At 33.9% G+C, this 72089-nt stretch overlaps 1 protein-coding gene across 1 annotated transcript; it reads left to right on the plus strand.

Moving 5' to 3' along the window:
• The first annotated feature begins 18662 nt into the window (after nucleotides 1–18662).
• Nucleotides 18663–41550, plus strand: LOC133195452 (uncharacterized). The gene is made up of 6 exons (XM_061331290.1): nucleotides 18663–19584; nucleotides 22950–23183; nucleotides 25722–26216; nucleotides 32460–32557; nucleotides 38544–39764; nucleotides 40846–41550. Exons 1-6 carry the CDS (start codon nucleotides 18741–18743, stop codon nucleotides 41515–41517), a joined length of 3564 nt encoding a protein of 1187 aa, XP_061187274.1. The 5' UTR covers nucleotides 18663–18740; the 3' UTR covers nucleotides 41518–41550.
• The last annotated feature ends 30539 nt before the right edge of the window (nucleotides 41551–72089 follow it).

The following is a 72089-nucleotide window of genomic DNA, read 5'->3' on the forward strand; positions in this document are numbered from 1 at the left end:
AACTGCAGTTATGAAATCTGACCTGTTGTTGGCAACCTTATACCTGTTAAAATCGTTCATGCATATCGCTTAGCACGTGGATATGATGCAATCGGTCAAGTTTTGAATCAGATCATACCGAAATAATTTTAAATAGTACATGGCCTTCTATAAATTTATTGGGTCCATTGGGATGCACATTTATTGAAATAATGCGTCCTGGGCAAAATTTGTGCGTAATTTACGCAGGACGCACACCAAAATGAATCACTGCAATCGAGTGATTTTTATTGACTTTATTGATAAAATTGCGAACTCCTGTGATCTGACAAATGTAACTATGGTTATTAACCAGGTCTGGGCGGCCTCCGTTTTTGAAGGTTAGCTATACTCAATATGGCGACCAAATTTTTTACCATATATGGAAACCGCATTGCATTGTGGGATAGTTTAACCTCCGAATATTAACTTCAAATCTGTGTCCAAGCACCTTTAAGGAATGTTTTTAAGTTTTGTGTGAGTTATTGGGGTGTCCCTTACAGAAATTTCTGATAAGTGACTTATAAGTGCTTTATTCTTTTATTTGTATGTTGTTTATCTGGACTTCTACTTCACTGATACATTTAACTTATAAGTGACTGATAAGTGACTCATTAGGGTTTTATATGCAAATGAGGTGCTTGACCTATAAGTGACTTATAAGCCAAGTATCAGCCACTTTTGCTTTATGCAAGTATAGTCACTTATAAGTGACTTATAAGTCAAGTACTAGCCCTTCATACTTTATCAAGTATGAGTCACTTATAAGTTACGTATAAGTGAAGTACAGCACTGCCTTTAAGATCTTAATTTAGAACAGAACTTCCAATCATGAAGGGGTTGCATGATGTTCAAAGTTTTTTTTTACATATACATAGCATCTGCACTTAAGATGAAATAATCAAGTTATCATATTAAGAAAAAAAAATTCCCTCTCATATGACATTTTTTATGATGCAAACTTTATATATTATTTCAGTTCACAAACAAAAATGTTGGACAAAAAGAAATCAATTAAGATAATTAATGACCTTGAGGCTTCTTCAAAATTATAAATCTGAAAGCAACTGAGTCAATTGATTCAAAATTTCAGGCAAAGGAAGTTAAAATAAAAAGATGATGTGAATAGAACCTACTTGTTTTACCTGATATGAAGGCATACTCAAAATAAATTTGAAATCTCTAACAACATCTTTTCACAGAGACTAACTTAGTTTCAAATTCTTGTCGTTTATCTCTGCAGAGACAGTTTCTGATTGGTTAGCCTGAATACCCACAATGCAACTCAAGAGAAGTCTAGTATAATGTAAAAAGTTTAAGTCCACACTTATTCTGGTTAATTACATTCTGATCTTCACTTATAATTGAAGTATAAGTGAAATATTCACTGATATGTGGCTAATCTTCACTTATAAGTGAAGTATTAACAAAATCTGTTCCTCTCTTATACTTACTTTGACTTATAGTACACTTATAAGTAAATTTCAAAACTTGTAGGTGACTTATAAGTGAAGTATAAAACACTTATAAGTTTCTATCGGTTTTTTTCTGTAAAGGGTAAATCACACAGACTTGTCACGTAGGCATATTTCATAGAACGCGCTAGCGCTTCATGAAAAATATGCCTACGTGCAACTCTGTGTGATTTACACACCAATAATTTACACTAAACTTAAAAACATTCCTTATATTTACACTTTACATGTTTAAAGGCACCAAAACTATACTCAATGTTTGAATTTCTTGCTGCCCTATATCGTCATATTTTTATTAACGTCTCTGTAGTTCATTGTGACGTCACTTTAGCGCGAGTTTCTCCGTGCATATTTCTACACGTGAGTATACACGAAAATGACATTCAAATAAATTTCACAGTTGGCTTAGAAAAACACAGCAAATGTAAAAATATTGTAATAACAGATGAATAACAACAAGTTCAGACACTGGCCAGGAAGAAAATGTAACACAAAACAATATATGTTTCTGTGGCATATAGTAAAAATAAAATGTTTTAAAAATTAAACAAAATGTAGTTAGAATTTAAAGTGTAAACAATTTATCACATGTATCGTTTCAGGGTCTTATACCATCTACAGAAGTAAACAGACATTAATGCAGCAAGATCAGATGAGTCCTCTGAGTGGGGAGTTTTGCATCAAGATTTTTTGTTTACAGGGATTGACATTAACGGTTAATTCTCAGTTCGGGCAAGTGAAACTGTCGATATACTTGTCCGATCGGGCAAGTGAATTTTTCTCATAGAAATGTACATATTTATTTAGTTTACATTAATTTATAAATAAGACAATAAACATGATAAATTGAACACTTGATTTCCGCCATGTACCTGACTGACAATGTTCTTGCATTCGGAATTCCTTAGTTGCGTTTCTAGATTATACCGTTCGGGTTTGTTATTGTTTTCTTTCATAGTAAATAAGCTCTACATCTAACAACTTTGTTAACTCTTATTAGGAAATTAGATTATTTATTTACTCACAGAATATAACACGATGTAAGATGTATCTTTCATAGCAACTATCATCCTTTAGCGTTGCTTCATAGTTATATCTGAAAATCATGACTCACTAAAGAAACCTACCGAATATAATTCTTAAAAACATGAATTTTATTACCGGTAAAAGGAAACGGAGGGTTATTGCTGCATTGCAGTGTGTGCTAACAGATTAAATTTACAAGGACAAAGGTTTACATTTATGTACAAATGCAACATCGAAATTTTTTCAGGTAGTTCAACTTACCAAATTGACAGTAGTGTATTTGATCACATTTTTACTTATCAAAACATTTACAGTAAAAATAATTTTCTTCTTCAGTTCTTTCCAAATTTTGGACAACCAAGTTTTGCATTCGGACAAGTCACAGTTTGCGATCACTTGCTCGAAGGGCAAGTGAATTTGAAAGTTAATGTCTATCCCGGGTTTAGAGAATTTCATATACTGTTACTTTGTTTAATTTAGTGTCTGTATTGCCTCAAAGGTGGTCGAACATGCATTCTATATTCTTACTCGTATTTGATTTGGCGGTGAGGAAGCAGCATTTCCAGTTGAACACCGTAACATAAGCCTGCTATTGCTCTATGAGCAATGAGCCCGGCTAAAAATTGAGTCTAATACTAGTATTACAAAATAAACAGTCCAAATAAATATGATTTTGAGAAGCATACAATGAAGATTAGCTACTCCATTAAATTGTCAGTCTTGCATGATCATGATGTGTGCCAAGAATGTACAAGAAAAAGTGTCATTTCTTAATTTGTTTGTGTTAATTTTGACAGCTTCTACAGGATGTGATGTACAACGTGTGAAAGGATTAAGAAGATATTATCATCATACAGGTGTTCATTTTTACCTCTATATTTTATAGGTTTGTGACTTTATATTTGAGAAAATAAATTAAGAGATGTATTATAGTTTTAAGAGTATCAGACTACTTTTATACAGGCATCATGAAATATATGCATGAATAAACCCAAATGTGCCTTATAATAACATTGTGTCATGGATGCGATGTTTTCCATTTGAAGTTGCCTATATGTTAAATGTAGTTAAAATGAAAGGGGGTGGAGCTTAAGCATGCGATAACTTCCAATGTGATAACTTGTTATCACATGCTTTTAAAATAAAAACAAATTGCAAACAATTTATTTCTCTTTAGCAACCAAAAAAAAAAGTTGACACATGTACTGTCATGTATGATTAAAAACAAACATTAAAAAAGTTTTCCTGCAATATGTCACAAGTATGTTTTGTCTCAAAAATTGAACGAAATTTTACAGTTTTCAAACTGAAAACTTGTTGGTCAAATCCGCCATTGCCCTGTTGTCAATTTTTTTTTTTTTTGATGAATTGCTGCAAGACTCCAGACCTACAAAAACTTTCTCCAGCATATTTTCAGTACACATAGTTTCTTGGTTATCATTTTCGTCATATGGTGTTCCCGTTTTCATTGCTTTCGGCGCCAGAGGATCCAGTAATTTACTGACGTTCTCAGCTACCTCTGGACATGATCGTTTGTACTTCCGCACTGCTCTCTCCGACCTATGACCGGTTCTCTACATGATCACCTGTTCATCCATTCCAGCGCTGTATAACTGGCCAGCACAGGTGCGCTTGACACTGTGGTTAGTAAAGTTTCCAACGAGGCCCCCCTTTTTACAGATGATTTTCATGAAGCTCTTAATTTTGTTTACACCAACAACTTGTGCACCATATCAAATAGGGTTCTCTGCAAGTGGACGTCTGTAAAACTCTCCATCGTTTTCGAGTGCATTAAGGTACTGATGGAAATAGTTGGCTATGCATTGATCTCCTTAAAAAAAGTAACAAAAATAAATTTATATTCATCATTGTAGATTGTAGTTTTAAACGTTAAAATTAAAATGTTTATATCAATGTAAAGGAGAAAATATGTTTTATCTGACATACCTGGTTGACAATAGTGAAGAATATCCTTACTCTACAGAGTTAGGTTGGCAAGTCCTCCCATAAAAGTCTTGTTCAAACCGCCGAAAAAATGGATGTATTTACCTCGCCCATCCTCACCAATGTGACGTTTGCACATGTCAAGTCTCTGTGCTCATCAAATCCCCGCATCCCGAATAGTTTACACCTATAAAAAACACTGTGTATTGTAGCGTTTCTGCAGACTTGTTTCCCAGTACTTCTATTTCCCAAAGCAGTTCTTTGTCTTCTTGAGTTATTGGATCTGCCTGTTTGACTTCAGTTCCTAGCCTTTTGACAAAAGGGATTTCATTTGAGCATCCAGAATTTTTCTAAAATCTGCAAATTTCAAGTCTGAAAAAAGTTAACGTCATGTCTCTTGTTGTCTCGTAAATACCTTAATAATCCACAAACTAAATAGTAGACCGACTTAGGTGGGTATTCACTTCCATCTTGTGAGCGTCACATTCAAAATGTGTCAATGAATAGCTCATGGTAGAAACATTTATGTGTAGAAGTTCCGGTACTGCAAGTTCAAGAGGCAGATTTTTGTTTTTCTCTTGGCGAAAACTCCGAATGCCCAACAAGTATTTCTCTTTGTATTTTGATTTTCTTGACTAGAAATCAACTTCTCAAATTTCGGAATCAGAAATTCCCCCGAAACGCTTGGCTGACTCATCACTGTTCGTTTTAAATTTACCAAATCTATCAGCACCTCCGTCCAAATTAAAATCTCCAAACAAGTCAACATCAAGGTTCAGCACTTTGGGACCTGCCAGCGGCGAAATACAGAGGTTCATATGAAACTCATTTCCAAAACTGATTTCATGCATACCGTCAATGAGTTCCTCTTCTTTCTCAATTGCATCACAAATCTGTGAAAGTGTGATATCTTCCTCAATTATTTGCAAAAAGTCAAGCTCATCAACATTAAAAGTACCGATTGTGTCATCCATCCTCTCGCTCTGTTTTACTGGAAATGTTGTCTGCACATTAGTTGCACTATACCACAATGCTTTGCTATGGTGGGCGGAGTTTATCAAAGAAAACTCTAGACCTTTCTAGCTAGCGATTAACTTTTTTCCACAGTTATCACTCGTATACTGTTCTCTAAATATCACTTATTTGTACCTTTAATACATTGAAGCTGTGCAGATATATTGTCTAATTGTACTGTGTTTATATTGACAGATTTCCCAGGATGTGCTGTTTATCTGTGTAAAGCTGAAGAAGATGAAGAAATCACTATTTTACAGGTTTAACTGAATTTCCTTTTTGAATATAAATGGGTTTGTATTGTTAAGGAATCGACAAAATTCAAATTAAAGTATGTAATTGTTTTAAGATAAGACTAAGCATTCTGCGGAGAATTCTTAGAATGAAAAGCCTTTTAAGAAGAAAAATGTATGTTATTAGGTCACCTGTGTCATTCAGGTGATCTATTGCTGTCTATTTTTGTCCGTCATTGTGCATTGTGTATTAACATTTAAACATTTTAAGCTTCTTCTCTGAAACCACTGAACCAATTTCAGCCAATTTTAGCAAATGGCATCTGTGTGTAAAGAGGAACAAAATTTGTAAATTTCATTATCCCTGGGGCCTGAAGGTTGGGGCTAAAGCCACCAAAATTGATGCAACCTTAAAAAGTCTTCAAAAATTGTCAAACTCCTGGTCCCAGGCTCAGGGGTTCTGGCCTTTTGGGGGTGTATTGATAATATATGTTCATGGGTATTAAGCTGTCAAAGTATGTGCATGATTATGATAAGCATTAATGCCTCTTCCAAATTTTTGAAATTCATGGCTTCTTGGTTAGGAGTTCTGGTGTTAGGATCTGTTGATCATATATAATAAAAATGCATAAATTATCTTTAAATCTTCCTCTCTGTCCTTGGGTATTTAGCAAATTAAGTAAGTGCATTGTTATTTTGAGCAAGGATGCCTCTTTGAAAATTGTGAAATTCATGGCCCCCAGGGGCAGGGGCTCTGGTCTTGTGGGCGGTGGGGGGGGGCTATATTGATTTTCACTATAGTATCGATACAGCACAAGCTCTCTCTCTCCCCCCCTCCAACACACACACAACATGACCAGAACCCCTGACCAAGGGGCAATAAATTTCATAATTTTGGAAGAAGCATCCTTGCTCAACATAACCATGCACTTAATTTGTTCGCTAAATCTTCCAAAATTGTGAAATTCGTGGGCCCTGGGTCAGGGGTTCTGTGTTAGGGTGGGGCTCTGTTGATCATTTAGTAAAAATGCATGTATTCTTTAAAAATCTTCTCTGCCTCTGGCTATTTAACAAGAAAAGAAAGTGCATGGTGATGTTGATTAAGAATGCCTCTTCCAAAATTATCAAATTCATTAGGGGCGGTATCGATTCACCGCTGTATTTTTTCTCAGTTTGATACACGGTACAAAATCTCCATTTTTCGGTTCGGTTCATTTTTTGGTTGGGATCGTTATTCAGTCAGGTTTGGTATAAGTAAAAACATGCTACTCGGCATAATTTAGTTTTAAAAACATAATTTTTTTAGGAGTGGTAGTTTGTGAAATAATCTTTAACAGTCAAATCATCCTAATTAATTTCTTCTAGTCAATTTGCACGTAGATTCAGTGACAGGATTTAGTGAAACAAAACAATTTGTGAATTTGTTTCCTAGCTTTTATCAAAATGTATCGTATCGAAAATAGGCGTACCGAGACAAAATTATACAATACGTATCGTATCATGAAGGGGGCATATCATTTCACCCCTAAAATTCATGGCCCCAGGGCCATGGGTTCTGGTGTTAGGGCAGGGCCGTATTGATCTCGAGCCATGGGTTCTGGTGTTAGGGCAGGGCTGTATTGATCTCGGGGCCATGGGTTCTGGTGTTAGGGCAGGGCTGCATTGATCTCGGGGCCAGGGGTTCTGGTGTTAGGGCAGGGCTGTATTGATCTCGGGGCCAGGGGTTCTGGTGTTAGGGCAGGGCTGTATTGATCTCGGGGTCAGGGGTTCTGGTGTTAGGGCAGGGCTGTATTGATCTCGGGGTCAGGGGTTCCGGTGTTAGGGTGAGGCTGTATTGATCTCGGGGTCAGAGGTTCTGGTGTTAGGGCAGGGCTGTATTGATCTCGGGGCCAGGGGTTCTGGTGTTAGGGCAGGGCTGTATTGATCTCGGGGTCAGAGGTTCTGGTGTTAGGGCAGGGCTGTATTGATCTTGGGGTCAGGGGTTCTGGTGTTAGGGCAGGGCTGTATTGATCATGTAGTAAAAAGCTTAATTCTTCCAAAATCTTCTCTGCTCCTGGGTATTGAGCAATCAAAGTTAGTGCATGATTATGATGAGCAAGAATGATTCTTCCAAAATTGAATTCATAGCTCCTGGGTCAGGGCTTCTGGTGTTAGGGCGGGGTTCTATTGATTATATAGTATAATTTCTTTGAAAATCTTAGTTATAATGAGCAAGGGTGTTTTTACCAGGTTTGTGAAATTCTTGACCATTGGATCATGTATTCTGGTGCTTGGCAGGACTCTATTAATTTTGTAATGAAATATAGAGATAAAGAACAGTTATCAAGGTCAGAAGTTCATTGGAACAATACAAATTGGGAGCAGAGCAAACATGGAACTCTAAAATCATCAGAGGTGTTAGGGCAGGGCTCTATTTATCCTATTATCCTATTTCTCTTGATTTTGGGCAATATATCTTTATCTCTCAGTTTATTCTCTTTTATTTTATACTTCAGTGGATCCTTTATAGTGTTGTTATTATACTCAGGTAACCTGTAAGGTCCTTAGGCCTCTTGATTAATTTAAAATCACTTAAGTCATTCAAGAGCTGTACTGCCATCAATTTTCTTTCAATGTTGTTTTATCCTTGGAAGTTATATCTTTCTATTATGTACCTTAGAAAATAAACTTCAAACACATGTCTTTGTATGCCAGATTGATAAATACATTAATTAACTAATGCCTTACTGTTTTTTGACAGATTCCACATGATGTAAAGTACAACTTTAGAAAAGAAGAGGATATCAACATTGTGCAGGTTTTTATAATCCCTTTATATATGAGTTATAAGATTTAATTAATAATTGGAAATCGCCTTGTCCTTCCATGCATCTGGGCAATCTTGTTCAGGCTATAAATTTGTTATGGAGAAAGACTGAGAGCTCTCACTTGGTACAGCAATTGCTAATGTCACGAGGGTTTGTTTTGACTTTGACCCAAGGTCATTCCGGTTAGTTCAAGGTCACTGACAAAAAAAAAATATTAAATTTTTGTTCAGGCTTTAACTTTGTAATGGAGAATCACTGAAAGCTCATTTTTGGTACAGGGATTTTTAATGATCCAAGAGTGTATCATGACCTTAATGCAAGGTCATTCCAGCAAGTTTAAGGTCACTGGCAAAAAAAAATTAAAAAGTCTTGTCTGGGCTTTACTGTGACTTTGTAATGGAGAATCCCTAGAAGCTCATACTTGTTGAAGAGATTGCCTTTGATCTGAGGGTGTGTCATGACCTTGAGCCAAGGTCATTCTGTCAAGTTTAAGGTCACATATAAAAAGTGTAAAATGTATAACAGATCTATAATTTTATAATGGAGAAGCATGTCCATATTTCTCTGAAAGATAACTAATGACCAGAGGATGTATCATTTTTATAACCAAGGTCTTTATGGCAAGTTCAAGGTCACATTTACAAAATTTGAATGATCCCTTTAAACAAAAAATCGGCAGGGGGTATTATTTTGTGAGCTTGCTCACAGTACCTCTAGTTAAGACACACTTTAATGGCTTACAGTGAATATTTCATGCACTACTTGTCATATTAGTCTTTTAACCCCCACAGCAGACTAAGATTGAGAGCAGAAGGAATATCATATTTTTGACCCAAGGTCATTGTGTTAAGTTCAAGGTCACTGGCAGAAAAAGTGTCAAATTCATTTCAGGTCTTTGATTTTTCAATAGAGAAACATTGGATGTCCATATTTGATTATGAACAGAGAATGTGTAATTTTTTTTTAAACCAAGGTCATTTTTGCAAGTCCAAGATCACATTTAGAAAATTGTATATATAGGAAATTTAAGAAAACAAAAACAAAAAAACAAACAAAAACATTGCAAAGGTGGGGTTGAGCTTCTGTACTTCCTGTAATCTCTTTAAAAACCACTCAACTTAGAAGTTAAACTTAGAAGGTAAAATTTATATGAACGCTTCCTGATATAGTGCAGATTTAATTTTGTTCAAGCCATGGCCCCTGGGAGTGGGGTGGTCCCAAAGTAGGAGATCAAAGTTTTATATAGGAATATATAGAAAAAAAAAATCTTTAAAAATCTTCATCTTAAGGGAAATAAAGCCACAATCATGTTAATATGCATACATCGTGTAGCTTTAAATTTATTCAAATCAGAGCCCCCAGGGGTAGGGTGGGGCCACAATAGGAAATCAAAGTTTTACATGGGAATATATAGGAAATTAGGGCTGCCGTAACACTTGTCTCATGTTTCAATACACATGTATTATTGGGTGGGACATTCATGTTATACAGACATATTACACATGTATTATTGGGTGGGACATTCATGTTGTACAGACATATTACACATGTATTATTGGGTGGGACATTCATATTCTACAGACATATTACACATGTATTATTGGATGAGACATTCATGCTCTATAGACATATTACACATGTATTATTGGGTGGGACATTCATGTTCTACAGACATATTACACATGTATTATTGGGTGGGACATTCATGTTGTACAGACATATTACACATGTATTATTGGGTGGGACATTCATATTCTACAGACATATTACACATGTATTATTGGATGGGACATTCATGCTCTATAGACATATTACACATGTATTATTGGGTGGGACATTCATGTTCTACAGACATATTACACATGTATTATTGGGTGAGGCATTCATGTTCTACAGACATACTACACATTTATTATTGGGTGGGACATTCTTATTCTACAGATGTATTACACATGTATTATTAGGTGTGATAATTACTTTCTACAGACATATTACACATGTATTATTGGGTGGGACATTCATGTTCTACAGACATATTACACATGTATTATTGGGTGGGGCATTCATGTTGTACAGACACATTACACATGTATTATTGGGTGAGGCATTCATGTCCAACAGACATATTACACATGTATCATTGGGTGAGGCATTCATGTTCTACAGACACATTACACATGCATTATTGGGTGGGGCATTCATGTTCTACAGACATATTACACATGTATTATTGGATGAGACATTCATGTTCTATAGACATATTACACATGTATCATTGGGTGGGGCATTCATGTTCTATAGACATATTACACATGTACCACTGGGTGAGGTGTTATTATTTGTACTTTTATACCAACAGTGTCTTACAAGCTCAAAGACATAATATACCTGTATATAGTTAAATGTTCTGAATTTTCTTTTGACAGATTTCACAGGATGTGTTGAGCAGTTATTAAGAGGATGAAAAAAATCACCCCCTGACAGGTTTTCTTAATTTTCTTCACATGAAAAAGTTCATAAGTTCATAAACTATAAAGTAAATGCATTCAGTACATTTAGTTATTAGGTCACCTGAGTCACTCAGGTGACCTATTGCTATCGATCCATTTTCATCCATCGGTGTGTGTCGTGTGTTAACATTTGAACATTTTTAGCTTCTTCTCTGAAACCGCTTGACCAATTTCAACCAAATTTTGCATATAGCATCTATGGGTGAAGGGGAACAAAAGTTTTGAATTTCAGGGTCCCTGCCCCCATGGGGCCTGAAGGGTGGGGTTAAAACCACCAAAAATAATGCAATCTTTAAAAATCTTCTTCTTTACTTCTGGACATCAAGCAGTCAAACTGTTGGCATGATTGTAATGAGCATTGAGCCCTCTACCAAAATTGTGAAATTCATGGCTCCAGGGTCAGGGGTTCTGGTGCTAGGGTGGGGCTATATAGATCATATAGTGAAAGTGCATTATTTCTTTGAAAATCTTCTTCTCTTCTCCTGGGCATTAAATAAAGTAACTAACTACATAATTATGAAGAGCAAGAGTGCCTCTTCCAAAATTGTGAAATTCTATTGATTATAATAAAAGTGAAAATGCATTGATTCTTTGAAAATCTTCTTCTCTGCTACTGGAGATTATTTAAACAAACTAAGTCCATGATTATGATAGGCAAGGATGCCTCTTCCAAAATTTTGAAATGTATGGCCTCAGGTTTGAGGGTTCTTGTGGAAGGGGGGCGGGGGGCTCTATTGATTATATAGTGAAAAGCATTAATTCTATTAATTAATCATTAATTAATCCTGTCTGCTCCTTAGTGTTGAGCTGATAAATAAATTGCTTAGCTATGATGAAAAAGGGAGCTTCGAACAGAATTTTTAAATCTTATGGTCCTAGGGTCAGGGGTTCTGGCATAACGGGAGGGGGGGGGGGGGGGCTCTTGATAATATAGTGGAAAAGTGTTAATTCTTTGAAGTCCATAGTTATGATGATGAGGGTAACTCTTCCAAATTTGTAAATTTCTTGACCCTTGGTCTTGAGCTCACATTTGATCTCAGTCTCACTTTTCTACTATTAATTCCTTTGGTAAAAGTGAGACTCAGAGACTGAGATCAAAAGTGAGCTCGTCTACGTTTTATGGCCCCGGAGCCTGGTGTTAGGGTAAGGCTTTGTTGAATCTGTAGTGAAAATGCATTGTACCTGTAAAAATTCTTCTCTGCTTCCGGGCATATCGGAAGCAAACTGAGTAAAAGTTTTAATGATATAAGTAAGGGTATTTTTACCAGATTTTTGAACATCTGGACCATTTGGTTAATGGTTAAGCATTCTGGGGTCAATGTTAGAGGTCTTAATTATATGGGTTTGAAAATAGTACAGAAGCACTAATAGTTTGTTAATAGTCTGCATGGTGATAGTGTTAAGTGGGGGACAGATTAGAACTTAATTTATGAGATGATACTGAATACTAGACTAATTATTTTGTTGATCCTGATCTTCCTACTTCTCTTGCTTTAGGGCAACAATGCTTCATCTATCAGTGTATTTAACTTCTAAATTGTTGTATTATACTCAGGTGACCGTTAAGGACTTTGTTTTTTTTTTTTTAAGAATGGCTAAAAACAATCAAGGTAAAGCAAACAATGGATCAAGATTAAAGCTATAAAGATTTAAATTGTTATTTCAAAAAGTAGACACAATTTTGTCATGATTGAATAAAAGAAGATAAATAAAGTATAAACTTTTCTTTTTATAGACGTGATACAGTCCCTGAAACGTTCTACTTTCCCATTTTTCCGTTCGCTCACCGTTCGTTCACCGTTCGTTCAGCGTGCGTTCACCGTTCGTTCAGCGTGCGTTCACCGTTCGCTCTCCGTTCACAGTTTTGCGTTCAGCGTTCACCGTGCGCTCGCGTTCACCGTTCACAAAGCGTTCAGCGTTCGCTCTTCGTTCCGTTCACTTTGCGTTCACCTTGCGTTCAGCGTTCACCTATCGTTCAGTTTTCATTGTCATTCGGAACTCCGAAGTGAAAGGACTTATCTTTTTGTAGGGAAGGAGTTACAGGTTTTTTAATTTAATAACTAACATATCGTGTTTGAAGAATCATTATTTCATGTTGAAAAATATCTACGATATATATTTTTATTATTCTAACTTAGCTCTTAGGTTATTTATTAAATTACTCTGGAAAATAAATGTTGTTATAAGCACATTCTGTACCTATGTAGAAAGATGCTGAAATATTAAATTTAACTAAGGGAAATGTGCAAATACTTCAAGCACTGCAACATTTTGTTGTTTTGTTAAAGACGACAAATCGTTAATGGTGATATAATTATCCAAGTCAAATAATTACGCAGCAAAATTACGAAAATATTTATTTCTAACACGTTTTTTTTTTTCAATTACTACAAAAAATATGATAGAACTAGTTCTGAGAGTTATACATAGTACTGCGGATATCCTGTTAATTTATTATCTTTGGAGCGAACTGAATTGATAGTGTGGTTAAAGGAAATATTTATTTGAAATGTACTGCAGTACAGAATTTTCTCTACTATAATATGTAAAGTCTATAGTTATAGAGAAAAAAAATCTTTCTTCACCGTAACTTTATATGTTTGCAATTCGATATGATTAATACCCCCCCTTTTCCCCCCTAGATTGGTCACTTAGTCAGTACTGTATTTCCAGAATATTTTAATTAACATTAAAAAAAAAAAGTTATGGTCTTTTTTAGAACAAAAATTTCAGTCTCAAAACAAACATGCATCTAAAAAAGTCACAAAACAATAGTAGTTCAAAATGTACACGTGTCGGCGGTGGCAGAGAGTATGTTTCAAATTCAAGTGTTAATGCCCAATGTATTTTATTCATTTATTATTCAAATGTTGGGATCAAATCTAGAAATGATAAAAATAGATGTTATAACTTGTTGAAAATACTCGCACTTCGTCTTCGATGTGACGAAACTTTCACACCTGCACAGTGTCGAATGATTTTGAATGACAGGACAAGCACGTGGACTTCGTGTGAACTTAAAGCTTGAAAATAAAAACGAGTATGACTGTCAAACAAATGGATATGATTTGTTGATAAAAAAAAAAGTTACATTCACTGTCTGATATATTTAGAAAAAATATCAGAGTTTTTGTTTGATATAGGTACAAACATTTAGTGAAGCCTAAAAGGAGGGGGGGGCTAAAACGGAATCTCTCTCTCTCTCTCTCTCTCTCTCTCTCTCTCTCATTTGTCTGTTTAATAAAAACTATAACAGCATATTACTTAAATATCAAGTTCTGAAAATTGAATTTATAACAAATAATATGAATATGTATCTTTGTATTATCTTGTCCGAGTATAACCACGGCCATCTACAAATACATGTAGAAGTCAGCTCAATAAATCATCATGAAAAATAGAAATGACACATAATATATTATTGTATTAAAAATTTAAAATACGAGCGTTTAAATGCAAAACGTCCACTGACCTTTGTAATTATTTTTTTTTCATTACTTTACACGAAATCGGCCTAACACGGAGAGATATGAATGGATGTTACAACCGCTTTAATTCATTCTATAAGTCAGAAGTTTTCTCTGATTTGTTTATACTTCATCGTTCGGCAACAATTGCAATGTTTTAATGCAATAAAAATCGTGTGATTAAAAACTTAATGTGCATGCATCGTCTTTCTTAGGACAATTTTGGAGAATTTATTTTATTGACTTATTTATTCATTCATTTATTGGTTTACTTATTATGTTCCCCAAACGAAGTTTGGGAACATATTGTTTTTACTCGGTTTCTTATTATTATTAAGGTCTTCCGTCTCCACGGAAGACCTTATAGTGATTCTATTGTTTCTTATTATTATTATTATTATTATTATTATTCTTTTTTTTTTTTAGACAAAATTTTGTGCACGCGATAGCTCGAAAACTATTCAATAAATTTCCTTGAAATTTTCAGGGATAAAAGGTCTTTATATGAATTTTATATAAAATTCCGTTTTTTGGTAAACTCGGTTCCAGTGCCAAGTTATGGACAATTTTCTGATTTTAAAATGCAATTTTGTCCGCGAGTGTTCTCGAGAATGGCTTAAGATATTAACTGGAGACTTGTTAGAGATGATAGAACTTGACTTTTAGATTGGAGAGGGCACCTTTTCGTCTGTCGTCGGCACTTCCGGTCGCTTACGGAAGTGATCAAAGAAATCGTTAAATTTCAACCTTCCTTTTTAAAATCAATTCTTACATCATTTTATTGCATCTCTTTTGTAGTTTTGAAATATGTTGGTCCCACCGGAAACAAAAACGTCAACTTCCGGTTATAAGAGAAAAACGACATAATTTGAGTATTTTTCTTTCCCATTAATATCTATTGTAGATAAAGTATTTGGAATGAATTTTAAACATGTTATTCAGACAGATAATGTCTAGAGTAATCTCAAATATCTTTCAAAAATTCACTTCCGGTCGCGTGTTTTTCTGTCCTCAAAATGAGAAGTTGTCTGAGCAAGATCTCGGAAACGGTAAGAGATTAAGACACCAGACTTATATGAGTAACAGACCTTAAGATGTAGCAAAAACCATTTGGGTTCAGAGCGTCAACCGTCACTTCCGGTCGTAACAGGAAGTGATCAAAGAAATCGAAAATTTCAACTTTTCTTTTTTATTTAAAGATTGCATCACTTTATTGCATCTTTTTCGCAGATTCGAAAGATGTTGGTCCCACCGGAAACAAAAACGACAACTTCCGGTTATAAGAGAAAAACTACAAAATTTGAGTATTTTACTTTCCTATAAATATTCTTTATAGATAACGTATTGGAAATGAATTTTAAATATGTTATTCAGACTGCAAAGGTCTAGAGTAAACTTAAATATCTTTCAGAAATTCACTTCCGGTCGCGTGTTTTTCTGTCCTCAAAATGAAAAATTGTCTGAGCGAGATCTCAAAAACAGGTAAAAGATTAAAACACCAAATTCTTATGAGTAGCAGACCTTGAGGAGTAGGCAAAACCATTTTGGTAAACGCGTCCGTCGTAACTTCCGGTCGTCACAGGAAGTGATCAAAGAAATCAAAAATTTTAACTTTTCTTTTTTAAATTAAAGTTTGCATCACTTTATTGCATCTCTTTCGCTGTTTTGAAACATGTTAGATTCCACCGGAAACAAAAACGTCAACTTCCGGTTTTAGGTGATAAGCTACGTTACTTCGATATTTAACCTTCTCATAAATATTGCTTATCGATAAAGTACTTGAAATGTTTTTATGCATTTTGTAGATACTGCAAATGTATAGAAAAACGTCAGAGATTTTTTATAAAATGCACTTCCGGTCGCGTGTTTACCTGTCCTCAGAATTAGAAATTGCTCGGCAACAGTAAACGACTGAAGTCTAAAACTTTCAGAACTGATAGTCATTCATCAGTTTATTTGAATCGCGAGGAAATCTTGTATCGCCGTTACTTCTGGTCGTGACAGGAAGTGATGCAAAAAAGTGAATGGTTAATGGTTAGCACGTTGGATTTTCACCCTGACAACCAGGGTTAAATCTCCAAAGTGTCTGAATTTCTTTTATCACCTTTTCAGCTTGAATTTACATTTTTACTTTCAAAATCGGACGGAAGACCTCTCATTGCTCGCAATGAGTTTCTAGTTATTATTATTATTCTTTTTTATTCTTATTTCATCTCCGGTACTTTTTTGTCCGCGAGTGTTCTCGGAAACTGCACATCCAATTGAGTTAAAACCTTTTTAGGGTTACTAGGTATGTTATGTAGATTTGCGGAACGAAGGTCATTTTGCGCGCACGTGCACGCACGTGCGTGCGCGTGCAATGCGTAAAATGACCAATATACATGATATAGCTGTAACTTTTATATTTTTTGATGAAATGCTTTGATACTCAGAATATAAGGATATATTAAAAGTGTAGACAAGATGACATGGTCAACATGCACATGCACGCACGTGCGCGCACGCGCAAATCGTAAAATGACCAATTTACTTGATATAGTCGTAACTTTTATATTTTTTGATGAAATGATTTGATACTCAAAATATTTATATATATTAAAAGTGTAGACAAGATGACATGGTCATCATGCACATGCATGCACGTGCGCGCGCGTGCAATGTGTTAAATGACCAATATATTTAATATAGTCGTAATTTTTATATTTTTTGATGAAAAGCTTTGATATTAAGAATATACAGATATATTAAAAGTGTAGACAAGATGATGTGGATATCATGCACATGCGCGCGCGTGCAATGTGTTAAATGACCAATATACTTAATATAGCCGTAACTTTTATATTTTTTATGAAAAGCTTTGATACTAAGAATAAACAGACATATTAAAAGTGTAGACAAGATGGCATGGTCATTATGAACATGCATGCTGGTGCGCGTGTGCGCAATGCTAAGATGACCAGTATACTTGATATAGCCGGAACTTATATATTTTTGATAAAATGTTTTGATACTGAGAATATAAAGATACATTAATAGTATAGATGGGATGACATGGTCATACTGCACATGCATGCACGTGCGCGTGCGTGAAATGCAAAAAACGACAAATATACTTCATTGCCTTATTTAATGAAGCTTACAGAAAATAAAACACCAAAAGGGAGTTGGGGAGCGTTTGGGGAACATCTGTAACGGTCCCCGTTACAATTATAACTAGTTTATTTTATTTTTTTTTAAAAATTTTTTAATTTTATTTTCTATTTTTTTTTTTGGCTCCTGACATTATAATACAATAAAATAGTTTCAATGCAAGGAAAAGATCAGAGGCATTCCGAATATATCGTTCATCTTGCGTTCTCCGTTCGTTCACCGTTCACTTTGCGTTCGCGTTTGCGCTCCGTTCGCGTTCTGCGTTCGCTCACCGTTCAGCGTTCACACATCGTTCACCAAGTTGCGTTCAGCGTTCACACATCGTTCACTCACCGTTCGCTCTGCGTTCGTTCAGCGTTCGTTCACCGTTCGTTCAGCGTTCGCTCACCGTTCAAGTGGGAAAGTAGAACGTTTCAGGGACTGTATATGATAATTTTCTTTGTTTTCTCTACCCAGAACACAGACACGAGGTGAAAAATTACCAGATACAAGAAATCAGTGGTATACATTTCTCTGTTACTTTATTAGTTTTTATTACTGTGTGAAAACACACTGTAATCATCAATATATAGAGTGTCATAGTAGAACATCTCTATCTTACACTGTTTTAATGTTATAACTTATGAATTAGTATTTGTAAGAAAGCAGTGTGGTATACATCATGATTATTCTTTTGTTAATTATAAAGTTTACACACTGGATTGTAAATACAACGTCATAGAATGTCATCTATGAGAATCTGAAAAGTTTTCCAGTATTACACAATTGATGTGGTTTTAATTTCTAATTTATATTTCTGTGTTAGACAGGTTTGATTGAGGACACTTGGAGGCTGCTCATCATTGAGACATAGTAAGCAATCAGCACCCAGTGTCAAGGTATTTAGGTTTATCTGGGACTTAATTCTATTCAATTCTATAAATTCTTTAAACCAAAACATTTTTATATGAGTATTTTATAAAGAGAGCCCTGTTATTGATGTCAATAATTCTAACACAATGTTGTAATTTACAGAGAGATCTCCCTGACTGAGGAAATCAACACGGGATTCTGTTATAAAACCACAGGATAAAGATGAAATAAATGTCTGCTGTCAATGATGTATAGATTAGTGTTACAGAAATCTGTCACAGTGACAGGTGTTAGGGATTGTCGTCACATTACCCGTGTATCACCAGACCGGGTCTGGATCAGTGATTGGAGTAACAATCTCATCTTGACAAACACAGCAGGTGATAAACTACATCATCTGACTGATATAGATAGTGATTATGGAGTACACACAGTGACTAGGGACGGTGATTTAATTTATATAGACAGTCACGGTAACATCAACAAACTGTCTACAGAGAACACAGTACAGACTACATTAATAAAGTACACAGCACCATGGGAACCACGGTGTGTCTACAGCTCCCCCTCCACTGGAGACCTGCTGGTCGGGATGCTTAATACTGATACAGATACAGGCCAGGTAAACCGTTACAATAACACAGGACAACACATACAGACCATACAGTACGACAACAACACAGGTCAGGGACTGTATAGTGATCCTATCTACATCACAGAGAACCGCAATGGAGATGTTATTGTGTCTGACTATATTGCGTATAGCCGTGATGCTGTAGTGGTGACAGATCAGGGAGGTAGACATCGTTTCTCCTACACAGGACCTCAATCAGGATCACGACTGTCACCACGTGGAATCTGTACTGACGCGCTGTCACACATCCTGGTGTGTGATCCTAACACCCACACAGTACAGATGATTGATAAAGACGGACAATTCCTGTCATTGATACAGACATCAGAACACGGGATATACACACCATGGAGCCTGAGTTATGATGACATCACTAACCTTCTCTGGGTGGGATCACGGTACAACAACACAGTGTACATATACAAACTTATCAATGGAGGGGATAATCTGACCGGTAAGTAATACATAAGTATAATTATATGTTTTGTTGTACAATGTTTAGTGTGTACAATATATTATAGTTATTGTTTATGTGTAATTACAAGACATTAAGGAATAATCAAACTGATAGTTTGAAGTGTAATTACATTACATGGTTAATTTAATTATACGTGTAATTACATTACATGGTTAATTTAATTATACCTTGTTGCATTAAGTCACAAGAAATGTTTTTAAGATTAGGATATTAATTGATAAGTTGTAATTAATGACTAATAAGTATATAACTTTCAGATAATATATTTAAGATTTAATTGGGTTATTTCAATATATTTCCATTTCTATTTGTTTTCTCTGTCATAACTCCTTGAAAGTTAGGGGAGTTGATTTCTTGATCATTCTAACGGAATGCAAATTTCGCCAAGCGAAAGGTCAGGAGCTAAGAAGGCCTAATATGCATGTAATTCTCGTGCGGCTGTCTTTGTGTTTGACGTCAGTGGGCGGGGACTATTGAAATTGACATGTGAGGCCTCGTGTAATTTAAATCTGTTAGTCTACATTTTTAAAATCTAAATTTACAATTTTATTTCACAATGAAATGGAAATATAAGGAATCACTGTCTAGTTAGTAGAGTATGCCAGAGACATCAACAATAGTTGGAAATGTAGGATAATTTATGCATAAAACTATCGTTGATGCCCGGGCATACTCTACTAACTAGACAGTGATTCCTTAAATATGTACTTAGTTTAGTTGTTAACTCTGTCGTCTTTAACAAACTACTCCAGATTTTGTACAGATAAGACTTGACATAGCTTCTGTCCTACATCTTGTATAATGTAGTATAGAGTGTTAAGTTCCCTGACTGGTTAATGATTTGTTGTATAACTCTCATTGGTTCTGTCTTTTATTTGGGTGGACATGATTTTATAGTCCTCTGCTTAAGTCAGGAAATGAATACATTGGGTGGTTTGCAGGTTAACTTAATAGGTCACTAAAAATGTCATGAAATGGAAAAAATGATTGTAAAATGGGTGTGGTGTGTATGTGTGTGTGTGTGTGTGGGGGGGGGAATTAGGGGAGTTTGGAGGGGGCAATGTCCTAGTTCTTATCAATAGTTGATATATATATGGTTCTTTCAATACTCCATTCAAACAAAATTCCATCACATTGACTACAAACATTTTGTACAATGTTGACAGTTAGATATAGACACCATTGATATTAACACAGCTCTGTCTAGGAATGTTGTGTATTTCTATAACAGGTGTTCAGTAAATCTACACTGTGTACTGGGTTGACATTTTACATGTATATTACATGGAATTCTTACAGATTAAAAGTGAAACCAAAGTCAGAATTATAGAGTCATATCAGCCTACCTCCCCCCCCCCCCCCCCCAAACACACACAAGAATTTTTTTTCAGGGAAGGGTGGGGGGAGGGTGTTTCACTATATCATGCTACTTAATCATTTTCTTTCAGAACTCTTTAGCTCACCTGAGCTTTTCTGATCACCGTTGTCCGTCGTCCTTCCTTCTAGCTGTCAGTCTGTCTGTAAACTTTTCACATTTTCAACTTCTCAAGAACCACTGGGCCAATTTTAACCAAACTTGGTACAAAGCATCCTTGGGTGCAGGGGGGGGGGGTAAATTGTTGAAATGAAGAGCCAAGCCCCCTTCCAAGGGGAGATAATCAAGAAAAGACAAAAATAGGGTGGGGTCATTAAAATATCTTCTCAAGAACCACTGGGCCAGAAAAGCTGAAACTTAAATGGAAGCATATTGGGGTAGTGTAGATTCTAAATTGTTCAAATCATGACCTCTGGGGGTAGGGCGAACCACAATAGGGAATTCAAGTTTTACATGGAAATATGTCGAAAAAATATTTAAAAATCTTCTTCTCATGAACCACCGGGCCAGAAAGGCTGAAACTTATGTGGAAGCATCCTTTGGAAGTGTAGATTGTTAAGTGTTCAAATCATGACCCCTGGGGGTAGGGCGGGGCTACAATAGGGAATCCAAGGTTTACATTGAAATGTGTAGAAAAAATCTTTAAAAAATCTTCTCAAGAACCACAGGGCCAGAAAAACTGAAACTTATGTGGAAGCATCCTGGGGAAGTGTAGATTCTAAATTGTTTAAATCATGACCCCCAAGGGTATGGCGGGGCCACATTAGGGAATCCAAGTTTTACATTGAAATATGTCAAAAAAATCTTTAAAAATCTTCTCCTCAAGAACCACAGGACTAGAAAAACTGAAACCTATGTGGAAGCATCCTGGGGTAGTGTAGATTTTAAATTGTTCAAATCATGACCCCTGGGGGTAGGGCGTGGCCACAGTAGGGAATCCAAGTGTTACATTGAAATATGTCGAAAAAATCTTTAAAAATCTTCTTCTCTAAAGCCACAGGGCCAGAAAAGTTGAAACTTACGTGGAAGCATTCTGGGGTAGTGTAGATTCTAAATTGTTCAAATCATGACCCCTGGGGGTAGGGTGGGGCCCCAATAAGTACTACAAGGGGGGAAATCAGGTGAAAAACAGCAAGGCCAAAGTTACTCAGGTTAGCATTGTGGCCCTTGGGCCTCTTGTTTAATGTACAAACCTTTTTGTTCTGTATTTGTTATGTTGAAAAGTAAATTTATAACTTCCTCAAGAACCAATGAAAAATAATTTCAATTTTCTTTTAAAATCATGGAAAATAAGGTGTACAATTTCGGGTTGGCTCATATTCAGTGAAATTGAATAGTTCCAAGTATCGTGCTACGTCGACCATAAGAATGATCTAGGGGTCAAAAATATGACATAAATCACTGTTTTCTCTCCTCACCTTTATCATGTTTATTAGTGTCAACTTGTTGTTATAAACATTTTTATGTTCTTGGACAATGGTTTATTGTTATTAAAACTTCTGAAGGTTTGTTAGATTATGCATAGTGAAATTTCTTATTTCATGACTAAAAAAATAATAATGTTTTTTCTGCTACATAAATAGTATTTTCTATATTTGTAGACATTTAGACACAGGAATTTCTTATTTTCTACAAAAGAAATAAATATATTGAAATACCAAAAATGTATGTGAATGATCTATTTTCTATGACTGCATCATTTCACTTTCAAGTTAAAATGAAATTGAAGTAAATGTTTAATTTCATACCTTGTTCTTAGCTCTTGAGGTAAATCATATGACCAAATCAACAAAAATAAACAGATAATATTGTGGAACTCATTTAGAAAAATAAGATTTGAAAATAATAGAATAACATATTTTTTCTGAAATACCTACATCATTACCTTGTGCGTTAACACCAAATTTCAAATTCTGCTTAATGCATGTGTTCTGGATATCTATTCTAAGAACATGTTTTTGTTTAGATCCAGGCAGTGATGATTTAAATAAAGTTGATGAGTTAAAGAAGTTTCTGAGGAAGGAGAAGACAACTGTTTCCCATGCCAGAGGAATACTTGTTGGATGTGCTGAAGCTGGAAAAACAACACTGCTGAAGCAATTACAAGGGCAACTCCAAAATGTCAGCAAAGTTATAAAGTCCACCAGGGGACTGGAAGTCTATCAACATCTCTTCATTGTTAGAGATGGAATTCTGGAAGGTAAAAATAATTTCTGATACATATTCATAGGACAATGACAGACGCAGACCACTTTTCCATCAGAAAAGCCTACTGAGTTTTTGGCTCAGGTGAGCTTGACCTCAAATTTGTGTTTGGCTAAATTTCAAAGAAGGTATTCAAGATATTTATGCCCCCCTTCGAAGAAGGGAGGGCATAGTGCTTTGCTGCTTTCTGTCTGTCGGTCTTTCTGTCTTTTGGTCCACCAACCATTTCCGTTCATTTTCTTAGCAGAGGTTGCACAAACTGAAATGAAATTTTGTATACAGATTAATCATAAGAATATCTAGATCAAGTCCTATGTTAGTATATATGTCGGGGGGGGGGGGGGGGGGAGTGTTTCACAAACATCTCTTGCTTTATCAAACTTCGTATGCTTATATTGGTGAGAGTTATTCAATTGCATCAAGGTTTTTGACCTTGGCCTTTCAATTTACCTTGACCTCATTTTTCTCAATTTGTTAGCTTAGTTTCAAGGAAACAAAGATATTTCATCAAACTTCATATTTTGATACGTATAATGTAGAACTATTGTAGTGCATCAACATTTTTACCTTGACCTTTCCTTTGACCTTGACATCACTTTTCTCAATTTTGTGTTTAACTCAGTTTTAAAGAAATTTTTCCAAATATTTTTTAGCTCACCTGAGCTAGAAGCACAAGTGTGCTTTTCTGATCACATTTTGTCCGTCGTCCATCTGTCTTTCTGTCCGCCCTGTCGTCTGTAAACTTTTCATGTTTTCGACTTCTCCAGAACCGCTGGGCCAATTTGAACCAGACTTGCCACAAAGGATCCTTGGGTGAAGGGGATTCAAATTTGTTCAAATGAAGGGCCACATCCTCTTTCAAGGGGAGATAATTAAGAATTAGTGGAAATTTAATGGAATCTTTTAAAAATCTTCTTCTCAAGAACCACTGGGCCAAAAAAATTGAAACTTATATGAAACCTTCTTTACATAGCATAGATTCGTCATATCATGACCCCCCAGATTTAGGGTGGGGCAAAAATGAGGGATCAAAGTTTTACATAGGAATACATAGGGGAAAAAAATTAAGAACAGTAAAGCCATGTTTAGTCATATTGATATGAAAACATTCTCAGGAAGTTTAGATTCAAGGTTGTTCAAATGATGACCCCCTGGGGTAGGGCCACAATGCACTATCGGAGTTTAACATATGGATGTATACAAAAAATTCTCTGAAATATTTTTCTCAAGAACAGCAAAGCCATGGTTAGTCACATTGATATGGAAGTATCTTGAGGTAGTGTTGATTCAAGTTAGTTCAAAATATGACCCTGAGGGGGTAGGGTGGGGCTAATCTATAAAAATCTTTACACTGGGGGGTAGGGTGGGGTAACAGTAGGGATAAAGGTTTTACATAGGAATATATAATAGAAAAAATCTGCTGATAAAGAGCAACAGGGCCATATTGACTCATGTGAGCATTATGGTCCATGGGCCTCTTGTTATGTAAGCTTATGCACTGATGCATTTTTTGGTGAAAGTTTATCGACAGTGTCCAATTTTTAGCCCACCTGAGCTGAAAGCTCAAGTGAGCTTTTCTGATCACCTGTTGCCCGTTGTCTGTCAGCTGTCCATCCGTCCATCAGTAAACTTTTCATATTTTCAACTTCCTCTTGAAAACCACATGGCCAATTTTAACCAAAGTTGCTACAGAGCATCCTTTGGTGAAGTTGAGTTTAAATTATTAAAATAAAGTGCCGAGCCCCCTTACAAGGAGAGATAATTAAGAGAAGACAAAAATAGGGTGGGTCCTTAAAAAAATTTCTTCTCAAGAATCACTGGGCCAGAAAAGCTGAAACTTATTTGGAAGCATCCTTTATAGTGTAGATTCTAAATTTTTGAAATCTTGACCCCTGGGGTAGGTTGGGGTCACAATAGGGAGTCAAAGTTTTACATTAAAATAAAATGGAAAAATCTTTAAAAATCTTCTTCTCCAGAACCACTGGGCCAGAAAAGCAGAATCTTACGTAGAAGCATAATGGGGTAGTGTAGATTCTAAATTGTTGAATTCATGACCCCCTGGGGTAGGGTGGGGCCACAATAAGTATTACAAGAGTGAAAATCTGGTGAAGATCAGCAGGGCCATAGTTACTCAGATGAGTGTTGTGGCCTCTGTTTGTTTGTTTTTTTTTACCTTGACCTTCTGAATGACTTTACTATTTATTGTGTATTAAACTCAGTTTTAAAGAAACTATTCAAGATATTTTCATCATGTTGATCAAACTTCAAACACTAATATAAATTTTCGCGTTGATTAACTAGTGAATCCTGGACAGGGCATTCATGTCCTATGGACATATTTCTAGCTTCTACAATGTTTGATCTTGAGCAGCCAATCAGAGAGCAAGGAATTATTCAATCGTTTAAAAAAGAATTTTATCAGTAGAGTGTTTGGTGTCAGTCCTCAATTGTGATAAAATAGACAAATGTAATTACTCTATGATGGGTTTTAAAATGAATACATTTACCAAATAACAATATTCTTCTTTTACAGTGACTGATGATGACTCACCATTGAAGACATTTATCAGGATAAACGCTGCAGATTTGAAACCAGACCCGAGCAGTGCAGTTGACATCTCTGATACAAATGTAAAAGAAGACAATTTGGAACTAGGAAGTACTGATAAAAACACTGAAGTTGTTAATAGCCGAGAAGAAAAGAATGTAGAGTTGTCTAGCCCACCAACTAAACGCAAAAAAGAAGAGAATTCAGTAGAAACAATGGCCAGTCTTCTCTCCTCAGAAGCTCCAGCTATGGTGAAAGATGAACTTTTTCAGAAAATCTTGTCTGATAAGGAGAAGTTACCAACAGTAAGCATGCTGGATTTTGCTGGCCAGTTAGCGTATTATGCCTGTCACCAAATTTACGTAACACCAAAAGCCTTCTTCATCCTTGTCTTGGACATGACTAAGAGGTTTGAAGATGTTGTCGATAAAGAGATAGACAATCAAGAAGGATCAGTCTTCTCCGTGTGGACATACAAAGGTATGAAACATGCAATATGTCAGATTTTATTTTTTATAAGGTAAAACCATTATGCAACTTATTGTAGTTTTGTACACCAATGACAAACTTCCAGTTTTCACTTTGTCTAATAGATCGAAATACTCAAAGACACATTCTTTAGGATTTATCTTAAATTGGGATTTATATCAATTGAATTTGGGATGGTGGATCTAATTCTGCAAAGCAAGAGATTATTTGTTTACTGGTAATTCTTGGATTGTCTATAAGTACAAACTTCTACAGTTGTAGTTTAATTTCGATCAGACATGCATCAATTCTGTTGACATTTTCTTCCAAAAATGAATGTGGAGTCATATTCCAGCATTTAGGAGTTGTATGTTAGGGCATAATGTATGACATTATTAGCCCACCTGAGCTGAAGGTTCAAGTGAGCTTTTTTGATCGAAATTTTTCTGTTGTCTCAGTTGTCTGTAATTGTTGTTGTTGTTGTCATCATAAACTTTTTAGGTCACTTGAGTCACTCAGGTACCTATTGCTATCCGTTTCTGTCCGTCAGCGTGCGTCGTGCGATGTGCGTTAACATTTGAACATTTTTAGCTTCTTCTCTGAAACCGCTCAACCAATTTCAACCAAATTTGGCATATAGCATCTATGGGTGAAGGGGAACAAAAATTTTGAATTTCATGGTCCCTGCCCCCCTCGGGTCTGAGGGGTGGGGCTAAAACCACCAAAATTAATGCAATCTTTAAAAATCTTCTTCTTTACTCCTGGACATCAAGCAGTCAAACTGTTGGCATCATTGTAATAAGCATTGAGTCCTCTACCAAAATTGATGGCCCCAGGGTCAGGGGTTTTGGTGCTAGGGCGGGGCTATATAGATCATATAGTGAAAGTGCATTATTTCTTTGAAAATCATCTTCTCTGCTCCTGGGTATTAAATAAACTAACTAAGTATATAGTTATGATGAGTAAGAGTGCCTCCTCCAAAATTGTGAAATTCATGGCCCCAGGATCAGGGATTCTGGTGTTAGGGTGGGGTTCTATTGATTATATAGTGAAAATGCATTAATTCTTTGAAAATCTAATTCTCTGCTCCTGGGTATTAAATAAACTAACTAAGTATATAGTTATAATGAGTAAGAGTGCCTCTTCCAAAATTATGAAATTCATGGCCCCAGGGGCAGGGGTTCTGTTGTTAGGGCGGGGCTCTATAGATTATATAGTGAAAAAGCATTAATTCTTTGAAAATCTTCTTCTCTGCTCCTTGGTATTAAATTCAGTAACTAAGTACATAGTTATGATGAGCAAGAGTGCCTCTTTCAAAATTGTGAATTTCATGGCCCCAGGGTCAGGGGTTCTGGTGTTAGGGCGGGACTCTATTGATTATATAGTGAAAATGCATTAATTCATTGAAAATCTCCTTCTCTGCTCCTGGGTATTAGATAAACTAACTAAGTACATAGTTATGATGAGCAAGAGTGCCTCTTCCAAAATTATGAATTTCATGGCCCCTGGGTCAGGTGTTCTGGTGTTAGGGTGGGGCTCTATTGATTATATAGTGAAAAAGCATTAATTCTTTGAAAATCTTCTTCTCTACTCCTGGGTATTATTGAAACACATTAAATACATAGTTATGATAATCAAGGATGCCTCTTCCAAAATTGTGAAATTCGTGGCCCCTGGATCAGGGGTTCTGGTGTTAGGGTGGAGCTCTATTGATAATAAAGTGAAAATGTTTTAATTCTTTAAAAATCTTTTTCTCTGCACCTGGGTATTATTTAAACAAACAAAGTACATTGTTATGATAAGCAAGGATGCCTCTTCCAAAATTGTGAAATTCATGGCCCTGGGGACAGGAGTTCTGGTGCTAGGGCTGGGCTATATAGATCCTATAGTGAAGGTGAATTATTTCTTTGAAAATCTTCTTCTCTGCCCCTGGGTATTGTTTAAACAGACTGAGTACATTGTTATGGTATGCAAGGATGCCTCTTCCAAAATTGTGAATTTTATGACCCCAGGTTTAAGGGTTCTGGTGAGGAGGGGGGGGGGGCTTCTATTGATTATAAAGTGAAAAAGCAAAATTTCTTTGAAAATATTCTTTTCTGCTTCTGGTTAAAAAAGCAAAGAAGCTAACTGTATAGTTATGATGAGCAGGAGTGCTTCTTTCAGAGTAGTGAATTTCATGACCCCTGGGTCAGATGTGCTGGTGTGAGGGTGGGGCTCTTGATAATATAGCGAAAATGCATTAATTCTATTAAATAATCCTGTTTGCTCCTTAGTGTTAAGCAGATAAGCAAAGTGATTAGTTAAGATGAGCAAACTTATGGTCCCGGGGTCGGAAGCTCTGGTGTTTTGTTTTTTTTTTTTTTTTTGGGGGGGGGGGGGGGGGCTCTATAGATAATATAGTGAATCTGTAGTAAAAATGCATCATTTCTTTAAAAATCTTCTCCGCACCTGGGCATATCTGAGGCAAATAGAGTAAAAAATTTTATAAGGAAGGGAATTTTTACCAGATTTTTGAACATCTGGACCATTTGGTCAAGTGTTCTGGCCATGGCCAGGGCTCTATTACATGTAGTTTGTATTCTACTGAGAGGAGTTATTCCCCTTTGCCATTTACTTTTGATAATTTATCACTGTAAATAATGTACTTGAAAGGTAAATAGAATATGAGAATTATGCAAAAACTTTTATTGTATAATACAAAAAGTACTTTCATTGTTTTGATGATCAGATAGACTTGTAGGTAGTAGATAAATAAAAATGAGACAAAAATAACTTGTCTTATCAAATGTTCATCAAAAACCAAGAGAGGCCAATGTAAGAGATTTCAACTAGGGATTAAAATAGTACAGAAGCATTGATAATTTGTTTATATACTGTATGGTGATAGTGATAAATGGGGAACAGATTAGAACCTAATTTATGAACTGTTTATGAATATTAAGACCAATTATTTTGTCGATCATGATCACCCTATTTTTTTTTCTTTTGGGCAACAAAGCTTCACCTTTCAGTTCATTTTATACTCTATGCATAATGCAAATTATTGTATCATACTCAGGTGACCGTTAAGGCCCTTGGGCCTCTTGTTACAATTTCATCTTCCTCTCAAGAACCACCGAGCCAATTTCAACCAAACTTGCCAAAAAGTGTCTGTGAGTCAAGGGGATTCAAAGTTGTTCAAATGAAGGGCCTTGTCTTCTTCCAAAGGGAGATAATTACAAATTAATAAAGGGATACAAAGTTGTTCAAATGAAGGGCCTTGTCTTCTTCCAAGGGAGATAATTATAAATTAATAAAGATTTATGGCACTTTTTAAAAATCTTCTCCAGAACCACTTAGCCAGGAAAGATGAAACTTATGTGGAAGTATCCTCGGGAAGTGATGTAGATTCAAGTTTGTTCATATCATGACCCCCAGGGTAGGAAGGGGGCACAATGGACAATCATTTTTTTTTACATAGGAAAAATCTTCAACAATCTTCTACACTAGAACCTTTGGGCCAGAAAATTATGTGGAAACATTCTCACTAGGGTAGATTCAAGTGTGTTCAAATCATGATCCCCATGGGTAGGGTGGGTCCACAATGGGCAATCAAGATTTTACATCTATAGGAATATGTACGAAAATCTTCTACACCAGAACCACTGGGTCAAGAAAGATGAAACTTAGGTGGAAACATCTTCAGGTAGTTTAGATTAAGGTTTGGTCAAATCATAACCCCCCGGGGTAGGGCGGGGCCACAATGGACAATCAAAGTTTTACATAGGAATACAATAGAAAACTCTTTAAAATCTTCTTCTCAAGAACAGCATAGCCATGATTGGTCATATTTAAATGTAGTGTAGATTCAAGTTTGTTCAAATCATAACAACGAGGGGTCGGGTGGGGCCACCATGGGCGATCAAAGTTTTGCAAAGGGATATATAGGAGAAACTCTTAAAAAATCTTCTTCTCAAGATCTTCTCAAGAACAGCAAAGTCATGACTAGACAAATTTAAATGGAAGAATCCCCAGCTAGTGAAGAATCAAGTTTGTTCAAAACATGACCCTCGGGGTTAGGGTGGGGCCACATTGGATGATAAATTTTTTTCTTAAGAATACATAGGAAAGATCTTTAAAATTCTTCTCAAGGACAACATAGCCATAATTGATCATAATGATATAAAAGCATCATGTAATGTAGTTTCAAATTTGTTTAATAATGAACACCCTCCCAGTAGAATAGAGGGACCATAACAGGGGATGATAGTTATACAAAGGAATACAAGTATCAAGGAGATATCTGTAAAAAAGTGTTCTTAAAAACAGCAAAGCCATTATGTGTGATATTATTTCAAGCATCCTTAGGAAGTGCAGATTAAAGTTAGTTCAAATCATATCCCAACCCCTTTTATATTTAAACTGTTAAATACTGAACTGATTTCGCCTTTTTTCAAGCCACGGTTCTCAGGTGAACAATGTGACCCCTGGGCTCCTTGTTGTTCACACTCTTTTTTAGATCAGATGAGTTTACTCATGTGACCTATTGCTATCTGTTTTCATCCGTCGTTGTGCGTCGTCCCTCGTGCGTTAACATTTAAACATTTTTAGCTTCTTCTCTGAAACCGCTGAACCAATTTCAACCAATTTTGGCACATAGCATCAATAGGTAAAAAGGAACAAAATTTATGAAATTCATGGCCCCTGCCTGCCTGAGGCCTGAGATGTGTGGTTAGTAGCATCAAAATTAGTGCAATCTTTAAAAATCTTCTTCTTTACTCCTAGACATCAAGCAGCCAAACTGTTAGCATGATTGTAATAAGCATTAAACCCTCTTCCAAAATTGTGAAATTCTTGGCCCCAGAGACAGGGGTTCTGGTGCTCGGGTGTTGCTCTGTTGAATATATAGTGAAAATGCATTATTTCTTAAAAAATATTTTTCTTTGCTCCTGGGTATTAAGCAAACAAACTAAATGCATAGTTATGATGAGCAAAGGTGCCTCTTCCAAAATTGTGAATTTCATAGACCCTATGTCAGGATTTCTGATGTTAAGGCAGGGCTCTAATGATTATATAGTGAAAGGCATTAGTTCTTTGAAAACCTTCTCCTCTGCTCCTGGGTATTAAATCAATAACTATATACATAGTTATGATGAGGAAGGGTGCCTCTTCCAAAATTGTGAATTTCATGGTCCCTGGGTCAGAGGTTTTGGTGTTAGGGTGGGGCTCTATTGATTATATAGTGAAAATGTGTTCATTCTTTGAAAATCTTCTCCTCTGCTCCTGGGTATTATGCCGATGATCTAAATGTATAGTTATAATGAGCAAGGGTGCTTATTTTATAATTATGAATTTCAAGACCCTTGGATCGGGGTACCAGGGGTGGGGGGTATGATTATATACTGAAAATGAATTAATGCTTTGAAATTTCTTCTTTGGTATTAATCAAACATTTATGAAGAGGAAGGGTGCCTTTCCAATACTGTGAAATGTATGGCCCCAGGTGCAGGGTTCCTGTGGAGTGGGGTACTACTGATTATATAGTGGAAAATGCATTTTTCTTTCTTCCTTTGCTCTGCCTCTGGGTATTAAGTAATCAATTAAAGCATGCTAAGTTTATAGTTATGATGAGCAATGGTGGCTCTTTCAAAATTGTGAACTTCATTGCCTCTTGTTTAAATTCAATTGTAGTATGCGCTAACACAAAAAATCACTGCTCAATGGCCCTGAGTGCCTAGTTTAGGTCTAAATTTGCAGCCGTCCAGACAGTGGTGGCGTCTCCATATGAGTGAAAAATTCTCGAGAGGGAAGTAAACATCAACAAACAAACAAATGATATGCCAAGTTCTCATTCCTATATTATATCAATGAAAGAGATTTCATGCAACATGAAAAGTTCAAAATGTGGAGAATTTAGAATCTACGTTAGTCACTACCTCAGGAAACTTTCAAACAATTTTCATTTCTCTGGAACAATGACTCTAGTTTTACCTTTATTATTTCCCCCTTGAAAGGTTACTTTGCCCTTTTTTGAAAAAAAAAAATCTTTACCAAAGGATGCTTTTTGCAAACTTAGTTAATATTTGCTCAGTGGTACTAAAGGAGTTGAAAACGTTAAAATTTTAATGAGGGACAGACAGATAGACAGATAGACCGATAGACAGATAGACCGATAGACAGATAGACCGATAGACAGATGTATAGACGTGCCTTTTTTTCTAGTACATGTATGATGCTATATTTATTCGTTTAGACTTCTCTTTTTTTTTCTTTTAGACTACTTGAAGTTTTGGATTACTTCAATCAAGACATTTGGAGGCAGAAAGGCACCACTGTTTCTTGTTGCCACACACACGGAAACAAAATCTACAGATGTAAGTTTTCAGGCTTATAGAAATGTGAAGTAGAAAAAAAAATAGATTCACATATCTAGAGAATGCACAAGTACAGCTATACTTCAAGAATACAAAAGAAAAGATTTTAAGCCTATAAGGGTATAAGATTGGTTTTAATCTTTACAAAATGAATTGGTTTCTATTCAGGTTTCCTGACATAATATAGGTCCTAATTTTTTGTTTTAAATCTTGCCCCCTTGGGGTGGAATGAGGCCGCAAAAGGGCTTCAAAGTTTTACATAGAATTTATACATGAAAACTTTCTTATAGTTAACATGGTTCAGGGTCCTCCACACACCCCCAGCTTATATTCTTATATTACTGAGCATTACTTATAACAGGCATATCTACAGTACAGGCCATGGGAAAACACACTGTGTGAAATGCTCGGTGTTACACTGTGTAGCACAGTGTGTGTGGATTTGAATTACACAGATAGGCACACTGTGCCGCACCGTATCTAGAAAAATCCCAGCTAATGCACCCCGTGTTGCACTGTGCCCAGAAAATTCCCTCTGTACTGCACCGTGTCCATATTACAGAGAAAATCGTTTGGTTCTGATAAAATATTTTAAGATTTTAAAACAATTATCACATTGATTTTTATGTAAAATTATCGTTTGCTAATCTAGAAGACATTGACATATGCTCTCAATCGTATTAATGATACATGTAGTCGGATTAAATATTAGTACCAAAAAAAGTAAATGGAGTTGAATTTACCGTGCGCCCAGAAGTTCATATTTCGTAAAATTATTTAGTTACTTTTTAAAATTATTACTTGGATTGAAATTTGTAATGTCTGAAGAATTTAATCCCACGTGCTCACATAACAAAGAAATAGCATGATCCATTGAGCTGCATTTGTGTTACATGTGTGTCCTCTACAAAAATTTAGACTTTTTCACTTTAAATTTGTATATGACAAATCGTCAGTCTAAATTTTTGTATAGGACATGTGGGTATACGATCCGAGCAGTATTTGTTTTAGTATTCAGTCCAAGCATTTATATTCCAGAGTAAAGCAAATTTATTTTGTTAATCTTATATTATTCTGAATTTATAAGCGAGAATCGAGAGCAAAAACACGAAATTCCTGTGTACAATAATATGCGTATTTCTCGTAACAGAATAAATTCTGTACATAAACTACATGTAGTATAAATTATATTTTAGAAATCATTTCAGTGTAAGTATTCAATACGTTTTTTCCTTAATTACAAAGTATGTAAAGAAACAATGTCCGAGAGAGAGAAAGGAGAGAGAGATGTTCTTAACCCCCTTGCGCATAAATCTGTAAAAAAAAAAAAAAAAAAAAAAAAAAAAAAAAAAATCATTTAATTCTTCGAAGCGTATTTCTCGGAACACACGATTTTTTCTTTTTATTAACGAGTATTTATGTTTAAAATCCCTTCAGTGTAAATATTGTATTTCTTTTTAATTGAAAAGTGTGTAAAGAAACAATGTCAGAGAGAGAGAGAGAGATAGAGAGAGAGAAAGAGAGTTTAACCCCCTTTCACATAAGTGTAAAAAAAATTCTTTGTTTTATTTATTAATAAATTACCAATGTCACAATGAGCCATTCTATAATAATATTTAAATTCCGTAATATTGTTTCATAGTCAACCTAGTTACAACGTGTACAATCAATTTATTCTACTTTACACACGAAATCCTCGTGCTATACCTGTAAATCAAAATCGCACGACGCTATTGGCCCAAAAAGTCTGTTTACGCGGAAAGTCTTCTGATTTTAAACATTCCTATGGTCAGTTCTGAGTTAACACCTTTCTTTAAAAATATATTGGGACACAGCCGGAGGACCAGGGGGCGCTCTGTGTTTATCACACCTTTCAAATTCTTTCGTCCTTGACCACATCAAATGTATGACACACTCAACTGACTTCCAGCCAAATTCAACTACCGGGTTACCCCGCCCCACGTGTACTTTGACTTGATTGCAAACTTACTTTGTAAATTATTCTTTTTCAGACATATTAACATTTTCAGACATATTAACATGTAACATGTTAGGTTGTGGTTGTTCTATTTCACAATAACGTAACATATTAAAAAAATCTACAGACTATCGATTAATTTAGAAGGGGGGGGGGGTAACAAACTACTAGCTCGTAAGAGGCCAGGGATTTTATTAACTACAGAATTTTTTCTTCTCTAAAACCATGATAATAACTTTACATAGACTTTGACCATAAGAGAAGCTTTTTTTTTTTTTTTATACAAATGTACCTGTAAAAACTGACCAGGAATTAAAATATAATTTATATTGATTTCTTAAAAAATCAATTTATTCATAAGTTTTAAGATATTTTTCCCTATCAAGTTTTCATAAATAGCACAAAAAATTTGTTTCTTCCGGGCATATATTATTAAGTTCACAAAATTACCACAAAAGCTGAATTTTATCAATCATCATATTTTTTAAAGAAAGGACTATGTTCTGTAGTGGCCATTATCTGCCCCCAAAATAAAACTTTGATGGAGAACTCTTTAATTATGTTCTTAACCAGGTGGATATTTGCAGACTTGAAAGCATTAAATATTTTTATCAACTATGACATCATTAGTTAGATATGACGTCAATAAAATGACGTAAATTCCAAATTTCAATGATTTTGAGAGAAAATAGTGTATTTTACGTCAGTATTTTGATTGGAAATTATCGAGCGCAGGTCTGCTCAGACTAGATCTTTTGATATAATGTGTAGAATGATAATATTAATGAAATATGTGAATATGGTACATGAGCAAGCCTGCGCTCTATAAATACTATAGTCAAAATTGAACAAACTCTGTGCATTTTGGCCTCTATTTTAAAAATAACGGAAATCCAAATAGTTTGTGACGTCACAGAGACAAGAAAAGCCAACTAATTTTTCCAATTTCATGATATATTGTCTCAATTTGGATTATTTTACACAATATATGCACTTTTTCTCATTTCAAGGGATTTTCAAAATTTGACTATTATGGGGGCAGGAATACGCCCTTACCATATATAGTTCTTTATAAAAGTTACAAAAATAAATAAATCACTTTTTCTCTAAAATACAAAGAGAAAAAATTAGAAAAGACTTCTGATTGTACAGAAGAACCTCTAATGAATTAAATTTCAATAAGAAGTTGAATCTATAAAAGTAATTGATGAAGAAAACTTTGAAATAGAAGTTCCTTTTTAGAGTTTTTATCCTGTAGCCCAGGTCTCAAAAACTTTGGTTAGCATCAGCATTCGTCATGATACCAAAGTTACTCATTATTGGTTACTGAACAGGACAGATATAAATGAGCAAAACTAAAAATGAACACTATTTATCAATAATAATAAACACACAATGAGATAGGTATTATTGAAATGCACAGATCAGTGTGCAAAGGTATTAACTAAATACAACAGACTTTGTTGACAATATCTCAGTGGGTTGATTAACCTGAAAGTATAAATAAACTAAATTGTGTTCACGTAGATAAACTTAATATTTACGAATTATTATGCTACAAAAACACAAAGGTATGCCATTCTTTTATTGAAAATATTCACATTTTTCTTTCAGTCACGCCGTGATCATGCCATGTGTTAATTGTTTATGAATATGGTGTCACTCAGTTAACCATGTTTACTGCGTACTTTTCCCTTGACAAAACATTCATCTCTAAAGCGTTTATAAGACTCTCTTACAGGCGGTGCCAATCAAAACGTCAGTGCACAAACTATATAAAACCGGAAGTAAAAGTATTTTTCTCGACATACGTCACAAGTCACAGGGTGTGGAGGACCCTTAGAATGGTGATTCTAAATTGTTTGAATCATGGCCCAAGGGATTAGATGAGACCACAATGGGGAAGTTTTACATTGGACTATATAAGAAAACATTTAAGAAACCATCTGGTTAAAACTATAATACATGTATACAGAAAAATAATGTTCTTCTGTTCATGTATAAGGTCATGTTAGTCATATTGATATTAAAAAAAATACAATGTTGTGTGGAATCAGAGATCCCATTGAATTCAGATTGGGCCATAACATGAGGTCATAATATAAAAATCTCAGTCTTCTTGAGAAGAGCAAGGCTAAGTTGCTCAGGTTAGCTTTGTGGCCCAAGAGCCTCTTGTATTTTTGTTCTTGTCATTGCAAACCTTTTCATAGATGACTAAAATGCAGCATAATGATTAGTTAATTATAGTCTCGAAAGGTTATTTGATAACTTTCTTTCCTTTTTATTGTAATGGTAGTGTCAAGTCTTGATATGCTTTTATGAAGAACACTTCTTGAAAATGATAAAGATATATCATTGGTGTAATGATCTAAATTTGAATTCAGTTGTTCTGATATGCTACAACTTAACAGCTCATTTTTATTACTGTAGATTTTGTATATGATAACAACCAATTGCAGCTCTTTGAATTCCTTTAAAGAGTACATGTAACACAAAGTGATCGAATTTTTGTCCCCTCAGAGCTATAGTTCCAGTTAATTATACTTGTAACATTGAGGATTAACGATGAGCATACCATGTCAAGAAAGGACATGTCTTTAAGATAACTTAATTAGCATTGATAAAAAAATTAGATAATGTTTAAAAAGGCAAGAACTGGGAAAACGTAAAACTGTAAATATGTAGTACCAGGTGGATTCAAACCATGTCTGTAAAAAGTAACATCATTAATGAGGGTTAGTGGTCTAACCATGCAAATATTAACCAGGTTATCAAAATGAGGTTTTCTTATTTTTTGAGTGTTTCTATTGTGAATTTTGAAAAATTCAAATAAATTTAAAGTTTCTTAGAGTTTTCAGTATAGGAAGGCATTGTATACACATAGCATACAAAAATTTTAACTAAAATCTTTCCATTCAGAGAAGCTACATTTTGACGGCCTTACATCCAAAGTGTCACAGTGTGGATGGCGGCTTCCCAAAATTACAATACAATTTTATAAAAATAGTTTTTATTTACAATATATACATATATATCTGCATGGCTTAATGGCTCAATGGCTTAATGTCTTTATGGCTTTATGGGACTTATAATATAAATTAAAGTTAGATACAGACATAATATACGGTAATATACTTTGTTCATACTTATACAATTTCCTGTACATCCACTTAGGTGCATTTTACTGCATTATACATATATTAAGTTGCATTTTACTGCCCTGTACGTATACTTCATTACTTCAATTATTTACTTTACTTTACAGAACTTTTACGTTCACACATAGACTAAGTGTACTACTTGTAGACAATAACTTTACTTTAAGACGAATTCTATACGCCATACTTTGTACATGCAACACTATGTCTACATTATACATATACTCATACACTTATACTTTTACTTATAATATATATACATTACATGAGCAAATACTACTTTGAATCTAACTAACAAATGAAAATATAGAACAAACTTCTGTGGCCATTTCAGCAATAAAAACCGTCAATAAACCATTTAACTAATAATAATAAATAAAATACACTTACCCAGAATAGGTGGACCTCTGGTCATTAAATATTAAGCAATTATTTGAACATACAGGGGAAAAACTTGAGCTGTCTTACAACACGACTGCTCTGGTCAGTTGCTACGCCCAGTCTGAATAGCACGGGATTTAAATCGCCAAGTAAAACCTGCTGAACAAGCTTAAAAGGATGGAGAACATATTGAGCAATAAATATTAGTTATACAGTAATCTGATAAAAATGTATGGAAACAATTTTGGGCATGAATTGTGACACAAAGTGATATTGTTTTATTCTACAATGGATACCAGATCTACAGTTTTATCTGTAATCAGTTTAAACTAATTACCAATTTTAATTCCAAAATACATGAACTCAGGATTTTCAAATATCAACACACAATTTAGCATTTAGAGTATTAAAAATCATGGCACACAATCATATATTAATATTTCCATGCTTGCTTTGTTTACTTCTTCAGGAAATAGAGAAGTATCTTGAGGAGTTTTGGAATGCTGTACCAGACGAGGACAGAGATTGGTTAAGTGAGTCTCTGAATGATCGGGAATATGCAGTAGGTCTGAGGGAACTTAATGATAATACCAAGGAAATGCTGGAGTCAATGAAAAAGTCCATAGTGGAACTATTTACAAATGAGAACAACACAAAAATCGAATTGCCTTCTTCATGGGCTTTAATGGAGCAGTTATTATATGAAGGAGACTGGAAGGTTTTGTCCCTGAGTGAAATCTGGAAGCTCAACTCATCTCTTCCTGATGAATACCAAATCAAAAGTGTTGAGGAAATGTCAAAATTTTTAAAGTGCTTCCATGACAATGGCCTTCTTTTGTATTTTGAAGAAGAGAAACTGAGGGAACATGCAGTACTAGACATTCAGTGGTTTGCTAATGCTTTCAGTAAGGTAATTGCTGATGAAAACCACATCAATAAAGATTGTAAAAGGAAATTAATCAAAGAGTGGAAATCCTTCAACAAAACAGGGGAACTTAAAGATAAAGTGATAGATGCTTTGTGGAAAGATGAACCCTCGTACTTGAAACACAAAAGTGAAATTATGCCATACATGGAGAAACTTCAAATGCTGGTACCTTTGAATGCATTTGAGGCTGTGTCAGAAGGTGGAATGTCATGGTATGTCCCATGTATGAACAAAAAGCAGTTTAAAGCTGACTTTTGTGAAGATAAATGGGAATGCTCATCCATTTTGTGTTATCGATTCACTTCCTTTGCCATGTTTGTGTTCTACAGACTGGTAGCATTTTGCATGAGTTTTCTAAGATGGAGTGTTGCAAAAGATGAAGATAATGAAGGAAGTCTATGTCTCTATCAAACAGCGGCAGTGTTTGATCACAAGGCACACACTGTTGTTGTTGGCATATGCAATGATGATATTCAGTTGCAAGTGTTCAGAATCAAACCATTAACTGTAGACAAAGAAGTATCAAATGAAATTGGAAATTCCGTTGATAAAACAATAGAAAAACTGACAGAAACATTTATTGACACAAAAATATTCCACAGAGGATACAAATGTCAAAACATTATTTGTAATGAGAAAGATCTATCTTTCACCCTTGCAAGTGAGCTCTCCAAAATCAAGGCTAAAGAAATTCAGTGCAAGTGTAAACTTCGGGAGAAACATGTGATAAATGTACAAAGAACTCTAGGATTCTGGGAAAAGGTAACAATTACTAATCTTTATATCCACAGGCAAACAAAAAAAAAAATGAAGAACAATTAGAGGTTGACCTTTAACTCTAAGGTTACTTATGACCTGAGGGTGCATCATGATTTGGAGATGTTTTAGGTCATTTGGTCAGTAACATTAAAAAAAGTAAAATTCATGTCCATAATTTTTAATGGAGAAATATAGTAAGCTATACTTCATTCTTAGATTGCAGATAATCTAAGGATAAATAATGATATTGATTAAGGCCCCAAGTCTCTTAGCAAACTATATTTTAGGTAACAAGTCTCTCAAACCTGTTGCTATTTGCCTTTGTAGATCACTAAGCATTGTCTGTGAACTTTTGAACATGTTCAGCCTCTTTTCAAGAACTGCTGAACCAGTTTTGGTAGATTACATGTATGGATAGAAAGGAACAAAAATTTGTGAAATCCAGAGGTTGTATCCGATAAAATTGATTCAGTTTTCAAAAATTGTGTGTTCTTCTTGACATCTTAGTCATGTTAATAATAGGAAAACTGTTAGCATGATTATAATATGCAGTGAAATTTTTGCAAAGGTTGTTACATTCATTGCATATTTGTTCAAATAAATATCTTCTTTACTGATGTACACCCAGTAGATGAACTGTTTACATGAATCAATTGAGTTTTCAATCTTTTACCAAAATTATGCAATTAACGGTCCATTGTCTCATGGCTTAGGTCCCAGGGTTTTATAGACTCTGAGCACAACTTGTTTCTTTCAAAATAAATCTTTCATTTCACCTTACTCCTAATGTTCCAAATTAATCATGTTAATGTGATGGTCACCAACTCAGTGGTATCTAGTGGTAAATTAAAATCTTATTAACCTAATTTTCCTTACTTGACCTACAACAGGGCCGTTTTAGATGGTCATCATGTAATTTTAAATACTTTTACAAACTCTACTAAGTCTAGGTTTAGCTTTGCTAAATACATTTGGAATAATCAAATGAACTAAGATTGATTCTGTTTCAAACAACGTTGGCTATTTCCAGCATTTAGTTTTTAGTTTAAGATGGGTTCATCACTATAACTATGGTTTGTTTCAGAGAGAGGCGAGTGATTCCAGTACTCCTGGGGCCTCTGGACAAAACCTAGGAGGCCGATCAAGATTTGCAAAACTTGGAATGGCTACAAACGATGTCTTAAATAAGGCATACAGAGATATTCTAGAATCAGAAATTCCCCCATCTGATATTGAGAACAAGGTGAATTTATTATCAAACAAAAAGAGGATGAATCTGAAGCTGAACCCAGATCAAGAAGATCTTTTGAAAAAAGCAAAAAATTCTAGATATGTGGAATTTGATATTTCATTAACTTACAAGATGATAAGAAACATTTGTTCAACGATCTCTAAACCAACAAAAGGAAAGTGGGGAGAAGAGCCTGCAGCAGGAGAGGTGACAGTGGGTGACGATATCGAGAGAATTAGGTTAATACGAAATAAATTGACTGCACACGTGAATTCAGCCACCACCCCTCAGACAGAATTCGATGACACCTGGTCAACGATGTCAGATATCTGCCAAAGATTGGAAACCTTCACTGGGAAGAAATACTTGGATGATCTTAATTCCATTAAAAAACTGATCTTAAGAAGAGAAGATGAGGATGCTATTATAAAAAATGTCAAAATGCAAGAAATTTGGGAAAGAATCAAATCAAATATACAAGAATTTGAAACAGTGTTCAAGCCTAACGAAGGTGCTACAAATTAGGAGCTAGTAAAATGCAATGTAGAATACTAAAGAATCATTTGTAACCTAAATTCAAACTGTAAACAATTAATTTTTATAAACTTTGTAGAATTGTATGAGGGAGTTAGCCCCCCAACGTCGACAGGTCACATCCGCCTTTTGTATTGATCAAGTAGACGGACAAATTCGTAGTCAAATATAGTGTTAAGTCCCCGATCCTGAGATGTTTCCGTTACGGGTTTTCTTGATATGTATTTTGTTTATGTTTCCGCCCGAGCAGAAATATCGATTTTTAAATGTGCTCGAACATACAAAGCCACAGTAAGTAATTGTTCATCTAAATACATAGAATTTCAAGAAAACTGATGTTAGGAACACATTTGAATAGTTTTATACTTATGATGATGCTAAAATTACATGTTTGAATAATATCTAGTAAAAGACCAGTCTGCTCGGTTGAAGTCGTGTGCAAGACTTTATCAGTCTAGACGAACTCAAAATACAGCGTGAACGGAAGTAAGAAATTGAAACTAAAAAAGACTCCGAAAATATAGAGTCCACACATGCGCACACACAAAAAATGTCGATTTTTCGGCAAAAATCATGGGTCTACAAAAACTGTCTTGGAAAGTATTGCATTTATGTCTGTCCTCTGAAATGCTACATTAAAATCTTTTGAAGAGATCGTATTTGTCAGATTTTAGATTCTATTTGCAAAAAAAAAAGAGATATCTACTTTCAGTTTCAAAGTTGACGATTCAAATCCGATCAATTACAGAGAAAATTATACTTTTGGTAAGTAAATATGCTTTCCTGATGTTACTATAGACCAGATTCACTGTTGAGCTGTGTTGGAAAAATCATGGAAAGAGTTGTGTTTAAATATATTTATAATTATTTTCATGACAACATTTTTTTTTTAAATAGCAGCCTGGTTTTTTAACTGGTCACTCGACGATATACTTATGACAATATTGTTAAAGCTATTGATGATGAAGAATTTCGCTGTATGATATATTGTGATCTTTTTAAAAAGCATTTGCTCGTTTTTGGCATAAAGGTATTTTATTAAAACTTAAAACATATGGGATTAGTGGAAGTTTGTATTAAATGCCCCGTTATTAGCAGATAATTATACTTTGTTTTATTACATTTTGTTTCAGTACAGTTTGCGTTGTCCTCAACGTATAAATTAAGTAACGAAAAATGTAACAACCAAAAATTTGCTTTATTACATTTTGCGTTAATTCCAACGCAAAATGTAATAAAGCAAAATGTAATAAAACTTAAAATCGTGTAATTACATTTTGCATTATTACATTCTGCGTTGATCTCGACGCAAAATGTAATAACACAAAATGTAATATCCCAGTTTATAACATTTTGCGTTGTTAGATCACCTGAGCTGAAAGCTCTTTTCTAATCACCTGTTGTCCGTCGTCCGTCCGTCTGTCCGTCCGTCTGTAAACTTTTCACATTTTCAACTTCTTCTCAAGAACCACTAGGCCAAAGTTGACCAAGTTGGTACAAAGCATCCTTGGGTAAAGGGGAGTTTAAATTGTTACAATAAAGGGCCAATCCCCCTTACAAGGGGAGATAATAAGACAAAAATAGGGTGGGGTCATTAATAAATCTTCTCAAGAACCACTGGGTCAGAAAAGCTGAAACTTAAATGAAAGCATCCTGGGGAAGTGTAGATTCTAAATTGTTCAAATCATGACCCCCGGGGGTAGGGTGGGGCCACAATAGGGAATCAAAGTTTTAAATTGAAATATATATATAGGAAAAATTTTAAAAATCTTCTTCTCAAGAACCATTGTGCAAGAAAAGCTGAAACTTACATGGAAGCATTCTGGGGTAATGCAAATTCTAAATTTTTCAAATCATGACCATCGGGGGTAGGGTGGAGCCATAATACGTACTACAAGGGGAAAATCTTAAGAACAGCAGGGCCAAAGTTACTCAGGTGAGCGTTGTGGCCCATGGCCCTCTTGTTTTTAGATAGGAAGGGGCTATAATGGGGAATCAAAGTTTTATATTGAAATATACAGGGGAAAAATCTTTAAAAATCTTCTCAAGAACCACTGGGTCAGAAAAGCTAAAAGTTACATGGAAGCATTCTGGGATAGTGTAGATTCTAAATTGTTCAAATCATGACTCATGGGGGTAGGGTTGGGCCATAATGGGGAATCAGAGTTTTATATTGAAATATATAGGAAAAATCTTTAACAAATCTTCTTCTCAAGAACCACTGGGTCAAAAAAGCTTAAAGTTACATGGAAGCATTCTGGGATAGTGTTGATTCTAAATTGTTCAAATCATGAACCCCGGGGGTAAGATGGGGCCACAATGGGGAATCAAAGTTTTACATTGAAATATATAGGAAAAATCTTTAAATATCTTCTTCTCAAGAACCATTGGGTCAGAAAAGCTGAAACCTAGAAGGAAGCATTTTGGGGTAGTGTAAATTTTAAATTGGTCAAATCATGACCCCCGGGGATAGGGTGGGGCCATAATACGTACTACAAGGGGAAAATCTTAAGAACAGCAGGACCAAAGTTACTCAGGTGAGCGTTGTGGCCCATGGCCCTCTTGTTTTTAAAGAGCTGGGTACGTTAAGACCGATTTACGGCCCTGTAAAATTGGCAAAAATTAAACGCACGATTACATTCTATCAATTGTATCAATTAACTGTTAAGGTTTCCCTGTGTGTGAAATAGGAATAAATTTTTCTCAACCCACGTGCCCTTTCATTTATATAACGTTCAAAACCGGTCTAATATTCCGGAATTCCCCTATTTTGGACGTTTTCCTCCTCTTCAAGTCTATATTTCGATATGGCCGCATCCGAGTATGTATGCGAAACTTTGCAGAAAGAACAAATACACTACGATTTTTAATATTAAAGAGAAAAAATAACCTTACAAAAGTGCGGCCACATCCGTTTTTACAAAAAATTGAAGCAAAAAATGCTGTATTTTTGGATAGACGTCCCTTTTCTCCACAATAAAATCTATATTTTTAAAGGAATTAATTGTTTAATTCTATATCTGAAGGCTTTATTATTTTTTGTTTTTTAAATTCAATTCTGCATTTGAAAAAAAATAATTTAATACAATTATTTATGCAAAAGAAAACCATATGAACCTTTCTCATTGAAATTTACTATGGGACATTACATGTAAATTAGTGACGCAATGCATTGAAAAAAATGACGTCACAAAGAGCAATCATGTTGAAAATATGTACTTGAAACAATTTCTTCAGTCTTCGCAACTATGATAAATATTCAATCAATATTTACAGCGTGTAAAAGTAATTTAACGACATAAGTTGGGATGGTTCAGACAATCAATTTACATTTAATCCTACATGTACAATGTACCTCCAATTAAAACGCGCGTCTCTTGGACATTGACTTTATTTGACTTAAGAAAAGGTTGTTTTTAACATTTTTATTGAAAATCATCAGCTTTCGTAAGTATGTTTTATTCGTTTTCAATTTATATATGTCTGGGATTCATGAATGTCAAAAGACAATAGCTAACGGTTTTGTTTGTTTGTTTTTTTTTTTTTTTTTTTTTTTTTTTTTTTTTTTTGTTGGGGAGGGGGAGGGGGGGAGGTAGATTGGAAGCTTGACTTACATGTATAGCAGTCACCATTTGAACTTTTCTTTTCAAAACTTGTTATCCTTGTCACTTTATTGTGGCAGATTTTTATTTGACAAAATGAATTATGTCAGAAAAGATTCTAGTGTTTTATCGCATAATCAGGAAGTGTTTTATATATGACTAGATACTTTTAAATCTGCCACTGCCGACCTACATTTACTTATTGAAGGTCACTGGGAATGGAAAAGTTCTTACATGTAGTTACACTTATTAATTGTATATACATTTACCATGCTGATCGGAATATTGACATCAGTGTTTTCAAGTAAAATCGGGTTTAATTTATAATTTACAAGGAATTTTAGATAATTATTTTGACCAAGTTTATAAGGCTTAAAAAACGTATACAGTGGTGTACGCTTTCGGTATTTTCTACAAAAATTTAAGTGAAACATGATACAATCAACCTTTTTTATTGTCTATAAATAAAGATTATCTGTTCCCATGCAGTTCTGTAAGAAATACAAACACGATCTTGCATTACTTGTGGACAAGACACCCCCTTTCCGCTCCGTAATCGATGGTTTAACTCGTTATTTTTTTTTTTTCATAAATTGTTTTCCTTACACATTTTAAGGCATTCCAAGTCTTGAAATGAAAAAAAAAAAGAAAAAAAAAAAGAAGATTACTCTGTAGACATTTATCTGTATAAAAAACGAATGTACATATTAACTACATGTACACTATTGTTAATCTTGAAGTAAGCGAGTATTTTTAAAAGGATTTTATCCAGATTATCCATAAAATGATAGTAATATATTTCATAGGAAATATGTTTAGTATTCCAGTAGATGTTCATCGGGGCTGGAGGAGCGTCCTGTCCAATATCACCTCTGCGAAAACGGTGGTGCACAGTATCGCTAGATTTTAAAGATTCAACGTCCATCTGTGATGATAATCCGTTCCAGAAAAAAAGCAAATTAAAAGAATTTTATCGTTACTACAAGGACAAATGCACAAGGAAATGCCCCAGAGAGTTAATGTATCCAAAGGAAGTGATAAAATTATCATTGTCACCAAAATTTATTATATCAAATACATGTATCTTACCTACGGCTGTGTAACATGTAAACATAGGGAGGAGTTCTAAAGAAAATCTTTATCTATTTTAATGCAGTTTTTGTCTTAGAAGATGACGTGATGTATCGTTTTGCAATTCATGTCAGCAGTTTGTTAGGTATATTTTTTAAGATTTTTTTTTTTTTATCAGACACTAACATGAAAAAGAAACATAATCGGGAATGGCAAGGATAACTCTATAAAGAAGCACTGTGACGTGTTTTGCGTATTGTTCCCACAAGTAACAAAATAACATAAGATTTCGTATAATTTGATAACTGAATTAGAAATAAAATCTTTATGTAGCTTATAAAAAGGGACGTGAAAGTGAATTTTGATTCTTCTGTGTGAGTGTTCTGTTATTCTGCATTTCGATTATTTGTATTTTGTCTCTATGTAAAAGGGGGGGGGGGGGGGCTACTGATAATCATGTTATACATGTACTGTTATGAGTACCAATAAAAAAAAATTATATCAAGAATTTGATTTAAAACTAAATACACCCCTTTCCAATTTCCTTTGGCTCCCCACTGGACTGTGACCGTTGATCGATCTTTTACTGATCGATATCAATGCAAATGTCTGCCGTTTCATGCTGCATTGCTTTGAAGACGACATGCGCATATTTTCATAGCTGACGCGGATAAACTTTATATGCAAATCATACACACAATATTATATCCTTATCTTTATAACTTTTAGTTTTAGGGAATTATGCCCGTTAGAGTGTACTACAGGCTTCTGAATCCCTTCCCGAGAATTCGTGTGCATTTCCTGTCGAATTCACTACGCAGATTTAGGCACATAATTTTCGATTTTGTTAATCAAATTATGAGTATGTACATGCAAAGTGCTGTGTTTGTCTCTAAAATTAAATCATTAGCATTGGCTATATAAAATATTTTTTTCATCGAAAAATTGATCTAAACAAATCGCACACCCTTTTTTAAGCCTTTGGAGATTCACGGTTTTTATTTGAAGCAACATTTTTCAAGGTCTGTAACGCAAGTTATGATAAGGCCATTCCAATTTTTTTTTTCTATGTGCAGTGTACGCGGACAAATTGGTTTTGAGGTTATGAAATTAAAAACAAACACAAATTAAAATTGATAAATACAAAGCTTTGAAACGCAAACACAAAGTTAACTCAAATTAAAATCAACAAATACGAATCTCTGAAATGCATTTTACTCTTTTGGGATTGACATCCCTCTTTTTTAAGTGATGTATTAATTTTTTTATTTCAATAAACTAGTAACTTAACTATAAGTTTTATGGCGAGGAGAGGTTTCAAATGATAATAAGAAATTCTAAAACTGTTCTGAAAATGCTGCGTTTTTCCCCTTTTGGTTTGTGTGTTTTCTCGGATAGGAAGATAGGTTAGAATGGACGCTAAACAAAGAAAAAAACTTGGAATGGCCTCATCAATCAGGACTCTTATATCGGTCTCCTCTTGTGGTTTTAACATAGAAAGTAATTGTATATAAGTATATTGGGGATTGTTCCTGGTTAGGGTATTTTACATGAACCGTGCGGTAAAGCGGATCCACTGGAATGAATAAATAACGATCTATAAAAGAAATCCTAACATCAGAGAAATATTTTTTTAACGCAGTTTAAGACACCTCGTATCCCCGTAATAGTGAGTAATTTATACGTTTACCAAAAAAAAAAAAAAAAAAAGAAAGAAAGAAATACGAAATTAATAGCGCTGCCATTTGTTGGAATGGAAAAGGGGAGTGGTGTTGATGGCTTTTTCATTGCCAAAAATCCAATTTTGACAACTTTATATGGGACGTTCCAAATTTCTTTCTAATACTGATTCATGTATCTTTAAAAATTTTAAAGTAACTTCATAGACAATGCGGAAAATGATTGAAGAAATCATTAGGACATTTTTACATTAAAAAATGATAAATTTGATACGAGCACAATTTTAAAAGAAGTAGTACCTCGTCTCGTCTGTATGGATGAATCAAGCTTCATTACTTGTCTGATGAAATCGTATGTAATAAAATTATATTTTCCTTTAAATTATTATACTCCTTCCAGCTATCAAAGATACATTACGATGAATTGAAATAAAAGTTCAAAATTGTTTTCTGGAACATAAGGCAGGTTAAAGTAAATAGTTTCCGGTTCAGAGAATTTACAGATTTCTTTTAACGTAACGTTATAAATCAGTAACGCCGTGATGACGTTATCACGTCAAAATTTGTAATTTCTAAAGAAAACTCCCCATTTTTCGAGACCTCTGACGGAAAAAACGGTTTGTGATAATTAAAAAAAATAAAATGATTTTGAAAGGACACATCGTAGGCATATTTGTAAAAATGTGAAATCAAATTTGGAGACAGGGCCGCTCTGTTATACTTAACGTACCCAGTTCTTTAGGGTTGTAACAGCGCCGACTGGACATACCATTGCTAACAAAAACAAGCGATTGAGGAGCAATATGAAAACACATCAGTTTGAATGGACTTTTGAGCTTGAATACTGTTCGTTATCTCCATATATTTCATCCAGTTATGAAACACATGTTTCAGAAACTGTGGTGCTTTAAATCCATGTTCAATGGGACATGTCAAATAAATAGATATGAAAATAAATACATTTATAGCTATTTGATAAAACTTTGTCGATATATCGTAATTTCGATGCATGCAAAATACTTCTTTTCATATAGAATTTCAAAATAATTTCTGCTTCAGAATCAGAATTTAATACAAAAACAAAATCAGGTCTGTTAATTACGGAACATAAATATGACTCATGAGAATAGAACAGTTTGTTGGCAGAGCTCGTCTCCAAAGCTTACATCGATACTGTCAATGGAAAATTCAAGCAATTTTTAAAATATTAATCTCGGTTTACTGTTGGAAGAATAAGTATGATACTTAACAAATTAACAATTTAAGTTTTAACATGACTACTTATGAGGTATGTATTTTTACATCTTCCATTTTAAGTAAAGAACTAGTTGTCAATGATGTTAAATAGTCTGGTCTTTAATAAATCGTTGGCAATTATTGTACAAAGTATTGAAAAGTCGTATACAAATTAATGTTCTTGAAAATGGTATAAATTTGTTATGTATATAATATACGAGGGCTGTCCAAAAAGTTCGTGGACAATGGCGTTGTATACCATAATATTAGTTATGGAAATAAAAGTCAGAATGATTAGGTTTTAATTGTTTGAACTTTTTATATTTGTAAAAATCACGGTCATTAAAGGTCGTCGATAGTGCGCACGGAACGGGGTTAAAATGCCATAAACTTTTAAATATAGCTTTCTGATTAAAAAGATTATTTTCTTTTTGAAAGAAGCTAAATCAAAGCTTAATAAAAATTAATTGTGTTCCAAATAAAGCGACTACCGTCATTTTCTGATATCGCTTAGTAAATAGACAGTGAAAACATTAAGCGAAAACCTTAAGAAGTATGTTTCAAAAATTGACAGAAAAAGCGACGTTGGCCATCCGAACGGAACAGCGTCCAATCATACAAATACGTTTTAATATGGTTGCAACGGCGATAGACACAAACTATTTATCAAACAACATAAAACACCGAACATACAAATAAGTGATCAAAGAATACAGAACAAACCAGAGGAAGGATCATTTACTACGACGAAGATACTTTCCATTTTAGTTTGACTGTTTATTACAGACGGAATTCCTTGTGTGTATCAACGGATTCGTATTCATTATTTTAGTAACAAAAAGGACCCTTAGACACAACACGTATTATTTGCTCGTTATTTTGCTGTCAATCTGTGATTTTCTTATTGGACTTGGTTACATTTCGTACGTCATCGAAACAAATGTTTCACAGGGGACGGATTTAACATGGCAGCGTGTGTTAGCAAAACATTTTTGTCTGTAAATGGTATTTTATTGTCTCTACTTTAGACATTTTTAATTGGTTTACTTAATTATTTGTCATACTTCTTGGAGTGATCGTTTGTTTCAAAATAATAGAAAATACATTGTTTGCATCACTAGCTGGCTGATAATATCAATTTTCACGGTTGGTTTGATGTCACCTCTAGATGGTCCTATGCCAACTTGTCAAGTTCAATATATCTACCAAAGACATTTTCAATTTTTCATCAATTTTAATAAGTTATTGGTAGCGTTACTTGTTGTGAGAGTCGGATTGTATTGTGTAACTTTACGCTATGTTTTTAAACAGAACAGAGTGGTAGTCTCCAAACTTTTACACAAGAATTTTGAAAAGTCGAAAAAGGCCTCTGCGAGAGAAGTCAAGAAATCAGGTCAAGGAGATGGCAGCAAAAATGACATTAAGAATAATATTCATACAATGGAGTAAAATCAAACGAATTATCATCTGAAAACAATTTGCAGCCCCACGAATCAAAGAGTGAAAGTAATGCACAACTTGAAGCTTCTCCTTCCGGTTATCAACAAATGGCAGTTTTGAAGAGGAAGAAACTTCTCAATATTATTGTATTGCGTGGCATTCACTTGTGCTGCTTAATTGTTTTAACTGCTGCTTAATTATTTTATCTTCCCCACTAGTTATTGCATCAATCTTTTTTGATGAAGTCCCCCGATCTTTTTCTTTTTGTTGCAGGTTGTTGTTGTGGAATTAATTCTATCATAAATCCTGTGATATATTGCTTAAAAATTGAAAGTGTGCGTTCTGTTGTCAAGGATTTTCTCTGTAGTTGCGCTTGAATAAAAAATAAAAAATAATGACCTTGTAAAAATCGAACCTCAATTATTCTATGGTTTAAACAGTTTGTCTGGCAAGTAAATATTTCTACACATGGGTCATTGGACATTGATAATGGGGGTTCAGACGTCCCCTCGATTCCAACATTTTGGAAAAAATAGTGTAATTCTATCATGCATGAAGCATGGAGATATCGAACCATAATCAAGCCCAGAAGTCCGAATAGTGCAAATCTGGAGCTGAGCAGCATGGACCTTTAAAAACATCAGAGGAGGAGTCAGGTGCCATGGAGGAGTAAGCATCCCCTGTCGACCGATCACACTTGCCATGTGCTCCTTGTCATGATCGAACAAAAATCCGTAGACATATACTTATTTAAAACGTTTCATTACCTTTTTTATAGTAAATTTGCTAAATGCTTGATTTTGGACATTGATTGTTATCACACATCTGCTTTGAAAAAAATAAGAAAGACGGAGAAGGAACCCGTGTTAGTTGATGAAAATGTAATCCATATATAAAATATACCGTTATTTTTAGCATTCTGCCATATTCTACTGCTGACTTTCAGCTTTCAGATTGAATGAAAGTGAAAAGAAATAATTAGAAGTAAATATATCTACATTCATAGCCGGCATTCGGGGTTTTGGAATTCATTATATGTGATTTACTACAGTAGAGCCACTGTTCGAAAAACATGTGTAAACACCAAAGATATGTGTTTAATTCTTAATCCTACCTCAGCATTCAGACTTAAAACAATCCACGTTCCCTACATCAACCACAAGAAGATATATGGGCGCTTCTCTAACATTTTCGAGCTTGGATTTCTATTTACAATTTTTTTTTTGTCTAAAATAACTATGCATGATAAACAACGTTTAGGCATGGACATGCTTCAATACTTTATTTGTTCACCCAGTCGGAAAATGTAAGGAAGATCCAGCATCTGAACTATGTCTGGAAGTGTGCAATCGTAGATGCATGATCAGTGCAAGTTTGGTGACGATAGGGCTTGTACGAGGGATGATCAAAAAGTTCGCGAACTATCTCTATATTTACAAAACCACAAATCAGACTAGAATGAAATTTGGCATACATTTAGTCACACACATGTTCTATAAATAGCATATAATATTTGATGTTTTACTCCATGTTTATGACGTCACAATGTGATAATGACGTCAATATATAGATGACTTGTGACAAAAAATGGTTGACTCAGTCGTACTCGAGCAACGAACGCGCAGGTAGGTTAAGGTAGCTAAGGACACCTGACCCCAAAAAAACCTCCCAATAGAATTTTGCTAAAATTTTCACATGGTGCAAAGGAATGTGTAATGAACATTTAGTGGAAATGTGAACATGGCATTGAGTATGGCACGCCGATTGCTTCAAAATTATTTTCTGCACAACGATCACGATTTTATACACGAGCTTGATGGAAAAATATACACGAGTAAAATAAAAATGCACGTATCGGTAAAAATTGCACATAGTTTGGAAGATTTTAACACAAACATAACGAAAAATACACGAATCCGAAATTTTTTACACGATTAAGGGTTATGAAATGCACAAACGTAAAATCAAAAACTGCACGAGCAGAGGAAACTAAAAATTACACAAACAATTTTACTGCGCATACAGCTGCGCATATCATTATTATGCACATAGAATATTCATTGTGTTCTTGGTTTTCTGTACTCTTTATCTCTTCATGAATGCTGGATGTAATCGAGAGAAAATGGCGTTGACGATAATATGCATGTTTGTTTGCTTCTTTATTTCTTTGCTAAAACTCGATCCGATTTCTAGCTAATGCCAATCTAACGAATGAAATGTTTTCTTGTGAACTGTGTGAAAAAATTTAAAAGATGTTCGGAGATATTATGTTTTTCTAATATTGACCGAGATCCTAGCCAAAATATGGAGATATTATATGATACCGGACATAAATTGTGACTAGAAAGGAATCGCATGTCTGTGTTATAATGCGGGGGAAAAAAAGTACCATTCTATATGTTGCACTCGACTCCGAACTAAAAGTAATACGCTCTATGGCCTTTTAATATTCCCTAACTTATAGATACAACTTTAACGGAAAGTACTTGTATAAAATAAAATTAACACATGCGTAATAAAACGATTAATAAAGTGGATTCTTCATGAAAATGATGGCAGAATTATTGCTGATTATAATCATTAAATTGTAGAATTTATTTTGGTACTTCTCATTTGTACTATAATTATGAATTCATTTGGGCAATTTTTTTTTTTCATTTAGGAATAGGAAATTATTCAGTTGGCTGGATATATTTTTTATTTTCAAAAAGATTAAAAAGTGGGGATTACCTGACCTTAGATATACACAGTATGTTTTAAAGTCAAACATAAAAAAATATTTATTTCTAATTATACATGTATCTTTACTTATGAAATATGAGGATATCAATTTTGGTTGGATATCTGTAGCCTACACTGTTATGAATTCCTTAGATGATATCGCATATTTTCAGTCATAAACTACTCAATAAAAAACAAGACATTCCTAGGGGTAAGCGTTACCCTCATTCGTAATGGCGATTACTTGATAAATGTTTTCACTTTTAATAAAAAGGACCAGATAAAGGGAAAATATATATATTCTATGTACTTTATGTACATGCGGTTTTGTGTTTTGTTACTTAAAATTTGTCCAAATGAAATAACAAAACTCTACTCAAATAATCCTGGCACCGGTAAAACATATCATTAGTGGCGGATCTGGTTCGTGGATTGATTGAGTCGCAACATCTGAATCTATGTATTTATCAAAGTTTCAAATCGTTGGACCATAATGACACATCAGAAATTTTAAAACATAGTGAATTACGTAGAATGTTACAAATAAGAAAATGGGAATGGATATTATAATAAAAAGAAAGAACATAGCACATGTTCTATCACCCTTGAAAAATGCTAATAAATCATGTTCTTTATGGATCTCGAGGTTTGACAAATATTTTCCAAGATAACAAATTCTCTTTACATTTCGAATTCCTATGCATAAAATTTTAATTATTTTCCGAACACTAATTTTTTTGTAATAACACTTTTTTATCCAAATCTATAGTCATTATAAAAAGAACATGACTTTATAGCAATATTGTACATGTGTATCAATGGCATCAACCAGGTGTTTTACTTTGAGCATGACTACGAATAAATATAAGAAAACATATGATGAATAGAAACCTCAAGAAATCTTTGTTTTATTACCGTGTGCAAATTTATTATTGTCAAAATCTGCATTGAAAATAAATATGCATATGTAGCCAAGTCCCAGCTAATAAAGTTCATCTTATATGTCTTCTTGAATTTGGTCTTACAATACCGTTATAGTTCAGTTGAATTGCAATCCAGATTTCGATAGACTATTATATGTACCCTTAAATTCTTAAAAAAATATTTCAGGCACGAAGCATCAGGAGGGGTCCCCACTTTTTTCCAAACATAACCACTTCTATTGTAAATGTCCACTGAAATGCTGGTTGCCCCCCCCCCCCTTTGTTGTAGGATAGTTTAAATCAAAGTAATTCGGTATTATAATGTGTTTCGAAAAGAAATGGAAGGTGGAACCCCCCCCCCCCCCCGAAATAGGATTTTCGAGTTTGGACACTTTGCCCCCCCTTTTTTTTTTGCTTGTCAATGTTTTTTTCAGGTACATGTAGGTTGTCAAAAAAATTTCTGACTGCCCCCCCCCCCCCCCTTCAAAAACCGATACCACGTGCCTGTACGTTATGATTTTTAAATTTTCTTAACTCCTTTATATGCATTTTAACTATTCAAAATAGACTACCGCCGGTGCATTAAAAACAACATAAATAAAGCTTTAATTCACATAAGTAAAACGACTGTATATTTTTTCTACATTTTCATGGAGTTTTATGAAATCACCACACGTTGCTCAAAAGTTAAGACTACATGTACTACTTTGTTACATACATATATCAAAAAGTGAGATATGCGTTTCAATATTAAAATTTAAGCTGCACAATTATTTACTCGATTTTCTTTACTGTTGACTTCCAAAATGTTTTCGGTCAAATTCCACAACCCAGATGATCGCAACATTGCCTCAAAATCTTTGTATGAATTGCTAGTAATCTTTAATCAAAAGGTATTATTGGTGTGTCAAAGAGCTATAAATCGATTAGCGCACAGGTGTTTTTCGTTCCAGAACCAGCAGGGAGGGATCTCTGTATGAAAAGGTCACGCATGCACATCCTTGATTATTACCAAAATTACACACAGTGGGTGGTAGAGGAGAATAGTGTGATTTGTTGTTAACTCTCCTGTATTATATCACATGTTGTTTTTATTTATTTTTATTTAGGCCTATATGTCATTGTTTTAAACTTTCAAAAGAAATTGCTATATAGAGGATTGACATACTTAAGAAATCCAACAATTAAACACACAACTGGTAATATGCATCCCCCTTCTTTACGTTATCTATACATGTATTCTGTGTAGAATGTTTTTTTTTATTCGGGGGTGTTCATATACTACAAGTTTAAGATTGCGTGCCTGTCAATTTATCTACACGTATAACATACGTTGTACATATTCTTGAGAGTCTAGCGGAATTTTAAAAGAATCTTTTTTTAAAAAAGAATACTCGTTACTCCTCCTTTTGTATTTATAATATGTTTCAAGCATCCAAGCCACATTGAGCTGTTCTCTAATGAATATTAATGGAATGTGCGCAATGAGGATGATTTGCATATTATGTCGATGTTGTATTCTCACTCGTGCAGTTTTCGTTTTTACGTTTGTGTAATTTCCTCACTACATCGTGTAAATATTTTGTTAATTGTGCAGTTTTTCTATAGTTTGTGTAAATTTTAATAACTTCGTGTATATTTTCCTCACTTTGTGTAAGTTTTTACTTACTCGTGTAATTTTTGTTTAAGGTCGTGCAGAAAATAATTTTGAAGCAATCGGCGTGCCATAATTGAGGGTAAATTACGGAACCAGGGGGTAATGAGTTACCTCCCCTTTCCAGTCACTCCAAAAATCATAATACAACATATATATTACCCATAAAAAAATTATTATGCAATATGCATTCAATATTTAAAATTATTTTTTAACAATTTTGATACTATAAACTTATTTTAACAATTGATTGTCTGAACAGAGATAAATTAAGAGAATAGTGCTTATAAAACGTTTGAAAAACAACAAATTGAATATTTTCATGCACACAAGTTTGACACTTTTTAAATTCTAAAAAAAAATATGTCCAAAAGAATTTTTATTTTTTATCATTATATGAAAGATTTGTCCAATACTATTCTTCACTAAAAAAAAATCTTGGTCACATTGAGGGCTAATAAAGGTACCAAATGGTTCACAACTAAACCCCCCCCCCCCCCCTTGTTTTCTCGTCCTGAAATAAGAATAATGATCGTAGTGCTATAAAAAAAATTGCAAAGTAAATAGTAAATTAGAAAAAAAAAAAAAACAATTGAAGCAATAAATCAGAAGTACAAAACAATTACTAATAAATGATTAATGAAAATATTTATATGACATTAGGAGAACTCATAGAGTAATGACATGATGAGTTACCTCCCCTCTCCCCTCACTATAAAACTCATAATTTATCCAATATTGAAATAATCCATAAAAAATTAGTTGTTAGATATGTGCTTTATTTTAAAAATTATTCCTAAACAAAATTAAAATATGAATTCATATTTCAACAATAGAATACTTGAATGGAAATGTAATTTAAAAAGAAAACACATACATGTAAAAAAAATCTTCAACCGTAACAATTTTCATTACTTTCATGCAAACAAATTCTATATTTTCTTACATAAAATCTATAAAAAAATCTTCTCAGATTTTTTTAATATTATTATGTTAAAATTTTGCCCAATACTATTCCCCACTCAAAAATATTGCCACATTAAAGGCTAACTAACTAAAGTTACCAAATGGTCCAACTCCCTTCTCATTTTCTAGAAATGAAAATAAGAATCAAATTTGGTGTGCTTCTAAAAAAAATGCAAAACAAGAATGTGACTCAATAAGATATTTAATTGGTTCTACAAAAACCTTATCTTATGTCAATTTTAAATTATATTCCACTTGAATAGAAGTAGGGATTGAATAAAAGTATTTCAGTTTTCCCAATCAAACAAATATGACCATTTTACAGTGCAGGAAACTAATTTTGTTACAGCATCGATGCTGATTTGAATGCTTCCTTTGCTTGCTGATTTGAATGCTTCCTTTGCTTGCTGATTTAATGCTAGTAATCCTTATCCTGATGCTGTTTTATAAATAGGTCAATGCTACCAGAAGTAGCATCATGCTACCGGAAGTAGATAATGAATTTCAGCAATGCCGTTTAAAGCAATAAAAGTGCCTTTTACAATTATTTGATCATAATATCTCACTATGTATCAATAATGTGAATACTTTAACCAATATTCTTTCTTTCTTTTTTAATTTTTTGCTGAATTAAAACTCATTGATTTTCTGATGCTAGTAGGATAATGTTGCTTTTATGTAGGTCAATGCTGGTTTTATCCTTTGGTTGCTGATGCTGATCCTAGTAATGCTGTTTTTTAAATGCTGATCCTGATGCTACTAATGCTTATGCTGGTTTATGTAACAAAATTAGTTCCTTGCACTGTAATGAACTTAAAACTCCCATATTATATGCATTTAATTTTTTTTCATTGCATTGTCAAAAACACCCTAATTACATGTATTAACATGTCAAATATATGCACCTTTGTTTGAAAAAAAAAACATCTTGGGCATGCATACTGAGACAAAAAAAATACATTTTACATAGCTCAATACACATAATTCTTTTGCATAGCATAAAAAGAATATCATTGAAAAAATATGATCAGCAATCTTTCAAACTGAACAAAAGTAATGTCATTCAATCAGACATATACGAGTAGGTAGAATAATAACATTAGTCTAAGGAAAATATATTGTAACAGGGACCTTCATCTGAGACATACATAAATTATATATAAAGATTAAAAACAAAATGACAACATAAGAACAGCACACTACTGCACTTGACTTAAAACTTCATGCAGGACATTTTATATGTTAAATGAAAATGAAGAGTCTACATGAATATGTGAGCAGCTGATTAACAAACATGACACTCACTCACAAAGTAGATTATGCATAATAAAGAATAGGCTATTGTTGAGTGGCCTTTTACCGAACCCAACATAACACTTGCACAGTAGATTATGCATAAATGTTTTGAAAAAGAATAGTCTGCAGCAGCCTATTATCACATCTGACATACATGTAACACTCACAAAGTACATTATACATGAAATTGTTTTTAAAAAGTCTACATGTGGAGCGGTCTATTACCACACACACCAGACATACATGTAACACTCACAAAGTAGATTATACATGAAAAATGAATAAATGTCTATATGTGGAGTGGTCTGTTACCACTTTAGATGTACCAATCAAACAAGAGATAGTATGAAATTGACAAGAAAAGTAGTATGTTAGTTCATTTTCATCAAGTGATTCTTGTTCTGCCTTTTTGGAAGAGATGGGAAGTCATTCTTTAGTAGAGCTGCAGTAGTTGAATCATTATCATCATGAATGGTCTGGACCTCACATTCATATACTTGATAAAATTATCTGAAATATAAAATTTAACATTATTATCTAGAGTCCACATCAAAATATATTCCCCAAAATGTCTATATCCTATATATAGAATTTCAGTGAACCTGTTTATATACATGTAAATGTATAACTTGCAGAAGTTTACACCCCATAAATTGCCAATTTTCTACACTTATCAAATTTGGCATAATAATTTTCAAATGATGATTTTACCAGTATCACTATAATACTAACAGCAAGACCCCTTGGTCTGCTATCCAGCATCAAAACTACATTCCAACTGGTCTGGTTTAGCATTCTTTGTCTCTAGCTGTCCAACAAGATTCCTTGGCCTGGTTGCACAATAGAGGCCGACATCTCTTTTTTTTTTAATGTGGTGACACCATAGGTGGAGTGTTAAAATTGCTGAGAAAATTTACTACATGGGATGGTCCCATACCGGAATGTACCATCAAGTTGGCTGAAAAAAAAAATTGATCAAATAGATCCGACATAAACAAAATTTAATTATGGTTGATTGGAAAATCGGTTTTTAACCAGAAAATCATACACAGAAACTGGACTTATCAAGAGAAATGCCCACACTGCCTGACCAATATTCTAACTATGCAGCAGTAGTAAAATAAAGGATTGAATTTTATCAGACCGGCAAACAACATGCAAACAGTTTCAATATGCACCACCTTGTCAAACTTTTTTGAAGAAAGACAAAGACATTAAAGAAAAACAAAAATAATCTGTCCCCAATCATCTTGGAAATAAAAATAAATAATCTGTCCTTCATTGGCATGTTAATAAATAATCTGACACCCATAGCACCCCCCCCCCCCCGAAAAAAAAATCAAATGGCAGTTCCTTACATGTACTGAGTTTACAAAGGATAAGTTTTTTATTCATGCTGAATTACAATTATAACAGAAGTTTGAAATTGAATGTACATTATGTTGATATTTATTTGACTTACCAAGAGCTACTTTTGAGTTGATATCAAAGGCTTCTCTATCGTATTCCTTTCCTGTGGAAAAGGTGTTGGCACATCCACTAACAGTACAGTACCATCAGTCACATTTAGACCCAATGTATTTGTCATGTTTATACAATAAAGTACCGAGTCAACAACGATTTTAAAGTTGTAAAAAATGCAAACGAATACCTTCATCTTGTGGTTGTAAGCATATAAACAGGACTGCCAAGTTCTTCAGCTCAACAACTCTTCGTCCTTCATTCCATTTGATGTCATTATATGATTTACATCAGCCGTGTCGTCTGCTTTGGAGTAGGGGTCCAAGTCGTTTGCGACATGTATATACGAATATTCCATTTCATAAAAAAAGATTTATAATTAATTGTTGTCCTGTTTGTTGACATGTTATATCTCTCATTCACTCTTATTAACTTGATCTACCTTTACTGCTGAGCTTTCCTGTAACTATTCCTGTAGTAACTATTCCTGTAGTAACTATTCCAGTAGTAACTATTCCAGTAGTAACTATTCCTGTAGTAACTATTCCTGTAGTAACTATTCCAGTAGTAACTATTCCAGTAGTAACTATTCCTGTAGTAACTATTCCTGTAGTAACTATTCCAGTAGTAACTATTCCAGTAGTAACTATTCCAGTAGTAACTATTCCTGTAGTAACTATTCCTGTAGTAACTATTCCAGTAGTAACTATTCCAGTAGTAACTATTCCTGTAGTAACTATTCCTGTAGTAACTATTCCTGTAGTAACTATTCCAGTAGTAACTATTCCAGTAGTAACTATTCCTGTAGTAACTATTCCCATGAACTTTTCTCGGAGCACATTGTTTACAACTGCAGTCCGCCATATTGAAATAGGCGCATTTCCGGAATAAGCGGACCGAAAAATTCTTAATTTAGAATTCACATGTAATGTCACGTGATCGCTATCCGTAGCTACGTTTAGGCTTCCCATAGAATATCACAGTGCACTCTGTGCATTCACTTCTTTGAACTACCAAAATATGACGTCATAATGGAAAATGACGTCAAGTCACTGCCAATTTGAGGTGTTATGACGCGGAGATCGAGTGTCATGAACTTTACACTTTATTTCAAATTGCATGTACAATGCTAGAGAGCTATTACAAAATTCACGGGTCGTTAAAGGTTTTTTAAGTCTTATATGTCCGAATATTTTAAAAATACATCGTTTGATTGAAATTCAGCATGTTCAAATTCTTCGAAAAATATACTTTGAAATGTACTCTGTTTTATACCCGTGGTTGGAAGTTGAATTTATTTTGTGTGTATAAAAGAGTCTGGCGCAGGTGATTAATGAGGATTAATCTGAGATTTTTATGGAAATCTGTAAGAAGATGTTGTTCTCCAACTGAATCTTGCTTAGGAAAAATAAGCAATTGCTTTGTTTTAATACAGATTACGATATTGTGTGGAAAATACCGTCAAATTTGTAGGTAAATTGAATTTCTCACGAAATATTTTGAACCCAAGTAATACTATGACTTTTCCCGAGCACATTTTGGGTACACAAGAATACGTGAGTTTATTTATATAACAAAATGTTAATAATTACTGTGTTAATCGGCTGCTCCAAAGCGATATATGTGAAACACTTCAAAAAAGTATAAATGACTGTCAACAAAGGTCAACAAAGTCATGTGATATAACAAATATGTTAATATATACCCGAGAGAACCCTCTATGTAAATTGGAAGTACTAAAGTACAATACTTACAAATTAAAACCAAAACCGACCTCGCAATGCAATATTATGTTTTGAGCGCATTTTAAAGCTTCGGGAAGCCTTAACATAGCTGCGCGGCTGTAAAGTTTACAATATCTTGGGAATTTTTTTGCAATAGCATATAATAATTTTTACAAGGTTTATAAAGACAAAAAACTTGCCAGAAGTTCAATCACCAATTGAATTGATTGTTTTAGTGAAGGAAGGGAGATGGTTAAAAAAGATGTTTGTTCTGTTGCCCAGTGAAAGCAAGCTGGGGAAGAGATGTATCCTTAGCAATTTATTATGATAGATCGCCAAGTTACAGTTAGGAAAATAGTTGAATATCTTAGCAAAAATATAATTATTAAATCCCTAAAATATCGTTTACTTGAGACTTTAAACATATCAGAAATTATTTTAAAAAAAAGGCGCCCATACATTATCCATAAACGACGCTCTGAAGAAAGATGACTCGGGTTGTGATAGTCACCATGCTCATTCTGGGAAAGGATATCCTTATCTACCCATCCTATTGCCGAGATGTGGGCATTACTGACAAATGAACTGTTCTTGTTAAAAAAAATAACTTCCATGGTTGGAAATATGACTCAGAAATATCTTTTAGCTTCTGTGAACAGAACGCTCGGATCATGTCACGTGACCGCCTGGATCACGTGATTTGCGCATAGGCAGAACGGTTTCAGATGCATATTAAAAAATAACGAACACTGAAACCTTATTTTATTTCTTTTATGGAAGTAATTCAATTAATTGGCGAACGCTAATCACCCATCGTAGTTACATAAGAATGAGACCCACTTCAAAACCTTCAACTCAACATTTTGATATATCAACGAAGTTTTATTAATTAACAATACTTACTTTTATTCATAATTACTTTTATTCGATATATCTTTATGAATTCAAAATAAAACGCGCCACAAAGTCTATCACATCTGTTTTTTATTTTGATATTTACTGATTTAAGACGATATAATGACCAACTTTTAACTAAACTGTTTGAAAAAAAGGGATGATTTCAACTTTTTTATCCCTAACTTTCCTATTTTATGTAGTTTTTTTGGTTAAAGTTTTGGTTTTCCTGTTATCTTCAGCGCATTTTCCAGGTGTATTTATATAGTGCCTTTGTAATTTATTGCATGCAAAGGTGTGAAGTCAGGGCAGGAAATCACTTCTTGCTTGAACATACACAGCCACCTGGCCAGGCAACATGCCTCAGGCGGTTAGGGGATAGGAGACAACATCATTTGACTGCATTGATTATGCAAGAACTAGTCCATTGTCAAAGATAGATTAAGGTGTAAATTATTGCAATAAATAATTTAAAAATGTTTTTTTAACCGAAAGTAAGGAAAAAGAACAGTTGATGAAGAAAAGTGAAAAACAAGACTGCTGCTTTTATTTGAATAAAGTCAACTTACATTGTACCAAAACTGAATGTTATATGAGAAATGGGCTTGGAAACAACAAAATATGAAGTTACCTTCTTTTAATAATGCTGTAACATGTATGTTTGAGGCTCGGGTCAATTAAATGTTTTAAACAGCTGTTAAATGAGGTATATGACATTCTAGTTCAATTATTTCTCACTTGATCAAGTTGAATAGATTATTTTTCAACTAAATAAAATGCCATTTATAACTTTTTTAAAGTACCTCTCCCCCAACATCCCTTAAAAAACTATCATGTTTGTTGTTTGTCATACTCAAATGACACATTTTAATCCAAGCAGGAAAAAAGTATCCACTCCTCGGCTCCAAGCTACTAGTATAAAAAATTCCTGGGCATGCAACAAATAGATTAATACCTATTACTTTTATTTTGAAGTAATATTTCTAATTTCTTGATTTAAAAAAAATCAAATGTATGTATTATTTTTTATTTTATGTGTCTAAATAATTGTCATATTATTGTGTAAATTGTGTTGTTATTCTTATGAATTGAACACAAATTTATGAATCTACTTACCTTTTAATTATATAAATAAGGATTTCATTATAATGATAATTAAAGTACATAAAGTAACTGTTTTTAATATCAAAAACACAGTAGAGAGTGCCCTTATGAAAACTTGTCGCACATAAACTGCCGTTTTGATTTTAAATTCAACAATTAATGAGAAGTCTGATCAGTATGTGCATTTGAATTTTAGCAAATCATGAGAACTTGAATGATGTCTTTGCAAAATTTTAACAGTTTATGGGAACTTTGATGAGTATCTTTTAAATTTTACAAATTAGGAGAACTTTAAACACAATTATATGAGAAATTTGAACACAATTATAAAAGAACTCTGAAAACTGCTTTTGAAAGTTATTTTTGATAATTTCAACTCTTAAGAAACTTAAAAATAACCTAGCCGATTCAATTGTCTGAACTATAAGCTAGGAAGAACACAATAATTCAAACTAAGATTAGAAGCATGCAAAGATTTCCCTGATCAGTAAATAAACTTGCAATCATACTTCCGCCTATCAGTACTCTCAGTACTTTGATTAATTTTTCCAACAGGGCAACGACCATCGTGAGTTTTTAGATTTCATTTTTATTTAATAATTTCGTTTTTATCTAATAATTTCGTTTTGATTTAATAGTTATGCTTTTGTAGTTTCTGTTTTAATTAATAATTCCGTTTCCTATTTAGATTTATTCTTATTTTAGGCTTCCATAGTCATGTATTTAAAATGCGTTAGTTCGTCTCAGTTACACACCAGGAAGTGGTAGTAGACAAACAAGGATAAGTTATTTTTGAAAACGATATAATTTTAAGTTCTATAAGAAAGTGCGGACTGGATTCGGGTTTTAATTTGACACTGAGTATGTTTTGATAGATTAAATTAATACGAGATTTAACCCGGTCAAATGAAGGTTCTAGCTGGTATGTTTGATAAAGATTAACCTATTTCTTTCATACTTCATTGTGGCTAGTTTTTGTATTGAGGCCAGTTTTTATTCTACCGGGATCTGCATGTCCTGATCTCTTCAGATTTTTTTTTAGTAAAGAGCATCAAAGGTAATATACTATTTCTGGATTTGTTTCAAATATCAGCATTTACTTAATTAGATATATTCAGCTCTGAAGTCAATCCCAAAAATGTATATAAATACTTTCTATATTTAAAGGTATGGGATTAAAATTCATCACATAATTGAAGTCAGCATTGTATACCCGAGACGAGGTAAGTAACCTGACCTGATATTTTTACCTGATACTGTATGTGTACTTTAAAAAACGGGCTTCATATTTATACACCTTTGGCGCAAACAACAATTTGCTAATTTATGAATACCGTTAATAAATCATAAATAAATACAAGACATGGCATGGATGTGTACACGCGAATTCATGATTTCGCCAACCACTCAATACCTATTCTAATATAGGATTGACTATATAAATTATTTTGTTCATTGAGAAATGAATCTAAAAAACGAATCGCACACTTTATGAAAGCCGAAGGCTTTCATAAAAAAGTGTGCGATTCGTTTTTTAGATTCATTTCTCAATGAACAAAATATTTTATATAGTCAATGCTTATAATTCAATTTCAGCGAAAAACATGTTTCTTTTCATGTATATACTCATTATTTAGCTAACTCAAAAAATTGTGCACGAAATTTACATGCCGACAGGTGCGTAGAAATATATCGATTGGAAAATTACACGATTCTTGGGAGCGGATCCAAAAGCCTGTAGTACACAAGGCGGGTATAATTTTCTTTTAAATGTTATAAAAATAAAGAATTCCCCGTTGTGTTTTATTGTCTTTATAATGATTTACTAAGTTATCGATAACGTGAGTTATGAAAATTTGCACCTGCAATTTTTAAAAGCGATTACACATAAAGCAGGCAGAAACTTGCTTTGTTGTCAGTAAGCAAACGGTCAACGGTACATGTAACACGTCGAGTGGAGTGCAATGGAATATTAGAAAGAGATATCTTCAGGTTAAAAAAAAATCTAGAAATAAACTTGCTTGTCGATACACCTTAAAATACACGTACAACTTGTGACAATTAACATGGTTAATATCCTGTATAAGTTTGATGTGCAGACGAAATACGTGAGAATGTGATAATAACACTCACATCAGGAAAACTTAGTCTAAGGTCCTTCGTATCATTTAATTTTCATAACCTACATAACAATTTTTTTTCTAGTTTTGGTTTTCAATTTGTACTAAATTCAATGTAAATTCTTTCTTTACAAATAAAAAACGTAAAACACGTGCTTCTTTACAGAGTTATATCCCTTGCCATCCCCGGCATTACCCATAGACAACAATTACCTCGCTTAATAATTTATTTGAATATTTTTCTGTTTTCTTCTCAACAAGAGTTTTGATTGTATATTTTAAAAGTAGAAACATATGATTAAAATTTTTCCTTTAAAGCACACGGAGAGAAACAAAAGATTTACAGAAGCTGAATTCAAATCATGAAAAAAACATTGTCGTACGTTTCAGAGAGTATTAGTTTATAACACAGTCGCGGTTACACAATTCTGGGAATGACAAACACTAACAATAATTGTATCAAAATGAATTATGAAAAGTAGTTCGGTTACAAATAATAACATTACATTCATCGGAAAATGAAAAGAAAAAATTCTCCGTAGAAATACATTAGTTCAAAGTGATGAAAGTAAGGAAAATTGAATTATTAATTGCTTTAATTGCAAAGTTTTGAGTGCGTCAATTTATTTTCATTTATGTACACGCACAGTATTTACACTTTTATCCACAAAATCAACGAATGGACACTTCGTCTTTCATTTCTCATAAAGATGTCTGAGTCTGCCCATAGTCAATTTCCAAACGTTCTCAACAGGATATTAACCTGTCACCCACTTTCAAAATTCTGACCAAGAACAGTCATTCAGACTGCATCTTTAATTTGTTTGTGATATCCGTGAATTAGTGCACATTATATGCGATATATTTGGCTGAAGAAAACTGTTTTTCTGTCATGGTAGAATCAATATTTAATTACTAGTACACCGTATACCCCGGACAACTTGTACCAGGCCCAAAGCTTTTTCTTTACGAGAGAGAAAATGAGAGTCTCTTGATCTTATTTATATGAATTTCAAAAATAAATGTATGGAAAATTAAACTTTAATTAATGTGTTATAGGTTATGGGCTCAATATCAGAAGAAAATGATAAAAAGTATTGATACAAACATTTATGACGAAAATTAAAATAGCGTATGTCATAAACACCAGCTTGCATTTAACTTAAAATTAGCAACCTTATGTATAATATAGAAATTGCCATTAATCTGCTAAGAACTATTACAACCACTTGGCAACAAAAACAAAATCATCAGAAGCTTTTTTATGCAATGTTTATTATATTTTTAATATAAAATCTGTTAGACGTGCTATGGGGTTCTTAAATTTGTTACAGACTTATCTTTATCAAAACTTGTGAAATGTGAACATTACAAAATATAAAGAAATACTTGAAATATGGAAATACTTGAACATCATCTGAATACAATTTAGAAATAGATGTTGAAAAATTATTTTAAAATAATCTTTTTTTATTTACAAATACGATGACAATTTCCACAAATCTCTCTTCTCTTAGAACCAGATGACTATGACCTGTAATTTAGATAAAACTACAAAAAGGTTAAAATGCAGAAGTAAGGAACATTCATGATATTCCATTCTGGAAATGCAATTTCAGTTTTTATTATGCCAAAGTTATCAAAGATTCGGAGGCATATTGTTTTTTCCCTGTCCGTCTGTCAGTCTGTCTCTCTGTCTGACTGTTTGTCCGCAAAAACTTTTACCTTGTCTATAACTTTTGTTTGGTTAGAGCTATGGCTTTCATATTTTAAATGTGTATTCCTTGTGACAAGATCTTTCCTTCGGTACCATAAACATATCTGACCTCTTTATCTTGAATTTGGAACCACTTTTGCAATATTTTCTTTCCATCTCGGTATTGGTAATCTACAAAATAACTTTAAAGTAATTGTACTTTAAACCAACTGTAAACCAACTTTTATTCGCTTGCGAGAAATATCGGCGAGTTTCGCGACTTACGTTGACTCGCGAATAATAATCGCTGCGAACTATTTATTTTGCTTTGTATTTGTAGAGAATGTTTCTCTGTCGCGGATTGATTTCAAACTGACAAATCGCGTATAAAGATGACGCGAATAAAAGTTGGTTTACAGTACTCTGATTCTACACTTAAGTACGCTGAAGTTGATTTTTAAAGGATGCTGGAGATCCTCATTGACATGATCCTCATCCTCATGTAGATCTTCCAACAATCTGTTGGAATGCCGCTGGGCACTAATTCTGCTCCTTTATTAGCCGACCTGTTTTTATATTCCTATGAACCAGAATTTATTCAAAAATTTCCACATGAAAAGGAGAAAACACTTGTTTTGCTGGGGCATCAACCTCGACATTTAGATACAACGACGACGTATTATCGATTAACAATGGTAACTTTCATTCATATGTTTACTCGATATATCAAATTTGAAATAAAAGACCCCACAGAGTTTACCAAATCTATTTCATTTTTGGATGGTTTGCTGACTGTAAACTAGAAAAAAAAACTAACAAGTAAATTGTATGGCAAACGAGATGACTTCAGCTTTTCCATCGTCAGCTTTTCTTACCTATGTAGTAATATTTGTATCCCACAACCACCTACTTATGGTGTTTTCATCTCACAACTTATTAGATACTAACGAGCATGCTGCGAGTGAGAGATAAGTTGATGTTACAGGGATTTCAACAGCCTCGTTTAAAGTCAGCTTTTCGTAAATTCTATGGCCGTTATATTGATCTTGTTAGAAAATATAACCCGTCATTGGGTCGTATGTCAGCAGACATGTTTCATACCAATTGTTAGGTCTTTGTTTTAATACTGACTTTGACAACGGAATGTTCCATCTATCTGATCTATACATATGGCTCACGTCTAGTTGGACCGGTCAACATGGGATGCTTACTACTCCTAAGCACCTGATCCCACCTCTGGATTTGTACTGATTATGGTTTTTTATTAGATAGATCACTGTTCGTTATCTTCACCTCGTCATTATATGAAATACGGAGATAACGAACATTAATATAGAGTCTATGAAGAGTCTCTATATAATATATACAAATGCAAGCAGTTATTAATACTACATATTCACTGGATTTGAAGCCGTATTCACAAGGGGGGGGGGGGGTGTCATTGCGCGTGCAGGGGCATTGTGACGTCACAATCAATACCCCGAATAACGTTGAAAACGACGGTTGCAACTCCCAGAACCAGCTGTGTATTTGAGCAGAAAAAATGTTAGGCTAGTCTATCGCAGGATTATTTTCCAAACATTTCGATGCCGTACACACAGCAAAAGGCAAACATGGAAGTTATAAGTTGTTATCTAGACATCTTCTTTTTATATTTCTTTTCACCAGAAAAATATCAATATTGACCGAAGCTTCGCTTTTTCTGGTGAATAGAAAAAACCCAGTCCATTATTGTATAGTATTCAAGCTTAGAGTCAATTCAAACAATACAAATCGGGAGCAAAGCAAACACGAACTCAGCTATGTTAAGAAAGGAAATGGAAAATGCGATCTTAGTACATTCTTGATATGTATTATTTTAAAAAAAGATTGTATCAAAGTAACTGTAAACATGAAGAAAAGGTAAAATAAGGGTTTGTGGCTTACTCAGTACCAGTTACAACGCATGACTGGTATAAAAACAGAACTGTTTAACTAAATGTAGAAAATGAGGTTAGTGCAAGGGCATACGCATGTTTTTGGAGAAAAAAATTATACATATTAAAAAGGATTTACATCGGCATCCCGAAAAGTGCTGGGAGCTACTTTGAGCTGTTTCGGAAATGCTCGTAATTTTGCCGAAAATGCATATAATAGCTCAAAATTTCCACTTCGTTTAAATTCTGTAATAAATAAAAATAATGTTATGCCGACATAATTAACTCTAAACACTTTTCAAAATATACATGGCATATGCAATTGATATTCCATATTTCAGCTCAAACAGTCTAGTCTATGCCCTTGCACTTTTGAGGTTAATCAGGTATACATATATCATGTTAGCGATATTCTTTACATTCTCTGTCATTGTGCAGCTCCATAGCACCTAGATAAATTAATAATCTATATCATTGTTTTAAATAAATTATTTCCTTTTAATTTTATTGATTATATTTAAACATTGGCGATGGTTTTATATTTATTTAAGCATTTTTGTAATTATTAAACCAATGGATCCACTCCTTTGGATCACTTGTACTGCGTCAATTCAAGGCTAGTGACGTCATTTATGATTATGATTTGCTTCTAATAACTAGGCAGTATTGCTATCAAATGTTGCGATTTTTTTATAAATAATTGATAAAAAAGAAAAGAAAATGCAAGTTGTTATTTATGCATCATCATGTGGTTAAATAGATTTTTGTCGCTTGTTTATTTTTAATGACGTCACAATGAAACTTCTCATACAGTGTATCACAGTGTATCACAGATATGAAGTTGGGTCTTCCTTAATGTAGCTGAGGACCTTCAAAAACATCAAAGGTGGGATCAGGTGCCATGGAGGAGAGAGCACCCCCCTGCCGAAAAAGGTTCCATATGATAATTATACTGTAAAAACACAAATAGCTGTCAAGACACTTAAGCTTTCATTTCACAATATCTTAAAAACACTATGGCCTTCAAATTCAAAATTCTATGTGTGAAAATTTTCATGGTGTTTTTACCTTTTCAAAGCTATATTTTAATGTCGCTATTGTAGGCTACACTTATGTTCTTCGAATACCCTAACTTGTTCTCCTTTAAATCCCTTCATTACTTTCAAATGAAAGTACCATTAGTAACAACACACTATTTGGATATAGCAACAATACGTAGCACCTCTAAATATAAAGAACGGGAATGAGTGATATAATTTATGAAAATAATTATACTAAAGTTATAATCCAACTTTATGCATGTAAATCATTTTAATACAAAAAAATAAATACGACAAACACACTGAATTAATTGTAAACCAAGGTTTTTGGAAACATTTAAACGATCACACAGTGGATCCTGAACATACCCATCTTTAGCGGACTCCGAGCGCCAACGCCCATGTCTTTTAAATATCCTGTCCGGAATTCCACGTACCACAGATGTAGTTGTTCTGGACACCGGAACGCAAACTGTGCAGCCCGTAATCTCTGATGTTAATCACAATGCCTGTAAATGCATCAATGAATATTTCACGAACTCTGGTTTAAGATAATGGTTTTACACAATTACGTAAACTGTATCCTTTCCTGTCTTAGAAATTGCACAGAATACAAAATCCTGAGAATCATTTAGAACTCCAGCTAAACGAAGATATAACTCAAAGTTAGAAACAGGACACATATCCGAAAATGTTCTTGCAATAACAACTCTAGTACCATCTCTATAAATATCAGTCTTACTGGACTCGATGAATATTTCAACATGATCATCAAAAAATTGGTCGTCAGATCTTTTGATATTTATAAGTTCTCTACTACGAAAAAATCCTGCGAATGCTAACAGTATCGTGCTGATAATTCTCTGATTATAAAGAAATTTTTTAACAAATAGTTTCAAATACATATCACATAAATTATCAACAGTAATTGGCTCTTTCTTTGAAATAGGTTTTGCAACTTTACGTTTGGCACCTTCCATAACATTTTTAACAGACTGGTCGTCCGTCTGAGACGTAAAACCAACAAGATTATGAGCCCATTTAATAGCATAAAAAGTGTCAATTATAGGAGATGAAGAATTAGCCTGTTGAGTTAAACATGCTAGATAAATGGATACATGTAAAGTTTTAGAAGAGAAAATATCACTTTCTTCAATTTCTTCATCGAGAGCCCATTTCTTAAATCTCAAAAAACTGTTACAGTATTTGTAGATGGTGGAATCCGCTCGTAAACCTTGAATGATCCCAAGGAGAATATAACTTTTTTACGTAACTTTAAAGGCATTTCATTCAATTCTCTATCAAAAACCTGCAAAAACTTTGTTACTGAACACCAATATGTATTTTGTTTTTACTTTTAAAATCAATATATATGTATTACCATATAAGATTAAATTAATTTTGCATATTAAATATCTTTTGCATATGCAAAAATAATGATAAAATTCAAACTCGCCTAATGACAGTACCACAAATGTGGTGGGATAAATGTCCCTGCATTCAAATTTTCTTATTATTTAAATATAAGCCATATAAAATTTTCAATAAATACTGATCAGCATAAATTCAAACTCGCCAAATGGCAGCGCCACAAATGTGGTGGGATAATTATCCCTTCATTCAAATACTCTTATTATCTAAATACAAGCCATATGCTTAAATGCGTAATACTGAGCAAACGCATCTTTAAATATAATTCAAAATTTTCAAGATCAGAAAAAATCAAACTCGCCAAATGATGTACCAAAAATGGGGTGGGATAAACATCCCTGTAGTTGAAGTTTCATATTCTTTGGAAAAAAAAAACGAGCCACATGACTACAAGAGCTTGGTACTGAGCAACCGCATCTAAAAAATATGATTCAAAATGAATTTCATTAATTGTGTATAAATTATACTCGAAAATCAAAAACAATTGCAAGCATTCTAAATTTTAAATCTTCTTTACCAAAAATATTAGAACCGAGTTTACCACATCTGTAAAACTCCTTTTGTGTTGGAAGATCCTTCCATTCTACAA

Source organism: Saccostrea echinata, unplaced genomic scaffold (assembly GCF_033153115.1).
Source record: "Saccostrea echinata isolate AGI-Se365-2 ecotype Australia unplaced genomic scaffold, CSIRO_AGI_Sech_v1 ptg000029l, whole genome shotgun sequence".
Taxonomy (NCBI): domain Eukaryota; kingdom Metazoa; phylum Mollusca; class Bivalvia; order Ostreida; family Ostreidae; genus Saccostrea; species Saccostrea echinata.

Bases quoted from the DNA above. Each gene is read 5' to 3' on its own strand.
- LOC133195452 (XM_061331290.1), top strand. From the start codon at position 18,741: ATGATGTATAGATTAGTGTTACAGAAATCTGTCACAGTGACAGGTGTT. The intron at 26,217-32,459 runs GTATGAAACATG...TTTTTCTTTTAG, and splicing joins CTCCGTGTGGACATACAAAG to ACTACTTGAAGTTTTGGATT. The intron at 32,558-38,543 runs GTAAGTTTTCAG...TTACTTCTTCAG, and splicing joins CGGAAACAAAATCTACAGAT to GAAATAGAGAAGTATCTTGA.